Here is a 72,089-nt window from a genome sequence, read left to right on the forward strand (position 1 = left end):
TGGCTATAGTCAATTACTAGCCTGGATTTACTTTCCCCTTTTACCACTACCATCTGCACTCTCCACGGGCTGGTGCTAGGTTTGATGTTACCTTCATTGAGCAGACGTTGTGTCTCAGACTTTATAAAATCTCAGTCTGCTGTGCTGTACCTCCTGCTCTTGGTAGCAATAGCTTTGCAGTCCAAGGACAGATTCGGGAAGAGAGGTCAGGCTGGGGTGGGGGGTGGGGGGTGGGGGGTGGGGGGAGGTCGATATTCAGTGTGGAGAGGCTACATATGGGTTCTGATTTTAGGAGCCCTCCGTCCTAAACTGTTATAGGGGGAGGGGATCAGAATACTTCAAGGTCACGCTTTTAAGGTGACACAGGAAGTCCAGACCCAACAACACCGGAACATACAATTCATAGAGTATATACAAGCGAAATTTATAGATTCCACCCCCCCCCACCTCCCTTCAAATGACAGATGTACTATACAGTGATGTTGAACACGCGTAGAATGCAAATGAGACATGAGAAATATGCGGTAATTAGAAGGATACATCTTCAGGTTGTACTCTTGCTCAGTCCATGAGTCTATGAAGCTTTTAGTAGAGCTCATGTCGATTAGGCATTTAGGGGAATGTCTGTTTACCTTTACAGTCACTCAGGAGTTGCTGAGCTGATAAGCTCTGTCCTGATCTAAGACTATCGAGGCTAGGACCCCGAAGACTCCATGCTACTCACTCAAGTGGTCCCCTTTGTCCTTTGCATGGGAAAGATGGTCACCCTCCTTTTTCCTCTGACGATGGTGGCGCCATTTGAATTTGGGTCACGGCAAGATAGCCTCTGAGCATTTTCATGCCATTTCCTCATTGCCACCCTCTGTCAACATGTCATGCAGCAAATGGGTTCAAGTGAATTTGGGGCAGACGCTGGGGGCTGGAATTGAATCTGTCAGCGGTGCAGGCTATGGACTTCTCCAGGCTTCCCCTCTCATGACAAACCCTTGCCCAATCCCCTTTCTTGCCACAGCTGGAACACACTGAGTCTTTAGCCGGATGGTGAGATCAGGGATGCTGGCTCTTGCTGCAGAAAATGCCCTCCCTAGCACGGAAAGTGGCAGCCGTTATGCAGGGGTTGTGGGAGCAGCTGGTCTTTGGACGGGGCCACCTGGGTGAGCGAGCTCGCTGGCTTCGAGGTCATCGTTCTTGAGTTTGGCCTGTTCCAATGATTTGGCCAGTTCAAGGTGGCTAGCCAGGTCCTTCTTTCTCGACTCGAGCAGTCACTGCCTCATGTACCTCGAGCAGATCCCTGCGACTAGAGTTTCCTGGATCTGTTCTTCCTCAGCTCGTACCTGCACTTCCTGGCAAACGTCCACAAATCCAGCAGATAGTCATTGGTGGTCTCTCCTGGCCACTGGAGACATAGAGCGAGTTGGTGCCTCGCTAGACCTCGTTCTGCGACTTCAGGTACCAAGCCTTCAATGCCTTGATGGCAGCATCATACGTAGAGCAGTCCCTGATGACTGCACACCCTTTCGTTCCTACCCTCAAAATGAGTGCAGACCTCCTGAGTTCATCAGTGTGTAAGATGTCTCTGGTCACGTTCAGGTAGGCCTGGAAGCAGTCTAACCAGTACGTAAACTCCTCAGCTATGTCGGGGAACAGAGGGTCTATCAGCAGCGTACCTGGCTTCAGTAGCGTTTCCGTCGTTTCGGGAATGCTAATAAAATTTTAGCGTGATTAAAAACTCTCATGACTGGAGGGAGAAAAACTGCTTTTATTATCTTATAACTGAGGGTATGGTCTCACAGTAGTCTTCAGAAGGGTTCTAGGCGGGAAACCAGGGTTATAAGTGAGCAGATGGCAGCAGAGCCAGGATGCGGGGCCAGCCATCAGCACAACACACTACCAGTGAATCCCAGTTTACTGCACCTCGATCCTGTCCACCCTATTAGATATTCCCTGTGTCCTGCCCACCCATCACAGAGATTCCCTGTGTCCTGTCCACCCATCACAGACATTCCCTGTGTCCCGTCCGCCCATCACAGACATTCCCTGTGTCCCGCCCGCCCATCACAGAGATTCCCTGTGTCCCGTCCGCCCATCACAGGCATTCCCTGTGTCCCGTCCGCCCATCACAGGCATTCCCTGTGTCCCGTCCGCCCATCACAGGCATTCCCTGTGTCCCGTCCGCCCATCACAGGCATTCCCTGTGTCCCGTCCGCCCATCACAGGCATTCCCTGTGTCCCGTCCGCCCATCACAGGCATTCCCTGTGTCCCGTCCGCCCATCACAGGCATTCCCTGTGTCCCGTCCGCCCATCACAGGCATTCCCTGTGTCCCGTCCGCCCATCACAGGCATTCCCTGTGTCCCGTCCGCCCATCACAGGCATTCCCTGTGTCCCGTCCGCCCATCACAGGCATTCCCTGTGTCCCGTCCGCCCATCACAGGCATTCCCTGTGTCCCGTCCGCCCATCACAGGCATTCCCTGTGTCCCGTCCGCCCATCACAGGCATTCCCTGTGTCCCGTCCGCCCATCACAGGCATTCCCTGTGTCCCGTCCGCCCATCACAGGCATTCCCTGTGTCCCGTCCGCCCATCACAGGCATTCCCTGTGTCCCGTCCGCCCATCACAGGCATTCCCTGTGTCCCGTCCGCCCATCACAGGCATTCCCTGTGTCCCGTCCGCCCATCACAGGCATTCCCTGTGTCCCGTCCGCCCATCACAGGCATTCCCTGTGTCCCGTCCGCCCATCACAGGCATTCCCTGTGTCCCGTCCGCCCATCACAGGCATTCCCTGTGTCCCGTCCGCCCATCACAGGCATTCCCTGTGTCCCGTCCGCCCATCACAGGCATTCCCTGTGTCCCGTCCGCCCATCACAGGCATTCCCTGTGTCCCGTCCGCCCATCACAGGCATTCCCTGTGTCCCGTCCGCCCATCACAGGCATTCCCTGTGTCCCGTCCGCCCATCACAGGCATTCCCTGTGTCCCGTCCGCCCAATCACAGACATTCGCTCTGTCCTCTCCATCTGATCACATACCATCCTTTTGTCCTCTCCACCCTGTCACAAACTTCCTCTGTACTTTTTACCCTATCACATATCTAACCTTTCTGTTCTCCACCTATCATAATAGACTTCCCTTGGAAATTCTTGTTTCTCACTTTGCAGTTTTGATGAACACCTGAAACATTGACTGTATATTTCCCCATTAATGATCTTTGACCTGTATTTTATTTCTGTTTTAGATTTCCAGGAAAGGCATATTTTGCTCTAATTATTATGACGAGGGTTCTGCATTGCATTTTTTCTCTTATTTATTCATTAATTTGACAGTGTGTAATTTTTGATTTTGCAAATTGAAAGAAACAATTTCTTTCACAAGGGAATAAAGCTGGGTCTGGAGAAGTGGTTGACCAAAGTTAAACTGAGTTCCCAGGAGCCTGTCGTAATTTGCTGCAGCCCCACACAAGGTTACAAATTCTGCTTCAGGGAGCAATAAGTAAAAATAAAATAGAAATGCAGAATTTTATAAAGACAGTTTGATGAATGAGGGAAGAAGTGAATGAAATTAAGTGGGGAACACTTGTCTAACAGTTCAGGGAAACAAGAATACTTCTTAAAATTATTTTATTTGTTAAAAAGAAAAAAAAAATCAATTAAATTGGAGGCAAAAGATAATTAACACCCTGTCAGAAAATAGGAAACTCATGAAAAATCGATGGGGACTGAATAAGACAAACCGCGAGGATATTTCCTGCAACAGATGGGTTGAAGCCAGTGATATTCAAAGATGGATGATGGCAGTCATTTTGATGGGGAAGATGAGATTTAAAGCCCATAGTGGATTCTGAGGTTTTGACAGTCTGCTCTATCCTGATGGAATAGCTAAGGAATTAGCGATGGAATCAGGTGAAGCTGCAGGGAATGGAGTCATGGGGAAAGGGTCCAGACCTTATGACATGGACAGAAAATGATTAATTTGGCCATTTTTATATCCAATATATTACTTGATGGCTCAGCTAAGTTTGTGAATGGACCCGCAACCTGCAGGCACAATAAGGTGTTGATCATGGCACAATACCGACATACTAGTGCACTTCAGATGGTGTAATTGACCTGCATATGCCTCTTTTCCCTTCTTAAATTATCAAAGGGAAAACCAGAGGTGTATGATCCAGTGATCATTTGGGAATCAGAGGTGGAGAGGGTGAGCAAATGTTTGGGAGTCACTATCTCGTTTCTGGAACCAACACACTATTGGCATCATGAAGAAATCATGTCAGCACCTCTTCTTCCTCAGACATTTGGTATGACATCATAAACCCTAGCAAATTTCTACAAATGTGTGGTGGAAAGTGTGCTGATCAGCTGCATCACAGACTGGTATGGGGACACCAATACACCTGAGAGTAAAGCCCTGCAAAAGGTAGTGGACACAGTCCAAGACATCATAGACAAAACCCTCCCCATGATCAGGAACATCTACAATGAACAATCATCAAGGATCCACCCCACCAAACACACTGTTTTCACTGCTACTATCAGGAAAGTGGTATCGATGCCACAAGACTCGCACCACAAGGTTCAGGATCAGCTGCTACCCCTACACATTTAGACTCCTCAACAACAAACTTTACAGTCAGTTTGTATATATTTCTTTATTTGTTTACATATGTAGCATATGTAGGTTGAATACTTTTTTTTTTGCACGACCAATAAGCGGTTATTCTGCCTGGCCAAAGAATCTCAGGTTTGTGCGATATGTCATCTATGTACTCAGACAATAAACTGAACTTTGAAAATTCCTCAGATTTTTGTTGTGTTGAACAGAGCTCTTTTTCACCATTGTCTTCTCAAAGTCTAAGCCTTTGATTTGCATTATCTTTCCCAAAGTAATTGGTCCGCAATATTGCATAATATTTCAACAGCAAACTAACTGTATGATATTAATTCCTCCACCATACACATTTCAGCAAATTATTTGGTGAACTTGTCCCCTTACTCCTAAAATTTTGTTTATCTAAGTCAACAATAGGATAGCAAAAGCCCGTTCTGTTTTTTAGAAGTCTGAAAAGTAAAATTGAAGAATGAAAAGAAAGCAACTTGAAGTCCAAGCTGAATGAATGTTGTGCTGTTTCATACACACCTTGTGAGGCGAGGACAGTGTAGAGCAGACATATCAGGCAGCTTACCCACTTTCACATGACCTTGGTGCTTGTCCCTTCTACTGCTTAAGTTCTGAACTTGCCTTCCTACCCTCCCTTTTTTCCAGTGCTCTTTGCAGTTCTGTGAATAACATTGGCAATGTCTCTAAATATTTGGCTCAAGATTAAATTTTGTTTGACAATATTCCAGTGCTATGGGATGTTTTGCCAAGCTATAAAATTGCATGACATTTCAAAGGAGATCTAGCTTTGCTGACTCCAACATGGTCCACAGATGTCCTCATCAATAAACCGCAAAGAGCATCTTAATCAGCAGCAACTCTTCCTGTAAATGTAAAGGTTATAATAATACACATCATTCACGTTACCCAATTCTTCTATAGAACCACCACACACCACGAATGAAATGTGCATTCAAGTACCACAGAAGTGACAACTGGTTTGTTTGCCAGAGGTAACATCTTCATCACCTGCTATACAAAGGAGGTATCAAGTTGACAGAGGATGTAACTTCCAGCAAGTGGCTGAATTCCCTTGAGAGATTGTATCTCCTCTACTGAGGATAATTATACATGTGGAAGTATTTCATAGTATTTTACCAGCAGGGGAATGTGCAGAAATCTATTATTTTGAAGTAATTGGCAACCTAAACTGTTGGCACCTTGCCCACACGTGCATGCAATCAGAAAATATTGCTCAAAAGTATTTTTTTAATTTTCTGATTGTTGAAGGAACTTCCAGTTAAAACAAAAGTGATAAAATACTAATGACCCACAAGTGGTTTAGCAGCATTCTTTGGATACAGGGAAAAAAAGGCAAAACAAAGGTAGACGGATAACAGGTGCCATGGTCATTGTTTTAATCCATGTTCATTTTGTGTTGCCTTTCATTTCTATAATGTGACCAAATTAATGCCATGATATTCAGTAAATAGGAAGAATTTAAAATGAGAGATAGCTGTACAGAGCCTTGGTGAGACCACACCTGGAGTATTGTGTGCAGTTTTGGTCACCTTATCTGAGGAAGGATGTTCTTGCAATGGAGGGAGTGCAAGGCGATTCGCCAGGCTGATACCTGGAATGGCAGGAATAACTTATGAGGAAACATTGCGCAATTTGGGATTGTACTCGCTGGAGTTTAGAAGATTGAGAGGGGATCTCATAGAGACATATAAGATTCTGGCAGGACTAGACAGAATGGATGCGGAAAGGATGTTTCCAGTGGTGGGGGAGTCCAGAACCCAGGGCCATGGTTCGAGGATAATAGGCAAACCATTTAGGATGGAGATGAGGAAGAATTTCTTTACCCAGAGGATGGTGAATCTGTGGAATTCATTGCCACAGAGGGCAGTAGAGGCAGGTTCATTGAATATATTCAAGAGGGAATTAGATCTATTTCTTCAGTATAAGGGATTTAGGGGTTACAGAGAGAAGGCGGGGACGGGGTACTGAACTTTAAGATCAGCCATGATCTCATTGAATGGCGGAGCAGGCTCGAAGGGCTGAATGACTCCTGCTCCTTGTTTGTATGTTTCTATGACTGGTGAAAGAGGAACTGGGATTGTACTGATTAGAATTTTTACCAAATCACAATGAAACCTACCAAAAAGTTGTTGTTATTAATCATCACTTTTCTACCACAACAGGAATGACCAAAGCTGACTCATCAGGATCTCATGCTTGTACCATATACAAGATGCAACAAGCCACACACCACTGGTCAGTGCAGGGCTCATCCTCAATACTTCAGTCATCAAAGCTATCGTTTCAGTCTGCCAGTGATCTTTCACACTTCATGTGGCCCCAAGGTTTGCTTTTGTGGGCATCCTGGCCAGTGATGTCATCAACAGGGTGCGATTATCACCCAGTAGCCATTCTTTGACTTAAGCCAGCTCACAGGCTGATGGCACAGAGAACCATTGTAGAATAAAGGTATCATAATTGCAATTGGGACACTGGACATTGATCTACACGAACTGTTCCCTATACTTGAACATAAGTTAAATGGCAAGGGAATTATCCTTTTTTGTTCATCTGTCAACCAATGTACATATAATCAATGGTACTCTGAACGATACAGAGCTTGTAATCCTCATGAAGCGGTATACTCAATCTACTTGCTGCTCTTGGATAAGTGAGAATGAAATATGGTTGGTTCTTTGAAAAGAGCACAATAGTTGTAACTGTTGATGGCAAACTGCCAGGTCTAGCCTAGAAGGAGTTTAATGCATAAATATTAAAGGCTATGATGATCTTGACAGCCACTAGCAACACTTACCAAACTCCTCTGCTCTGTAGATGTTGCAACTACATCAGGTGGCAGATTTAAGTATAGAGTTCCTTTTGTAGCACAGACACATTAGGTGCTTTCAAACTGCCTTGTAAAATGGGGTTAACTGGGTAATTTGCCCAACCTTGGAGGTAGTTAGTGAACCCAGTTAAACTTACCCAGGATGCATTGACAGGCACTTGAACAGCAAAATAGCCAAACCGGGTACTCCTGTGATGTCAGTGTTTATGTGCTGGCATCACAGGGAAGCCCCAGCTGAAGTGTCTGCGATGATTGGGGGTGGGGGGGGGGGTGCGGGAGAGGGTCACAGGGAAGGCCTGGGATGGAGAAGTGAGGGGGTGAGAGGTTGCTGCCACGAGGGGAGAGGAGAGGGGTAGCTGCTGCAGGGGAGAAGAGGAGAGAGGTTGCTGTCACGGGGGAAAAGAGGACAGGGGTCACTGCCACAGAGGAAAGAGGACAGAGGTCTCTGCCACAGGGGGGGTAGAGGACAGAAGTTGCTGCTGCAGGGGGGTAGAGGAGAGGGTTTGGCTGCCGTGGATGGGGGAGAGAGGAGAGGGATCACTGCCAAAGGGGGTAGAGGAGAAGGGTCGCTGCCACAGGGGTGGAGGAGAGGAAAGGGGTCACTGCCAAGGGGAGAGAGGAGAGAGGTTGCTGCTGCGGAGGGGTGCAGAGAAGAGGGGTCGGCTGCTGCGGGGGCAGTGGAGTCAGCCGCAGGTTGGAGGGGAGCACGATTGATGGTGGGAGAGAGACCAACAGCTGGTGGGGGGGATGGGGGAGACTAGTTTGTGTGATGTGTCACTTACCGCGTCATCCCGGGGGTGGGATTCCCCCTTAAATTACCAGGTTGGCGATTTACTGGGGCTATCCCCCCTCAGCTTAAAAGGTGCTGGAGGCACCTTTGCCCCAATGATCGCACCTGGGTCCCAGGAGGGCTACCCGGGTGCTGTAGCTTAAAAGCACCTATTAGACACTATTCATTGCCAAGGTTCAGGTTTGTAAACTGATCCCTAAGCACTGAGGTGAATATAATCTCCCATCGAAAGCCTTCTTTCCTTCCCTTCTCCTTCATTGAATATCTTGTACTAATCTGTATGCCTTCCATTTCCTCTGTCAACATTCTGTGGTCAACATGACTTCTGTGGTCAACCTTCCTCTTTGTGTCTGTAGTAAAAGATTTTGTTTGTGAATTACTGCAATGCAAATTATTACTATACAATAGGAACTATTTTTCCAAGGTAAGTTAACTAATGAATCACTCCTTGCTGGAAAACTGTGTATGCTGTATAAAACAATCCAAAGCAATTATCTCTGTCCTTTGGCCATATAGTTTATTTCATATTTGAAGTGGGGCATACAAAATTGTAAGGGCCATGGTTAGGATACTTAGTACATGATTCTCCTCATTGCTGAAGTGTATAAAACAAGAGGGCATAGGTTTAAGATGAGCAATAGGGGACTTATCAGTGGTTTAAGGAAGAATATTATTACCAGAGAGTAGTAATTGGAATACATTGTGTGAGGAGATGGTGGAGGCAGAGACCCATGTAATGTTTGAGAAGTACCTATCAAGGCATAGAAAGCTGTTGACGCAGTGCAGAAGAGTGGGAATTCTATAGATGGGTATCCAATGGTCAGGATAAATATTGGAAGCAAAGAGACAGTTTTTATGCTCCACAATTCTAATTCTTTAAAAAACTGAATGACCTTATAAAAATCCTTGAGTTCAATAAACTAACTTAAAGTGATAGATCCAACAGTCTACCAACTAAGATGATGGATAATAAAGGTGTTTCTGGTGTTTATACTGTAACCCATTGTTAGATTAGATAATGGTTTTAAGTTAAACATTCTCTTGCTCTCTCTTTCTCTCTTTTTTTCTTTCCCCAACCCCATTCTGAATGGTTTCTCCCTCTCCCTGTCTTTCCACCTCCCACTCTTTCCATCCTGTACTCTGTCATGTTAGGGCCCTTTTTCAGCATCTTTTCTCTTTTGTACTGTGTAATGATTTCACTTTGATCTTGATTAAGGGTTTCAACTTGCAATGATGACTGACTATTTCTGCCCATGGATGCTGTCTGACCTGCTAAGTTCCCCTAGCAAGTCTTTGTCTGCTCAGGATCTGCAGCGAGTGTGTATTTTCCTCTCATTCCTTATTATTTGTGATTGGCACAATATGAAAATATATTCCTTTGAAGTTATTGACATTAAATTTCATCTGCTGCCATTCCATTGTCCTGCTGCCTTAAGCTAATATAGCAGGCTTTTATGTAGCAGTGTGGTTGGTATAATGGGTCTGAAGAATTGAGACAGAGGCGTGTAAAGCATCTCCTGCAGGGTGGTGGGTGGGTGGGGGGGGGGGGGGGGGGTGGGGAAGCTATAACAAATGAATGAAGCAGCAGGATTTGCATGAAAATCCTGCAAATTAACAGTTTCTTTAACTAGGGAGCTGCACCAAGAGCAGACCAGGATGTGATGAGTGACCTAGATATACCTGAACCAAAGTGTCATAATTTATTTGAAGTAAAATCTTCATGTTGGATTCCAATCTGGAAGATTACTTATACACTTTCCTGTCAGCTGCCACCCAGATGAGTATAGATTGTGCATAGATAGGTTGGAGCCAAATGAAAGTCCTCTATTATTTGGGTAAAATGTATTAACTTTCCTGCATAGTTGCACCATTGACATTTTACATTTTTGATGCCGAGGCAATGGTATGCTTTGTACTGCATATTAATTTCTGCTTAGTGTAGGAATTCAATTTGTACTGTACATTTCATTTCTTTGCGGGTTAAGATTTATTTGATGTTCACTGCTTTTAATTAACTCCTTGGCAGAGGCGCTGGATGGGTTGATAAAACTCATTGGGCTGCCCGTGCGATGAGTTACACCTGCAATCATTTTCCACTTAGATGGTGGCGCAGCAACTGTCAGTTTCCATGGCAACTGAAACCTCAGTGATTGATTTCTTGCCAGTGTGGCATCACCATAGGGAGCGCAGCCTGAGGATTTTTTTTTGTATGCTAGCAACATATGTCTAATTAAAACAGGATTACAAAGTCATTGTGGTATATCTTCAAACAAATGCACTTAAAAAAACTCAATTTGTGTAAATGTCAACATTGCAATAAACATAATAGTTATAGGTTTGAGAAGCATTAGTTACTGTATCTAACATAGATTCATCCTCATCTTAGCAGTGTTTAGCTAAGTAAAGCAAAATCATTGGAATAGATAACTGCAGCTGAATTTCTTATCAGCCAAGAACAAAATTATCATATTTGAAGCATTTTAGACAAGCCATCAAATGCAAATATGTTCCAAAGAGAACAGGTCATTTAACAATGCTTTACGTTAATGCATCCTTAATGTATGTAAATATTTTAAAATTCCATTAAAAGGATCAATAATTGCTTATTAAGTAGTAGCCTGAAAATGTGAATTTAGATTTTTTTTTAGGTGTTTAAAATTTGTACTTTTCCTCATGAGGTCTGGGATTAGGTTAATTATTGTCCGCGTAATTATTTATTTGTCAGAATCTCCTGATTCACATGATTGAGTTTGTGTCTGGTACCCTTGAGATTGTCAAATGTTCTTTCTGGCTCCATAATTTTCTGCTGCACGCTACTTTTCTGGCCTTTCTTGCAACAGTGTGCTATTTACTCTCTCTCTCTCTCTCTCTCTCTCTCTCTCTCTCTCTCTCTCTCTCTCTCTCTCTCTCTCTTCTCTCTCTCTCTGTCTTGCATAGCCTGTGTGTGTTAAGCAGAATGACAGAACCCTGCAAGGACAGCCAAGATAAAAGGGGAGTGCACAGGGATTTGTTAAAGCTTAAAAAAATGAAAACAAGCAGTTTTGATAATTGTGAGGTGTAAGTACTGAAAAGTAAGCAGGCAAAGGGATAGGTCTATCTGGCTGAATCAATGAAAAGGTCAAGGAGGACTAGGAGGCACCTGATTCCTAGGGCTTAGGGCATCTGGACATTGCGGTTTCATTAGGCAACAAATTAGGAATTTATTATTATTGTTGTTATTAGTATTAGTATTTAACTGAGATTATAGAGAAAAATAATAAAAATGCATCATGTTAATTGTGCTGTGTTTTCCTTTTTTCCCAAAGAATAATTGAGTGAAATAGAACTGGTAATGCAGGTCAGCAAGAACTAAAGGAGCTCAATGTCTCCATCAGTCGGCCAGGGAGAAATTGCCCATTAGTCTTGGCTATTATCATGAAAAATTATAGCCAAGGGTATGATTCTACTAGGAAGCAACTACAGGGTGCTTTTTGCTGTGATCCTGCTGCCAGCTGAAGTCACCTGCGATGCGGGCAGTAATCGACCTGTCCTCCGCAGCTCTACAACTAAATCTGGGCTCCTTTTTGTTTCGGTTACTTGCCTTACTTTGATTGGAAATCAAAAAAATTTAAAAAATGATTTTGAAATATAAAATAATTGCTTTGGGTTTCCCATGTTAAAATTGGGAGCACGAAACAAGAAATGTATATTGATTCCTATTCCTTACGTGAGAAGCAGTCATAATTCGTGGGCGCCCCCTTTGGATACTTTTTCAATTCTATTTTTTCCAAGTATTCAATAAACTTATTCTTAAATGCAGCAGAGTTTATTCATTAATCTTTGATGCTATTAGTACATTTCACCGTCTTGTGACTCTCTGAACAACATGTTTTTCGTATTTTTGTGTCCTAAGTGTCTTGCATTTGACCTTCTATCCATGCAAAATATTTTATTAGGAAGTAGATAGTGCTTTAACACCACCACTTTCACTACATTTAGTTCTTTTTATCTCAGATGTGGCCACTATTATTTGATTGCAGATCTGTAAATAAGAATGTTAAAATAGGCAGGTGAGCTGCAAATTGCTTCATCACTTTTTGTCAGATGCATTTTTGCTTTGGATGAGTAAATATGAAGCACAATATATAAGAAAACTGACAGACTGTCAGATTTTTTTTCTCTTCACCTACAGCTTCGTTGAGAGCTGACAAAATGTTCTGATATTAGCATGTAGGTTCAAGTGTCAGTAACTGCTGGAGCTTAAACCAGCACCTGCCAAGCTATGAGAGAATCACTCATGCACAGTGTCACAGATACCCCTCAAGGTCATCAGTCTCAATGCTTTCGGGGACAATCAATGTTAATAACCATTGTGTCGAGAGTCAAAGCAATCTGAAACCCCAAATGCATTGTTATATTTTCATCATTTCTTTTATTGTTTATGCAAAGTTTTCATGAAATGTGAATTTTCCAGTCCCTCGAGCCTATTTCTACCAAACACCATGGCTGAATTGTACACCACAATCTTTAACTGATTTTGATACCCACATCTTTAAAACAAAGTATCAATCCCAGTTTTGTCAGTCAGCTTTTCCTGGGGGGTGTAGGAAAACTGAGTGGAGGGGAAAGCAAGATTTATGTATATTCTTTATTAAATCTACAAAAAAATTGCTTCCAAAAAGTCTGTAATAGAAGAGGAAAGCAGGAAATCTGGATTTAATTTTAATATTCTACCTCTTGTTTTGGATTCCTATATCAAATGAAGGAAAGCGTATCTGTCAAATCCATTTATTATTTTAAAGACAATAATTATGTCACTTACGAACATTCTGAAATCGAGGGATTATGAGGTTATTTCTGCAATTTGTTTTCATGATTCATCCCTGCATTATTCTTTGCTGCTTCCCTGGCATTGAATACATACGTGGTTAATCATAGGAATGTATCATTTGCTCACCTTTGCTTTTAGCCCCATTGAGAAATAGTGCCATGTCTTTTTTTCTTTCTTCATTGCCAAACTGTGCATTTTGTTGCCATAACCACTCTGGTCTAGACTTGTCTCCAGCCTTCATCCAAAAAATGGACCATAAAAGCATACCTACATGACAGCTGGATATCAAAGAGCTCTGGTAAAATTGAAACCAAGTAGCATGAATTGGAAAACTTGCCACTAAATATTTCATTCTCTGCTCATACTGCTCAAAAGAAGAATGTTGTGGATGTTGGAGATCAGGTATATTACCAATGACCACAAATTTAACTGGAGCAACCATATCAATACCATGGCTGGAAGAACAGTTCTGATCATATATACCCTTTCATTTTCTGATGACTCAAAGCCTTTTGTTAGCTCAATGTTGAAGCCAGGAGTGCAATGGAATAATTCAGAATCAACCCTGTTCCAACAATAAGGATTTTAACATTATCCAGGGATCACAGTTCATTTTAATTGTACACCATAAGCTATAAACCTTCATTGCCTTCATCACTAGTGCATAGTAACTACAAAATCCAGCAATCACTCTCCAAGACTCTTCTGTCTTTAACATGTAGAACAAAGGAAGAAGAGACCAACCAGTAGGTATGTAGCAACATCACCTTTGGCAGATTTCCTTCTAAGTCACACAGGAACTTGATTATTACTTTGGGCTGTAAATCCTACAATTCCACTGAACGCAGCACAGTGGAAGTCTGGGAGGAAAGCTATTGTCTCATTCTGTCAATTATTCCTTTCTTTGTTGTTTCTTTTCCAATGAATTCCCCACAAATTATAACACCCCAGTTCTACATATTGCCTCCTGTACAAAGCCTTATCACATGCCTGATGAAAACTGCTCTATTCAGCATGTCAATTACTATCTATAACAATGCAGCTTCATCAATCAGACATGACCTACTCCACAAAAACTGACTGTCTAATCAGCTCATGCTTGCCCTTTGCTCATTTATTCTGTTCCTTGTGAAGCAAATATAAGTGTGAGCAGAAAGCCTGTTTATTACAAAATATAAACCTCCTAATTTTGCCTCTTAAAAGCTTATGAATGACTAGCTAGCACAGGGGTGGGCCACCTATGGCTCATAGGCTGTATCTGGCCCACAATTCAAATTTATCAGGTCCACAACCTCTCACACAACAGCATGGAGAAATCATTGAATGCCACAATCTCAGGCAAAACTGGCTCTCGCTGTAATTGTTAGAAGGGATTAAAGGATGCACATTCCCACATACGTAAAGTACATCACTCAAGAGTGCTGTGCAATGCATGCCAGCGACCCTGTGTTTGGTTACAACTTATTCAGACTGCAACAATCGGAAAAAACTCCCCTGGTGGAATCAGGCATCAATGCAGGCGCCTTGCTGCTCTGACGGCCGGAGAGTGGCTGACTAATTGAAGTGAGTGCTTGGGAGGGAGGACAGCAGTGCTGCCCGTGTGGAAGGAAGGGATTTCAACCCAAGAGGAAGATCATGAAATGGTTAAAACTGTAGCAGAGAATCAAGTGAAGCAGGGTTATCTCAGCAGGGTGGTCATGTGGTGGTTTCCAATTCCCAACGCTGGATGTAAAACACGAAAATCTGCAGACCCCATGGTTGAAGTAAAAACACAAAGCTGGAGAAAGTTTGTCAGGTCCTCCAGCTTTGTGTTTTTATCCCAAAGCTGGATGCTCAGTAAAAGCAACTTCAGGCTTTCCCTGTCTGTGTCACATCTGTCCAGTTCTTGTCCAAAATCATTCATGTGTAATTTTTGATCAGTTTTACCCTCTCCATTCATGCAGTTTGTCCACCAGCCCTGCATTCTGCATGTTAAAGGGTCTGGCATCCGCCATAGTGAAGTACTTTAAAGGGCTGGTCATGGCTCACATCATCTGGAGCCGACCACCACCCTAGACCCAATTCAATTTACCTATCGTCAAACAGGTCCATAGCAGATGTTATCTCCCTGGTTCTCTATTTGGCCCTGGAACATCTGCACATTAAGGACACCTATGTCAGATCACAATTCATTAACTATAGATCTGCCATAGTCCCAAAAAGATGGTATCACTGTTTGGCAGTACAGACGTGTGTGAGCAACTGCTCTCAGAAATGAAGAACACCAAGAACCACTTGAGAACAAATATGACTAATGCCCATTTAGATGATGTCTTGCAATTGGCATCAACAACTACTGTATGTCACCCAATATTAAAATGCTTTCAAAGAACAAACAAAATCAAGTTTCCCACTGGCTGAGCTACTGTTTGTTTTGGGGCTAGTTATTTTGTTTTCAATATGAGTATTTCTCCTTTTTGACTTTTTTTTTATTTTAATGATTAATTCATGATTTTTGGTGCATTTCCAGAGATGAAGATGCCTCTCCTGACCTGAAATGCATCATCATAATTTTTTCAAAGGAATACGGTTGATTTCGTTGCTTAAACTTTTCCTGTGGAATTTTTTTTTGATAAATTATTGTCAATTACATTCATACACTGAACATTACATATTTCTGGCAGAGACAATCAGAAACTTCAATTACATAATGTCTGTGTTTCAGTATTTATTTTATTCATGGAAGCATCAGTGCAGCCCGCCTTTCAACCTCTGACGCACTATCCAGTCCACACATGTTAAAAAGTTGCCCGCCCTTGATCTAGCAGATCTGTACAAATTGAAAATCGTGGAATGTCACCCGGTGTCCTGGCCAACATTTATTTTAAATATTGTTTATGTGAAAATCTGCTGCTTGTGTTTACCTATCTTACAACATTGACCACTCTTCATATTTGCTCACAGAATACTTTTGAAATGTAAAAGGTAGAAGAAAGAAAGACATAAAAGCTTTATGTTTTTTTAAAATAACTATAAGCTTCAAAAAGAAGCTCACTTCACAATGCACACAAGAAGTATTGTTCAACATTAAACCACATTTTTATTGAGTCAATAAGCCCTTTCATACACTCAAAAAGCCCGAGTGTAAAGGCAGAGATTCTCCGCCTTATATCGGGAGACTTGCTTCCATGAATGCGCCCTGGCCAGCTCCAAGGTGCTGACTGCAATCCCTCTTGGGGGAAGGCTCAGCGGCGAAGTGCTGCGCTCCAACATCCATCATGAATATACTGTCGCTGAAAGCGGCTGGCAAGGGGTGGGCTGATGACATCAAGATGATGCTGTCAGCCTGCGACTCATCTCACTCACCCTTCTCACTTCATGACACCCTCAGGGCAAGCGTGGTCGGTAGGTGCTGTCAGGGCAGGAGCAACTAGCGGGAGCCATCAGGACAGGGGTGGCCAATGGGGACTATCAGGGGGCAGCTGGTGCGGGCTATGACAGCCTTGCCAGCCGCTCTGGCACCTCACTGGGCTGCTCGTCAGTGTCAGCGGCTCAATATGCGGAAGAGCAATGGCCGTCTTCCCTACCCAGAATCGCCATGGAGTTGGAACCATTCTGGGAATTCCAGTTGCATGGGGGATTCTGGGTAGGGAAGACAATCATTTCTTTGCTGTGTATTTATGATGGGTGACACCACGGCCACAGATGCCCTGCCTACCACCTGGAACCTGGTCAAATTTTAAATGATAAAAAAAGCTCCCTCTTCCAGCCACAGACCATGAAAATACATTGAAAATTTTAAAGATATCTTAATGTCAAAGATCATTAATAGCAAGAAAATATTTTGTAAACTTTCCAATAAATAAGTTCTTTGATATAAAGTGAACTGTATAAAAAGCAGGCAATGGCTATGACTGTCTACAGGAAGCACACAGAGCTTGGAAGATGGTAAAGTACTTGAGTTTCACAATAATAGTCGACTAATAGTTAAAAAAAATGGATCTTTATATTGCAGTATCAGTGCCTACTTGGCTCATAAATGAATCAACACTCTGCTTTAAACAACCGTGCTGGTAACTAATTTCAAATGCTCATTATTCTCTCTCCATTAAAAAAATTCCTGACATCTTGTCCTTGAAAATCCTAAATCTGTGTCAGCTACTCCTCGTTCTTTGATGTGTGTGAAGGTGGTGCTCCAGGTTTCTTCCCCCCTCCCCCATCCTACTCTACAGCTATATGATCCCTTCTGAGATGTTAATTACTTTTCTATTTGCACCCATTTCATTCTCCTGTGGTTTTTTTTACCTTAACTCATTTGTGTGCTCAAAATTGTAATCATTTTACCATGAGTTTTGATCCAAATTGTTCCCAGTGGAAGAAAAGGCATAAACATCACCAAAAATGGATCGCACTGAACTTGAATCTGCTCCAATTATGTCCTTATGAGGTCGTAGTCTGTTCTACTGATAAACTGTGACTTTCATCAAGGGAACTATAAAGAGACATAATATAAACAATTATAGGAGATATATAGAGGTATCACCATGAACAAAAAAAAAACAGATGTAGATAAATACATGACAAAGTTACTTCTGAGGTAGATGCTATTATGACACAGATTTGGGGAGAATAAACTGAATAACACAGAAACATTGGAACTGAGATTATAATGAGCAATAAATCAGATCCTATTCCACCCAATGAAGGCAGTCATTGATAAGATCCTACACAACTGAATGTGCACTTAAATTGTTATATCAGCAGCCAGGTCTGATTTCATGGAAGAGAAGTGACAAGTGAAGCAAGCTTCACGGCACTGGACACAAGAGTTCAGAGGAGCCTGTGGGATGTCACAGCAAATGAGCACTTTGTCCTCCAAAAGACTGAAGATTTCAGCAGTGTTTCCCAAGAGGACTAGAGGTAAAACAGTGAGCTGGCTGTTTTGTTTTACAAGTTGACATTTGTCCAGCCTCTAGGATTTCACAGTTTTCAAGGCTGTTTCTCAGCATCAAGCCCAGAAGGCTGGCAATTTTGCCAAGGTAAATAATCCAAAGATGGACCTTTTAGGCCCAGGACTGCTTGTGCAGATCATTTGTGGTCTCCTCAATTGAAAGCCCACAGTCTTGCATCAGGTACCATCCCTGTGAAGGGATTGCATAGGACTTCTCAGACAAGGAAGGACTCAATGAAGACAGGTAATAAAGGACGTCAAGTATAACTGACTGATATGTGCAAGGTATTTGTAGAGCTTTGCTGCTTTTTTAAAAATTTAGACAAACAATAACAGGCCATTTTGGCTCACAAGTCTGTGCTGCCCAATTTACACCCAATTAACCAACACTCCAGGTACATTTCCAACTGTGGGAGGAAACTGAAGCCACTTGGGGAAACTCATGCAGACACAGGGAGAATGTAGAAACTCCTTGCAGACAGCACAGGATTTGAACCCCAGTTCCAATTACTGGTGCTGTAAAGGCATTTCACTAACTGCTACCCCAACTGTGCCACCCCCATGTTACATAATGTTCCATCGCATTCTATTTTACTGTTATACTTTGGAAAGTGCTATGGAATGGATGCCTATAATTTGGATTATTTCTATTTTTGGAATGCTAAGACTTTGCAGCAACAAACCTTAGCACCAAATCAGGTATTTCTTAAAAAGCTCAGGAAATTGGTCAAAACAAGTTGAAACAATAACTGGGCATGTTACAGCCAGAATCTTGCACTAAAATAGGATCTCTGCAATTCCTAACAGCACCACACATAATCAGGATAGCTGCAAAGACTTTGCACCAATTACAGAAGGCTCCCTTTCCCTTCAAGAGATATTCTCCTTGGTAGAATGTGATGTACACTAGGACGAAACACAGCACTGCAGGGGAGATGAAGGGAATATCTCTGAGAGGGGTAGATCAAGTTAATTAATCACACCATTAGAATCTCACCATTCTTTGTCCGTGTAATGTAACAGGAACAATCATAAACATGTATGTAGCAGCAGTACATAAGAGGGAATATACCTGCAGCCCTTTATGTTCTGTTTATGGCAGAACATCCACTATTATTCCCATAACAAGATTAAAGGAAGCAAAGAAAGTCATGGGAGAGAAGAGTGGTGGGAGATGTATTTTTTCAGGTCATAGCTGAACACGTAATATGAAAGTTCCTCATGACTTGCTTGTTAAAATTAAAAAAAGAGAGAATGCTGGAAACACACAAGAGGTCAGGCAGGTAAACAGTTCCTGTTTCAGGTCTGTAATCCTTTGTCAGAAATGGGAAAGCAAAACAAAAGGTTAATCTTCAGTAGTAGAGAAGATGGATGGTAGATGAGTGTATAAAGGGAATATCTCTGATAGGGTGATACCAAGTATCGCTATTAGAATCTGATTATGCGCCTCTGACTGTGTGTTGTGTAAGTAAAAGCAAAGCTGTGAAACATCATCAAACCAAGGTTCAAAGTTCCTTTTATTAAAATATAATAATAATATATACAAATGTAATATACAGGTACACCCCAATTTTACATCCATCTGCATATACAACCAAATTTTAAAAATATTTCTTTGGCTTGGCTTCGCGGATGAAGATTTATGGAGGGGTATGTCCACGTCTGCTGCAGGCTCGTTTGTGGCTGACAAGTCCGATACGGGACAGGCAGGCACGGTTGCAAGGGAAAATTGGTGGGTTGGGGTTGGGTGTTGGGTTTTTCCTCCTTTGTCTTTTGTCAGTGAGGTGGGTTCTGCGGTCTTCTTCAAAGGAGGTTGCTGCCCGCTGAAATGTGAGGCGCCAAGATGCACGGTTGGAGGCGATATCAGCCCTCTGGCGGTGGTCAATGTGGCAGGCACCAAGAGATTTCTTTAAGCAGTCCTTGTACCTCTTCTTTGGTGCACCTCTGTCTCGGTGGTCAGTGAAGAGCTCGCCATATAACACGATCTTGGGAAGGCGATGGTCCTCCATTCTGGAGATGTGACCCACCCAGCACAGTTGGGTCTTCAGCAGCGTGGATTCGATGCTTGCAGATTCTGCCAGCTCGAGTACTTCAATGTTGGTGATGAAGTCATTCCAATGAATGTTGAGGATGGAGCGGAGACAGCGCTGATGGAAGCGTTCTAGGAGCCGTAGGTGATGCCGGTAGAGGATCCATGATTCAGAGCTGAACAGGAGCATGGGTATGACAACGGCTCTGTACACGCTGATCTTTGTGTGTTTCTTCAGGTGGTTGTTTTTCCAGACTCTTTTGTGTAGTCTTCCAAAGGCCCTATTTGCCTTGGCGAGTCTATATATATATGTTCATATATATATATATATATAAGAAAACATACAAAATTTACGTGCTTTATGTTATATTTGACAAACTATAACAGGGATACAGGTCATGTAAGATCCAAAATGTGTGTACTTACCTTGTTAGTTGGCCTCCTTGGGTCCATAGGCTGGGAGTGGCCATCTTGATTCCTGTTCGCATGTGTGAGTCTTCATTTGGTGCAAGCACAGTGGGTTCGTGTTTTGGAGTTCAATTGGCTTATGCATGAGAGTTAAGCACCCTGATGATATTAAATTCGTGCCCTTAACTCTCGCGCATGCGCCAAATGAACTCCAATACATGAACCCACTGAGCTTGCACCAAATAAAGACTCACACATGCAAACAGGAATCAAGATGGCCACTCCCAGCCTATGGACCCAGGGAGGCCGACTAACAACATGTACACATTTTGGCTCTTACATGCCCTGTATCCCTGTTATAGTGGGTATTCCACGCACACAGGTAAAAATTCCAACTTACGTCCATTTTGAGATACAACCGATCCTTCGGTCCCAATTACAGTCATAAGTTAGGGAGTACCTGTACATGACATACTTCAACTTTTGTCTGCCCTAAGATAAACAAAGAGTTGCCATGAGCATTGCCGAACAATAAAAACAAGAGAAGCAAAAGGCACTCCCTTCGGAGACTTTGACAGTCCACAGATTCAACTCCAGCACTCCTGCAGTCTCCACATAGGTACAGACTCCTGTTCAAATCTTTGGCAGCCCAAGCTCTAGGTCAAATCCTCCAATTATGATCAGGAAGCCTTCAACTTACAGAACCCCATGAGAACCCTTCTTGGCTGCAATACCCTCTCAATCCCTTGCTCTAATACCATGTTCACATGAGCCAATCTGCAGTAGTTCACAGACCATGCAGGTCCTTCAACCACAAGTTGCCAGCAGCCTACAGCCTACATGGGTCCTGTAGCCACTGAACCTCTTGCTGGTCCGTTGTCATGGTCAACTTCCTGTAGGATAGTCTCCCATGCTTCTTCTCAATGGTTGTGGGGGGGGGTGGGTGAAATTTTTCTCCCTGATTCTGGTGCCCTGTGCTAATCCACTTCGCCCCCAGAGACTACAACCCCTCATGCTGAGCATAAATTTGCCTTGTTTGCACAAATCTCCATGATGAAGGATTTTTAAAAACACAACGGCTCCTTAACAGGCCATTTAAAGACGTAGGCATCAGGACCAGTCGGAATAACCGTGCACTACATCTTTTAAACAAATTTTTAAAATGAGCAAAATCTGATGATGAGCATTGATGGCGAGTTCTAATACATACAGAAAGAAAAAAAGGACACTGTAATAAATTGTCCAACTTATAAAACTCACTCTTACTATCATCTGATGAACATTTAGAGAGTGAAATATCCTTCAGTTATGGTGCAATACTAAGTTGAACTATGCTAACTTCACTAATCTAATATGCAGAGCGAGTGACACCCTATATTACTGGAAAGCTTACATTTCCAAAAGAATGAAGAGCTTGCTCTGACTAGTGACTGAGAAATAGTTAAGGGGACCAACTAGAGTAGAGAGCAACAATGGAGCCAAATATTTTCATGGGTAGCTTAGGTTTATAGTGCAACATTCAAAAACTGATGATTGGTGGAGGGATGATCAGGTGACCTGAGTAACGACATCACAGTGTTAGAAAGTCAGAAGGAGCAAGCAACTAGGCGATTGGTGGAGGCATGATCAGGTGACCTGAGTAATGGCATCACAGTGTTAGAAAGTCAGAAGGAGGAAGCAACTAGGAGATTGGTGGAGGTATGATCAGGTGACCCGAGTAGTGGCATCACTGTGTTAGTAGATTAGGCAGAATGATTATAGAGTTAGTACACTTTCTCAAGTGTCTGATGTGGGGTTCTTGGGAGACCTTGAGCCTCTCCAATGCCCACCTCTACACTAGATGCAGCTCCCAAGAGACTTTGTTAAGGAACTAAGCTGCAGCTTGATGACCTATGCCTCATTAGGGAGACTGAAGAGGTGATAGATTAGAGTTTCAGGGAGTATGTAGAGAACACGTCTGTGGCTGTCCCCTTCAGCATTGTCTGGATAGTTTTGGGCAGGATGAATTGACAGAGGATGACCATAGTGACCAGGTCTCTGGCATGGGAGAGGCCTGGAGCGCTATGAAATGGGAGCAGGTCAGTGGGACTAGGGAGATGATGGTCGGCACAGACTAGAGGGGCTGAATGGCTTGTTTTCTGTGCTGTAGCATTCTCTGGTTCTATGTTGGAACTAATGACAGATAAGATAAGTGAGGAGGTACTGAAGAGAGAATACAAGGAATTAGGAAGCTGAAAACCAGGTCCTCCAGGGTGGTAATCTACTTGTGCCATGTGGTAGTGAGGGTAAGAATAGCAAGATCAGGCAGCTAAATGGGTGGCTGAGAAATTGGTGCGGGGAGCCAGGCTTCAGATTATTGGATCATTGGGATCTCTTTTGGGCAGGTACGACCTATATTAAAAGGATGAGTTACATATGAATCCAAAGGGGACCAATATCCTGGCAGGCTGGTTTAATATAGCTGTTAGGGAGGTTTTAAGCTAATTAGGCAGGGTAATGGGAACCAGGCTATTAGAGCTGAAGAAGGGGGAAATAGCAGTAAAATTAAGATAGTTTGCACCAAAGATGACAGGCAGATGATGAAACAAAATTATAGTCAGAGGGATGACAGAGACAAGATGTATAAAAACAAACTGGTCTAAAGGTATCGTACTTAAATGCATGCAGCATTAGAAACAGGGTGGATGATCCTGCAGTACAGCCACAGATTAGAGGTTACAGTGTTGTGGCCATTACTGAGTTATGGCTAATGGATGGATACACAGCGTAGTGGAAGGATAAACAAGTGGACAGAGGGGCAACAATATTAAATCATTGGAAAGATGGGACATAGGATCAGAAGAAGTAGAATCCTTATAGGATGAGTTAAGGACTGGTAAAGGTCTTCTTTGGCTTGGCTTCGCGGACGAAGATTTATGGAGGGGGTAAAAAAGTCCACGTCAGCTGCAGGCTCGTTTGTGGCTGACCAGTCCGATGCGGGACAGGCAGACACGATTGCAGCTGTTGCAAGGGAAAATTGGTTGGTTGGGGTTGGGTGTTGGGTTTTTCCTCCTTTGCCTTTTGTCAGTGAGGTGGGCTCTGCGGTCTTCTTCAAAGGAGGCTGCTGCCCGCCAAACTGTGAGGCGCCAAGATGCACGGTTTGAGGCGTTATCAGCCCACTGGCGGTGGTCAATGTGGCAGGCACCAAGAGATTTCTTTAGGCAGTCCTTGTACCTTTTCTTTGGTGCACCTCTGTCACGGTGGCCAGTGGAGAGCTCGCCATATAATACGATCTTGGGAAGGCGATGGTCCTCCATTCTGGAGACGTGACCCATCCAGCGCAGCTGGATCTTCAGCAGCGTGGACTCGATGCTGTCGACCTCTGCCATCTCGAGTACCTCGACGTTAGGGGTGTGAGCGCTCCAATGGATGTTGAGGATGGAGCGGAGACAACGCTGGTGGAAGCGTTCTAGGAGCCGTAGGTGGTGCCGGTAGAGGACCCATGATTCGGAGCCGAACAGGAGTGTGGGTATGACAACGGCTCTGTATACGCTTATCTTTGTGAGGTTTTTCAGTTGGTTGTTTTTCCAGACTCTTTTGTGTAGTCTTCCAAAGGCGCTATTTGCCTTGGCGAGTCTGTTGTCTATCTCATTGTCGATCCTTGCATCTGATGAAATGGTGCAGCCGAGATAGGTAAACTGGTTGACCATTTTGAGTTTTGTGTGCCCGATGGAGATGTGGGGGGGCTGGTAGTCATGGTGGGGAGCTGGCTGATGGAGGACCTCAGTTTTCTTCAGGCTGACTTCCAGGCCAAACATTTTGGCAGTTTCCGCAAAGCAGGACGTCAAGCGCTGAAGAGCTGGCTCTGAATGGGCAACTAAAGCGGCATCATCTGCAAAGAGTAGTTCACGGACAAGTTTCTCTTGTGTCTTGGTGTGAGCTTGCAGGCGCCTCAGATTGAAGAGACTGCCATCCGTGCGGTACCGGATGTAAACAGCGTCTTCATTGTTGGGGTCTTTCATGGCTTGGTTCAGCATCATGCTGAAGAAGATTGAAAAGAGGGTTGGTGCGAGAACACAGCCTTGCTTCACGCCATTGTTAATGGAGAAGGGTTCAGAGAGCTCATTGCTGTATCTGACCCGACCTTGTTGGTTTTCGTGCAGTTGGATAATCATGTTGAGGAACTTTGGGGGACATCCGATGCGCTCTAGTATTTGCCAAAGCCCTTTCCTGCTCACGGTGTCGAAGGCTTTGGTGAGGTCAACAAAGGTGATGTAGAGTCCTTTGTTTTGTTCTCTGCACTTTTCTTGGAGCTGTCTGAGGGCAAAGACCATGTCAGTGGTTCCTCTGTTTGCGCGAAAGCCGCACTGTGATTCTGGGAGAATATTCTCAGCGACACTAGGTATTACAACCCTAATGGCAGTTATATACAGGGGCCCATACAGCAGCTGGACTGTGGACTCCAAAATACAACTGGAAAGAGATAGATTTTAACATGAAATTAATTGAGAAAGTCAAGCCGATATGGGATCTCAGTTTGTGGAAAGCCTATGAAATGGCTTTATGGAGCAGCTTGTTGATGAGCCCACCAGGAGGAATAATCAATCAACCAAAGACACTGCCTTACTTTTCATGCACTACTATTTTAATCTTTTTATATATATAATAATGCTGTAAGATAGTTATAATATGAACATTTACATTATGCTTCTACAAAACACTGAATTTTACGTCTTGTCCATGACAATAAATTCTGATTCTTGTTCTGAACTGTTTTGGATTGGGTGTTGTGGAATGAACCAGAGCTTAAGGTAAAGGAATTCTAAGGAGACAATGATCACTTTGAAATTTGAAAAGGAGAGGCTAAATTTGATGTGTTGGTATCTCAGTGGAGCAAAGGAAATTATAATCACATGAGAGAGGAACTGGCCAAAGTTGATTGGAAAAACACACTAATGGGGAAGACGGCTGGAGTTTCTGCGCGAAATGCAAAAAGTGCAGGTCAGGCACATCCCAAACAGAAAGGAAATTGTGAATGGAAAAATGAGGCAATTGTGGCTGATGAGAGAAGTTAAAGCCAAAGTAAAAGCAAAAGAGAGGGCATTGGATCATTTGCAGGGCATCCTCAAGGGAGAAGGTGAAAATGTTGACATAAATGACGTCAGAAGAGAGAAGAAATGCTGCAGCATGACTTCAGACAACTCGGAAGAAGGCTGAAAAGCAGGGCCTCCAGGATGTTTATCTCCGGTTTGCTTCCAATTCCTCGTGCTGGTGAGGAGAGGAACAGGGATAGAGGGGATCTGAATGTGTGGCTGAGGAGCTGGTGCAGAAAAAGCAGGGATTTAGAACCACTGGGATCTGTTTGGTAGAAAAGATGAATTGTACAAAAGCGATGGGTTTCACCTTTACAGGCAGGCGACCAACAGTCTGGCAGGCAAGTTTGCCACTGCTACACAGGTGTGTTTAAACGAAGTAGTGGGGTGGGGGTGGGTAGATGAACTGGAAATATAAGGATGGAGTTAAAGGGAAAGAGAGAATAAGAAAAATTAAGGAAGACAACAGAATGAATGGAGCAGAAAGCTCGGGAAGGGATTGGAGAGTATGGCCAAGTGCAATAGGAATCAATGTGAAAGGGGAGGGGAGTAATGGATTAAAAGTATATATGAATGCACGAAGTACAAGAAATAAAGTGGATGAGCTTGAGACTCAGTTGGAAATTGGCAAGTATGATGTTGAAGGAATATTAGAGACATGGCTGCAAGAGGACCAGGGCTGGGAAATGAATATTCAAGGGTATAAGTCCTATCAAAAGGACAGACAGATGGGCAGAGGGGGTGGGGTGGCTCTATTAGTGAGGAATGAAATTCAGTCCTTTGTGAGGGGTGACAAAGAATCAGGAGATGTACAGTCAGTATGGATAGAACTGAGAAATTGTTAGGCCAAAAAGAGCCTAATGGGAGCTATCTACAGACCCCCAAACAGTGGCCTGGATATAGGGTGCAAGTTGAATCAAGAGTTAATATTAGCATGTTACTAAAGCAATGCTATAGTTGTTATGGGGTATTTCAACATGCAGGTAGACTGGAAAAATCAGGTTGGTACTGGATCCTAAGGGAGCTTGTGGAGTGCCTCCGAGATGGATTCTTAAAGTAGCTTGTATTTGAGCCTACCAGGGAGAAAGCAATTCAGGATTTAGTGTGGCGTAATGAGCCAGATTTGATAAGGGAACTCGCGGTAAATGAACCATTCGGAGGTAGTGACCATAATAAGTTTTAATCTACAATTTGAGAGTGAGAAGGGAAAATTGGAAGTGTCAATATTACAGTTGAACAGAGGGGACTATGGAGCCATAAGGAAGGAGCTGGCCAAAGTTGACTGGAACGATACCCTAGTAGGGATGGCAGTGGAACAACAATAGCAGGTATTTCTGGGAATTATACAGAAGGTGCAGGATCAGTTCATTCCAGAGGAAGAAAGATTCTAAGGGGAGTAAAGGACGACCGTGGCTGACAAGGGAAGTGAAGGACAGTATAAAAATAAAAGAGAAGTATTACATAGCAAGGATGAGCAGTAAGCCAGAGGATTGGGAAACTTTTAAAGAGCCACAAAAGATAACTAAAAAGGCAATATGAGGAGCAAAGATGAGGTACGAAAATGAGCTAGCCAAGAATATAAAGGAGGATAGTAAAAGCTTCTTTAGATATGTGAAGAGGAAAAAATTCGTTAAGATCAAAGTTGGGTCCTTGAAGACAGAAATGAGTAAAATTATTATGGGGAACAAGGAAATGGCAGACAAGTTGAACAGGCACTTTGGATCTGTCCTCACAAGGGAAGACACAAACAATCTCCTAGATGTAATAGTGGACTGAGGAACTATGGAAATAGAGGAACTGAAGGAAATTCACATTAGGCAAAAAAAAAGGTGTTGGATAGATTTGTTAGAAATTAATGTACCTTTAAAGAAATTGCTCGAGACAAAAATTGAGAACAAAGAACATTTATTACAACAACAATGCAAAGTTGGGTGCTTCCCCTTACCTTGGGAATACACACATATACTGGGGCTCACCCAACTTTTATACAGTCAATTTCAGTCTCAGAGTGCCCTCCCCCTTACATTCTTCTGCCCCCTGGATGGGTTTGGCATAGGTAATCCTTCCTGCCTACGTGCAGTTTCAGTACACTTGGAGGACCAGGAGGTATCCTGTGGGTGTCCCATCATGTCATTGTCCTTATTCACACCTTCCTGATTCTCGGGGCTACAATCTCTTGGTATGCAGAGTTGACTCATTCTATCTAGGGTTGGCTAATTTCATATGTATAAATCTGTGTATGGTTAGCTAATTAGATATGTAGGACTTGGTACTTCTGTCCAGGGCTAGGAGACCTTTATCTGATCCAGACTACCTCAACTTCCTACATTCTATTGTACCTTACCATTCCTTTTCTTAGTCTTATGGTGGCTCTTGTCACAAAGAAGATTCTTATGTTAATCGTGCTGACTCTGCTTTCCTGCATCCTAATCCCCAAGCTCATCCTGTTTGTACTGGTTACAGCCATTAACTGATGAATTTTAGTTTCTTCCATGTTCATAATTTTAGATCAATTTTCCCATCTCTCACAGATTGATGGGGCTGAAGGCTGATAAATCTCCAGGGCCTGATCGTCTGCATTCCAGGGTACCTAAGGAGGTGGTTCTAGAAATTGTGGATGGATTGGTAATCATTTTCCAATGTTTTATTGGTTCAGGATCAGTTCCTGTGGATTGGAGGATAGCTAATGTTATCCCTTTTTCTAAGAAAGAACGGAGAGAAAACAGGGATTTACAACTCAAGTAGCCTCACATCAGTGGTGGGGAAGATTCTGAGTCATTTTAAAAAGATGAAATAGTAGCACATTTGGATAGCAGCAACAAGATCAGTCCGAGTCAGCATGGATTTTCGAAGGGGAAATCATGCTTGACTAATCTTCTGGAATTCTTTGAAGCTGTAACTATGAAGATGGGCAATAGACAGCCAGTGGATGTAATGTATCTGGAATTTCAGAAAGCTTTTAATAAGGTCCCAAATGGGAGATTAGTGGGCAAAATTAGAATACATGGTATTGAGGGTAGGGAACTGACATGGATAGAAAATTGGTTGGCAGACAAGAAACTCAGAGTAGGAATTAAAGGGCCCCTTTCAGAATGGCAGTCAGTGACTAGTGGGGCACCGCAAGGCTCGTTGCTGGGACACCAGCTATTTATAAAATACATTAATGATTTAGATGAAGGGATTAAAAGTAACATTAGCAAATTTACAGGTGACACAAAGCTGGGTGGCAGTGTAAAATGTGAAGATGATGTTATGAGAACGCAGGGTGACTTGCACAAGTTGAGTGAGTGGGCAGATGCAGTTTAATGTGGATAAATGTGAGGTTATCCACTTTGGTGGCAAGAACAGGAAGGCAAATTACTATATGAATGGTGTCAAGTTAGGAAAAGGGGAATACAATGAGATCTCAGTGTCCTTGTTCGTCAGTCACTGAAAGTAAGCATGCAGGTACAGCAGGCAGTGAAGAAAGCAGTGAAGTTGGCCATCATAACAAGGGGAGTTCAGTAGTTCAGTTGCACAGGACACTGGTGTGACCACACCTGGAATATTGTGTGCAATTTTGGTCTCCAAATTTCAGGAAGTACATTCTTGCTATTGAGGGAGTGCAGCATAGGTTCACGAGGTTAATTCCCAGGATGGGAGGACTGTCATATGTTGAAAGATTGGAGCAACTGGGCTTGTATACACTGGAATTTAGAAGGATAAGAGGGAATCTGATTGAAACATAAGATTATTAAGGTTTTGGACATACTAAAGGCAGGAAGCATGTTCACGATGTTGGGGGAGTCCAGAACCAGAGACCACAGTTTAAGAATAAAGGGTAGGCCATTTAGAATGGAGTTGATGGAAAACTTCTTCACCCAGAAAGTTGTGGATCTGTGGAATACTCAGCTCAGAAGGCAGAGGAGGCCAATTCCCTGGATGCTTTCAAGAAAGAGTTAGATAGAGCTCTTAAAGATAGTGGAGTCAATGGATATGGGGAGAAGGCAGGAACAGGGATTGAGGATGATCAGCCATAATCACAGCGAATGACGATGCTGGCTTGAAGGGTCAAATGGCTTACTCCTGCACCTATTCTCTATTGGCATATAAGGAAGCAAAATTAGTGGGAAGATAGAGGACTGGGAAGCTTTTAAAACAGAGAAGGGAACTAAGAAGGTGATCAGGAAGAAGAAGAAGAATTATGAAAGGAAGTTAGCAAATTATATCAAAGAGCACACTAAAAGCTTTTTTCAAATATATATGAAGAGTAAAAGAATGACAAAAGTAAAAATAGACCTAATAAAAAATGACAATGGAGAAAATTGTAATGGGAGACAAGGAGATGGCAGAAGAATTAAATGAATACTTTGGATCAGTCTTCACTACAGAAGACATTAAAAGCACACCAGACTCTCGTGGCTCTCTGGGAAGAGAAAGAGTGTAGTCAAAACCACAAGGTGCTAGGGAAGCTAAATGGTCTCAGGGTAGATAGGACTCCTGGACCTGAAAGAATGCACCCTCAGGTTCTGAAGGAGGTAGCTGTGGAGATCAGTAATGACCTTCCAGGAATCAATGGATCCTGGCATGGTTCCGGTGAACTGGAACTATGTAAGAGAGCGAGACAGCAGAAATGGAATTTTTTTGACCTATTAGCCTAATGTTAATGGTTGGGAAGCTGTTGAAGTCGATTTTCAAGGATAAGATTATAGAATACCTGGAGATGCATGAAAAGATAGACCCAAGTCAGCATGGTTTCCTTAAAGGAAAACAATGCTTGACAAACTTATTACGATCTTTTGAAGAGATCACAGTAGAATAGAACATAAAACACTACAGAACAGTATTGGCGCATCAGCCCTTGATGTTGTGCTGGCCCGAATATTCCTTCTTAAAAACAGCATTAAACCCTCCCTATCCTATAACCCTCAATTTTTCTTTCATTCATGTGTCTGTTTAAGAGTCCCAATGATTCAGAATCCACCGCCATCACAAGCAAGGCATTCCAGGCACCCATAATACTCTGTGTATAAAAAAAAACAAATTACCCCTGATGTCTCCCCTAAACCTCCCTTCCTTAACTTTGTACATATGTCCTCTTGTGTTTGCTGATTCTTTCTTCCCTGGGAAACAGGTGCTGGTTGTCCACCCTATCTATGCCTATCATAATCTTATGGACCTTTATCAAGTCTCCTCTCAACCTTCTATGCTCCAAAGAGATAAGTCCCAGCTCTGCTAACCTTGCCTCATGTTTCCCAATCCAGGCAACATCCTGGTAAATGTCCTCTGCACCCTTTCCATAGCATCCACATCCTTCCTATAATGAGGTGACCAGAAATGAACATAATACTCCAAGTGTGGTCTCACCAAAGATTTGTAGAGTTGCAACATGACCTCTCTACTCCTGAATTAAATCCCCCCATTAATGAATCCCAGCATCTCATAGGCCTTCTTAACTATCTTATCAACCTGTGTGGTAACCTTGATGAGCTTATGGATTTGAATCCCAAGGTCCTTCTGTTCATCCACACACTTTAGTAACCAACCATTAACCCTGTACTCAGCCTTCTGCTTTGTCCTTCCAAAATGCATCTCCTCACACTTATCCAGATTGAAATCCATTTGCCACTAAACTGCCCAACTCTGCATCCTATCTATATCCGCTTGTAACCTTTGACAGCCTTCAGTCTAAAACTCCTCCATCTTTTGTGTCATCCGCAAACTTACTGACCCATTCTTCCATCTATTCATCCAGGTCATTTACCAAAATCACAAATAAGAGGCATCCCAAATAGATCCTTGAGGCCCTTCACTAGTTACCAATCTCCAGGCAGAATACTTTCCTTCCACTACCACTTCCTTCTTTCTTCCTTCAAGCCAGTTTTTTTTTAATTGACACAGCCAAGGTTTCACTGATCCTGTGCCTCATAACTTTCTGGATGAGTCTCTCATGGGGGTCCTTGTCGAATGCCTTGCTAAAATCCACGTAGACCACATCTACTGCCCTACCATCATCAATTTCTTTTGTTACCTCCTCAAAAACTCAATTAGACTCATGAGTCATGACCTTCCCTTTCCAAAACCATGATGACTATCCTTGAGTTGACTGTAATTATCCAAATGCTCATAGATCCTATCCTTAAGAATCCTCTCTTTTAATTTGCACACCACTGAAATAAGACTCACCAGTCTATAATTCCCAGGTTATGCCTATTACCTTTTATAAACTATGTTTGCCATTCTCCAATCCTCATGCACTTCCCCTGAAGTCAAAGAGGATTCAAAGATCATAGCCAATGCCCCAGCTCTCTCTTCTCTCACTTCCACAGTAGCCTGGGGTATATTGCATCTGGCCTTGGGGTGTTTTTCAGAAGATCCAATATTTCCACTTCCTTAATCTCCACATTGCCAGCATGTAGGCCTGTTCAATTTTGACCTCACTGTGAACAACATCCTTTTCTATTGTGAATTGTGACCTCCTCTGTCTCCAGGCACAGGTTGCCTTCTTTATCCTTTAGCGGCCCCACCTTCATTCTTATCCTTCTGTGCTTCATGTACACATAGAGCACCTTGGGATTGTCTAATTCTACGTGCCTCCTTCAAGCTCTCCTAAGACCTTTATTAATTTCCTTCCTAGCTACCATATACTTTTCAATTGCCCTTCCTGCTTCCTATATCTTTCTTCTTCCTCTTGACTAGTTGCCAGACCTGTTTCAACAGCCATGGTTCCCTTTTCCTACCATATTTTCCATGTCCCATTAGGACTAAACCTATCTTGAACCCTTCATAAGTGGTCCCTAAACCTCCTCCACATTACTTCAATGCTTAAACATCTGTTTCCAATTTATTCTCACTATGCCTTATCCCTTCATCATTAGCCCTTCCCCAGTTAAGCACTTTCCCCAGTTTTACTGTTTTTATACTTTTCCATAGCTATGTTAAAGCTTAAGGGAATTGTGGTCACTCTCACCAAAATGTTCCCCAACCAAGAGGTCTGCCACCTGACATCTTATCTCATAAATTTTTAAACCGACAAATAAACCAAACCACTTCTACCATTCCTAATCCTCCTACTGTTGAAATAGACACATTTTAAACCCTTTAGCTGGCTACCTTTATATTTTTTCCCTGTCCTTCCTGACCATCTCAGAACATAGAGCATCATGCTTTTGTCCTTTTACCCTAATCTCTGTCCTTACATTCTGGTTCCCACCCCCTTGCCAAACTAGTTTAAATCCTAGCTAACAGTTCTAACAAACCTGCCCACCAGGATATTGGTTCCCCTCCAGTTCAGATGCAGCCAGTCCTTTTTGTACAGGTCAGACCTTCCCCAGAAGAGATTCCAATGATTCACAAGCCTGAACCCCTGCTCCTGGCACCAACTCTTCAGCCACACATTCATCGGCCACAACTTCCTGATCCCACCCTCTCTGGCACATGGCACGGGCAGCAATCCTGCGATAGACAGTGAAGATGCAGCAGAGATTGTGTATTTGATCTTTCAAAAGGGCTCTGACAAGGTGCTACACATCAGATTTCAGATTTATTGTCAGAGTACATACATGACTTCACATACAACCCTGACATTTTTCCTGCCGGCACAGCAGAATTACCACTATTTGGAGTGCAATAAAAAACTGTACACAGCATATACATGTGAACAAATAAATAACTGAAAACAGATAACGAATATAAACAAACTGTATAATCCAGAGAGAATAAAATAAAGAAACAATAAAGTGTACAAGTTAGATTCCGCACATTCCTATCCTTAAGATTCTTTAAATGAAGATCTGATTGAGTTTGTCATTGAGCAATGTGATGGTGGAGGGGTAGCAGCTGTTGTTGAATGCGGTGTGGCACCTATACCTATTTTCAGATGACACCAGTGAGAACAGAGTGTGGGCTGGGTGGTATGGGTCTTTGATGATTGTTGCTGCCCTCTGACAGCAGTGTTCCCTGTATATGTTCTCGATAATGGGGAGGGCTTTGCCTGTTATTTTCTGGGCTGTGTCCACTACCTTTTGGAGGGATTTACACTCAGGGGCATTGATATTCCCATACCAGACCATGATTAAGCCGGTCAGCACTTTCCACCATACCTCTGTAGAAATTGGTCAGTATTTCTGGTGTCATACCAAACCTCTGTAAACACCTGAGGAAGTAGATGCCATTGGTGTATAGAAAAGATCCTCTGAGATAGTGACTCCCAAGAACTTTAATTTTTTCACCCCCTCCGCCTCTGATCTCCCAATGGTCTTTGGATTGTACACCTCTGGCTTTCCTGAAGTCAACAATCAGCTCCTTAATTTTGGTGACATTTACTGCAAGGTTGTTGTAATTGTACCATTCAACCAAGTTTTCAATCTCCATCCTGTGTACTAACTCATTCCCTTCCTTTATACAACCCATCACCGTGATATTGTCGGCAAATTTGTAGATGGTATTATCGTTGTTCTGAGCCACACAGTCATAGATATATAGCAAGTAGAGCAGGGGGCTAAGAACACAGCCTGTGGTTCTCCCTCACTGATGGAGATTGTGGAGGAGATGTTCTTATCAATTTTCACTGATTGTGGTCTGGCGGTGAGGAAATCCATGATCCAATTATACAGTGGGTGTTAACTCCCAGGTCTGGAGTTTGCTGATCACTTTTGAGGGAAAGATGGTGTTAAATGCTGAACTGTAGTTGATAAAGAGCATCCTGATGTATGCATCTTTGCTGTCCAGGTGTTCCAGGACTTTGTGGGGACCCAGTGAGATGGCATTTTCATAGAACTGTTACTACAGTAGGAGAACTGGAATGTATCCATGTCACTGCTCAGACGGGAGCTTATATGCTTCAAAACACTTCATAATATGAGGCTGCTAAACAAGATGAGAGCCCATGGAATTACAGGAAGGATACTAGGATGGGTTGAACATTGGCTGATCAGTGGGAAACAGAGAGTGGGAATAAATCCTATTCTGGTTGGCTTCTGGTTACCAGTAGTGTTCGACAAGGGTCGGTGCTTGGGCCACTTCCTTTCACAATGTCTGTAATATATATGGATTGTGGAATAGATGGCTTTATGGCTAAATTTGTAGATGATACCAAAATAATTGGTTGGGAAGGTGGTGCTTAGGACATAAAGAGTCTGCAAAGAGACTTGGATAGATTAAGAGAATAGGTAAAGTGGTGGAAGATGAAATACAATGTGGAAAGTATACGGGCATACACTTTGATAGAAGAAATAGATGGGCAGATTATTATTTATATGGGGCAAAAATTAAAAATTTGGAGGTATAAATTAATTTGGGAGTCCACATGCAAGATACCTTAAATCAAAGTATGAGAAAGGGTGACCTTTTCCACCCCCTCCCCTCCAACTCTTTTGTTCTGACACTTGCCAGCATTTTCCCATACATTGATAAAGGCTCAAGCCTGAAACATTGTGAAAGTACTGGATAGTTTACATCTCAGTGCTTAAGCTTTTGCTGTTAGAATTAGAAGGCAGCTTATAATTATAAAATGGCTGAACACATTTTGGAAACGCTGCAGAAAACAGGTTGTAGACCTTCCTAAGACAGAGATAAGAACATTATATACTTCAAGGTAATGTTGATTATCTATCAGGCAAAAACATATACCATTCTTTTGTGTAAGATACACACCCAGAAAACGGAGCTGAGAACCTGTTTTTTAATGATTAAAATGATGTAATGTAGTGGTGGGGGGTCACTTCCACCTCTTACCTATTTGAAATCGTGTAAATATAGAATGAAATCTCCGAATTTTTGGAATGAGAGCTGAAGGTTTCAGACAGGTGTCAGAAATTGACTTCTCCTGATTAGGCCTTACTCACTTCCCACATATGAATTGACTATTATTGAAATAAAGATCAGTATGCTTTTAAGTGATATTTTGCTGTATGTGTTCTAGTCTGCTGTCTAATTTCATTTCAGCGTGGGCTGACTTCCACATTGCCGTAATCGGCAAGGATCTCGCAAAACTATTAACAACAGTAAGACTGGGACTTCGGGCAGATTTGACAGTGCAGCACTGGGACCCTTGAGCCCCAACTCCATAGTCCGCTCCCAGGAACACTGTGGTCCCTCGTTTGAGGTTGATCTGGTTCCCTGCCAAAGATCCATAAGAGAACAAAGAGAAATTAAGCATACAGGTCAGTGACTTTTTTTTCTGCTGCCTAAGTGACTGACTTAACCCTTTGTTCTGCTAATCTATATGTTCATTATGAGACCAGCATCAGTGTTTCCAGAATATTCAAAACAGCACTGAGTCCTCTTTAAATGTTCTACTTGAAACTCTTCAAAGATAAAAACAAGCCAGTAATTAGCAGGTCTATAAATACATGCAGAAATTTTTTTATAAAATGAATTGATTTATCAAGTGCCCATTTTCCCCTCACTTCTAAAACTTTCATACATTGATTCAACATGTTAGAAAGGAAACACCATTGCCTGATTATCCATCTTTGCCTTGTGCAACCGTTTCTCTTCCCTTTAAAGTAGAAGACATTTATTACTTCCAGGAGATTAGCTACTTTGTAACATTTTTTTCAAAAATAATCAATAACAGGGAAAAAAACAAAGGTATAGGATCATAAATGTAGGAAAAAGATGCAGCAAATAAATTTTTTAAAACTGAGACGTCCTGCAGGCTGATGTGAGAGGAAAGAAATCAGACATCAAATGGTTGACAAACAGAATGTGAAAAAAGAAAAAAACCAGGGACCCGATGTCAGGTAGGGCTACCCTATCCTTGCAGAAGGATGAGAATGAGGAATTAAAAGATTCCTTGTGAGCAAGACCACCCCCATATGTACCCCAGCAACCACAGTTAGCAGTCCTGTGACTCACTAGATATGATAAAGAAGAAAGTTTCAGACTTGGCATTGATGGAGAATTGTTGATCATTTTTGGAAGAAAGAAACTTGGAAAACAAAATTACCTCCTACCTTTGTAATGAGACTGTACATGAGTGAGGAAGAAGTGGTTTAAAAAAACTTGCAGCTTCATGGCAATTGGACATTAATAATAGTTAAGAAATGGTGTTCAACTCCTTCAGTGTTGTAATCTCAAGTTAAGCCCCTCCCCAAAGACATTGCACAGAAATTTTGGAAGCACACCAGACTTATGTTGCAAATCAGACTACAACGATGACTAGCTCTTGGCTTAATTTAGTGCAAAGCTTACCAGAAAAAAAAACTGCAACATTGTTTAAAACATAGAACAACCTAGAAGAGTGGTGATGGCCTTCTGGCTGAGTAATAATGAGAGAGAGCTGAGGCACCTTTAAAACCCAGAGTGAAATACATCCAGCGTTCAGTGGCAACTCTTCTGACATCTAATCAAACAGGCCAAGACTCAAGCACTTTTGAGCTACTATGAACTTTCCCTTAGTGAATTCATCTGACTTTCCACAACTGTATTACTGTTAACTTGACAGCCTTTTTACCACCGCCTCCAGATGAACTTAAAGAAACAGATGATGATTATTTGCAGCATAATTATCTTTTGATTTCTGGCACAATGAGATTTAATAGACAGTTCCATTGATAAAACTACAACAATTTATTGACTGGTCAGCCTTTATTGATGATACAGGTCTACACTGTGCAGGTTATGCCATTGTGACAAATACAGATGAAGTAATAAAGACGGTTGCCTTCTATCATCCAATTTTCTCAGCAATTTGAATTGTTTGCCCTTATTAGAACCTACATGATAAGGAAAATAATATTTATGCCCAAACTAGAACTCCATGGCCCTTGGGAATGATTACACAGATGCTACTACAAAAATTGCTATTATAAATGGTCCCTCCACCGTTTATTCGGAAAGAGATAAACGGAAAATAGAAAGGACTTACCTGATAAGGGGATGTAGTATAACTTCATGGGGGCACCCCTGTCCTGCTAATTTCATTAAGCTATGTAAACAGCAGTGGTTTTGTCAGAAATCCAGAGACTGAATTATGAACCATCCCTGCTGGACAATTTTTGTACCCGATGCAATTTTTTTTTAACCTGTATTGGTTAATTATATACATGCAATAATATATTTGACTAAAGAGGAATGGTAGGAGTGGCACATCACTAATTTGAGAAAAGAGGCACAAAGTAAGGCACAGGAAGGTATTATCTATCAGCTAATAGATAGATAATATCTATTATTAAATAGTTAAAAAATGCCATCAGAGAAAGACATGAATGCCTACCATTTGAGTGTATATAGATTGATTTTATAGAATTAAGTATGTAACAATAAATACTGACTTATTATTTTTTTTACCTGAGACCTTAAAGAATAAGTTGGCTAAGTTGTCAGAAGAAACTAGATTGAATTGGATGAAGGTATTGCTATTGGCTTTACTTGAAATGTGTATAACCCTGCATGGCAGAACAGAGCCCAAATCCTAAGACTGACATGATATTACTTTAGATTTACATGCATTAATTGACAAAATGTTCACCAATGTACAACAACTAACTGTCAGTCCAACACTCCCAAGAATAAAAGATGCAGAGGCATCCTGAAGAACCCATTTGTGGAAAACTGGTGCCCCTCCTCCATCCCGGTGACAAAGTGCTTTGAGATAGAACATGCTTGATAATCATTGAATATGCATCATGACATTCTAAACACTCCAATTTTCTTTTTCAGCTTAGAATTCTTTAACCTCAGTCATAAGTTAACCTCGTGTTCCTGCAAACCAGCAAAGGTGATGGTTAAACTGAAAAATTAAAAGATCATACAATTTTTCTGAATGCAATGAAATGCAGCAACTCAGCAACAGAAAGAATAATCAAAACAAAATGTAAACAGCAAGTTTTAAGATTATGCCTGTTGGCCAAACATACGTACAGAACTTGATATCTTTGTTGCTTTATTATATACACAATGATACCCACATTGACAAGGAGGGAATGATAAATATCTTAATGTAAATTCCTCACTGCAGACATGGTGGCATCCAAATTTTAGATAAAGGGACACCATGCCAGCAGGCATGTACCTCTTAGCAGGAGGCCATTTTTCGTGTTTATAATTAGCCATTTTTCTTTTTATTTAAAGACAATATTGCTTTGGCTAATTTTAGATTTTATTATTGGGCTGCTAATATTCACTATCTAACTTTTGGAATTTTTAAAAATGCTGATAAATTGGATCGTCCATTACGGACAGATTTAGAATTGAGATTTATACAGCAGGATTAAGTGGCCCCTCTTATTAGGGGCCTCTCTTCCAGTTAGCTTTTCCAAGATTCATAGGAATATATCTAATTCAATACTCAAACATAGATTGCAAATCTAGTTCCAATTTAGAAAATATTTAAATTTAAAAACCTTTGTCTTATCTAGTGCTATCTCTCATAATTATGTTTTTCGACGATCAATAATTGATCACTCTTTCTCTATATAGAAAATCAAAGGTATTCTTTCTTTTGCAAATTTACTTATAAGGAAGGTTGTTTAATGTCTTTTGAGCAGCTATCACACACAGGTCTAATATTAAGAGAGATACAGGCCAATTTATCTTTCGACATTAGAATCCGATGTACCACCTTAAACTGAATCAATGTGTGATGGGCACATAATGAAGAGCTATTAACCATTCCAAAAATCTTTTTTCCCGAACATAAGCTGCTCAGCTGTTTTTGCTTTTTTTTTCTTTTTAAGTTATTATTATTAGAGTAAATTAGGTGGGTTTTTTTATATAATACTTTTGATGTTTTTATTTTCACCCATTGCAATGGAAGGGAGACTGAATTTTTATCTTTATATATATATTATATATATATATATATATATATATATATATTAAAGATGAGGTGTATATATATATATATCTTTCTTTCTTTGGCTTGGCTTCGCGGACGAAGGTTTATGGAGGGGGTAAATGTCCACGTCAGCTGCAGGCTCGTTTGTGGCTGACAAGTCCGATGCGGGACAGGCAGACACAGTTGCAGCGGTTGCAGGGGAAAATTGGTTGGTTGGGTTTGGGTGCTGGGTTTTTCCTCCTTTGTCTTTTGTCAGTGAGGTGGGCTCTGCGGTCTTCTTCAAAGGAGGTTGCTGCCCGCCGAACTGTGAGGCGCCAAGATGCACGGTTTGAGGCGATATCAGCCCACTGGTGGTGGTCAATGTGGCAGGCACCAAGAGATTTCTTTAGGCAGTCCTTGTACCTCTTCTTTGGTGCACCTCTGACACAATGGCCAGTGGAGAGCTCGCCATATAACACGATCTTGGGAAGGCGATGGTCCTCCATTCTGGAGACGTGACCTACCCAGCGCAGTTGGGTCTTCAACAGCGTGGATTCGATGCTGTCGGCCTCTGCCATCTCGAGTATTTCGATGTTAGGGATGAAGTCGCTCCAATGAATGTTGAGGATGGAGCAGAGACAACGCTGGTGGAAGCGTTCTAGGAGCCGTAGGTGATGCCGGTAGAGGACCCATGATTCGGAGCCGAACAGGAGTCTGGGTATGACAACGGCTCTGTATACGCTTATCTTTGTGAGGTATTTCAGTTGGTTGTTTTTCCAGACTCTTTTGTGTATTCTTCCAAAGGCGCTATTTGCCTTGGCGAGTCTGTTGTCTATCTCGTTGTCGATCCTTGCATCTGATGAAATGATGCAGCCGAGATAGGTAAACTGGTTGACCGTTTTGAGTTTTGTGTGCCCGATGGAGATGTGGGGGGGCTGGTAGTCATGGTGGTGAGCTGGCTGATGGAGGACCTCAGTTTTCTTCAGGCTCACTTCCAGGCCAAACATTTTGGCAGTTTCCGCAAAACAGGACGTCAAGAGCTGGCTCTGAATGGGCAACTAAAGCGGCATCGTCTGCAAAGAGTAGTTCACAGACAAGTTGCTCTTATGTCTTGGTGTGAGCTTGCAGGCGCCTCAGATTGAAGAGACTGCCATTCGTGCAGTACCGGATGTAAACAGCGTCTTCATTGTTGAGGTCTTTCATGGCTTGGTTCAGCATCATGCTGAAGAAGATTGAAAAGAGGGTTGGTGCGAGAACGCAGCCTTGCTTCACGCCATTGTTAATGGAGAAGGGTTCAGAGAGCTCATTGCTGTATCTGACCCGACCTTGTTGGTTTTCGTGCAGTTGGATAATCATGTTGAGGAACTTTGGGGGGCATCTGATGCGCTCTAGTATTTGCCAAAGCCCTTTCCTGCTCACGGTGTCGAAGGCTTTGGTGAGGTCAACAAAGGTGATGTAGAGTCCTTTTTTTTGTTCTCTGCACTTTTTTTGGAGCTGTCTGATGGCCCCGGTCCGTTCAGAGGGTAGGCGGCGGCGGCCCCGATCCGGGCAAGAGCAAAGAGGAGGCGGCGGCCCCGGCCTCGGTCGAGTGAGGCAGGCGGAGGCCCCGGTCTGGGCAGAAAGTAGGAGGCGGCAGCCCCAGTCCAGGCACAGGGAAAGGAGCGGTGGCCTCGGCCCCGGTCCGGGCAGTATGGTCTGACCTAGGAGGGGAGGCAGGCCCCTCCAGCCCTGGTAAGAAACCTGCATAGGAGAAGGCCACTCCGATATAAAACCTACGACCCAAGGACCTCGCTGCCACGTCCCAGCTTGCTTGGCAACGGCACACGAACCATGGGTGTAAAGGGTGGGGCCAGTACTGCGCGCACTGCACTCCACCTAAAAGCTCCTTTGCGCAGGCCCGAAGACAGGTCCACATCCTCTCCCTCCACGTCCTCGCCTCCACGTCCTCCCCTCCACGTCCTCCCCCTCCATGTCCTCCCCCTCCACATCCTCCCCCTCCACGTCCTCCCCCTCAAAAGATGCTCACAAACTCAAGCTAGCATGCTGGAACATCAGAACCATGCTAGACAAGGCTGACAGACCTGAACGTCAGTCTGCCCTCATTGCACATTAACTCCTAAGACCTGACATCGACATAGCCGCTCTCAGTGAAGTCCGCCTGGCAGATGTAGGCAGCCTCCAAGAACGCGGCGCGGGCTACACACTCTACTGGTCTGGCAAGCCTATGGATGAACGACGCCTATCTGGTGTAGGCTTCATGGTCAAGAACTCCATTGCCTCCAAACTCGAAAACCTCCCGACAGGCCACTCGGACCAGATCATGTCCATGCGACTCCCCCTTCAAAACAAGCGTCGCATCACCCTCATCAGTGTCTATGCTCCAACCCTTCATGCGGAACAAGCAGAAAAAGACAAGTTCTACACTGACCTGCGCAACCTCATTCAACGCACACCTGCAGCCGACAAGGTTGTCATCCTTGGCGACTTCAACGCTCGCGTCGGCAAAGACTCAGAAACCTGGCCAGGAATCCTGGGCAAGCATTGTGTCGGCAAGTGCAACGACAATGGGCGCCTCCTGTTGGAGCTCTGCGCAGAACAGCGGCTTGTCATTACAAACACCCTTTTTCAGCAGAGGGACAGCCTAAAGACTACCTGGATGCATCCCCGATCCAAACACTGGCACCTCTTGGACTACGTCCTGGTGCGAGAAAGAGACAAACGAGATGTGCTCCACACCAGGGTCATGCCCAGCGTGGAATGCCACACTGATCACCGGCTGGTTCGCTGCAAGCTCAACCTTCACTTCAAGCCAAAGCCCAGGAACAGTAAAGCCCCCAGAAAGAGGTTCAATGCTGGAAACCTGCAGTCAGACGAAGTGAGAGGAAACTTCCAGGCAAACCTCAAAGCAAAGCTCGAGGATGCAATCCGCCTCACGGAAATGTCCCCTGAAACTCTCTGGGATCAGCTGAAGACTACCATACTGCAATCCACTGAAGAGGTACTGGGCTTCTCCTCCAGGAAAAACAAGGACTGGTTCGACGAAAACAGCCAGGAAATCCAGGAGCTGCTGGCAAAGAAGCGAGCTGCCCTCCAGGCTCACTTTACAAAGCCGTCCTGTCCAGAGAAGAAACAAGCCTTCCGTCGCGCATGCAGCCATCTTCAGCGCAAACTCCGGGAAATCCAAAATGAGTGGTGGACTAGCCTCGCCAAACGAACCCAGCTCAGCGCGGACATTGGGAACTTCAGGGGTTTTTGCGAGGCTCTAAAGGCTGTGTACGGCCCCTCACCCCAAAGCCCGCTGCGCAGCTCAGACGGCAAAGTCCTCCTCAGCGACAAGATCTCCATCCTCAACCGATGGTCAGAACACTTCCAATCTCTTTTCAGTGCCAACCGCTCAGTCCAAGATTCCGCCCTGCTCCAGCTCCCTCAACAGCCCCTAAGACTAGAGCTGGATGAGGTCCTCACCCGGGAAGAGACATATAAGGCAATTGAACAACTGAAAAGTGGCAAAGCAGCAGGTATGGATGGAATCCCCCCCAGAGGTCTGGAAGGCTGGCGGCAAAACTCTGCATGCCAAACTGCATGAGTTTTTCAAGCTTTGTTGGGACCAAGGAAAACTGCCTCAGGACCTTCGTGATGTCATCATCATCACCCTGTACAAAAACAAAGGCGAGAAATCAGACTGCTCAAACTACAGGGAAATCACGCTGCTCTCCACTGCAGGCAAAATCTTCACTTGGATTCTCCTAAATGGAACAATACCTAATGTCGCCGAGAATGTTTTCCCAGAATCACAGTGCGGCTTTCGCGCAAACAGAGGAACTACTGACATGGTCTTTGCCCTCATATATATACACACACACTCACACACACACACACACACACACACACACACACACACACACACACACACACACACACACACACACACACACACACACACACACACACACACACACACACCCCTATGTGACATTGTATTTTCAGTTTTGTTCCATTTTCTTAATTGAATTGTATTTCTTACAAAAACCAATAAAAAAAGATTACAAAAGAAAGTAGGCAGGGAAATAATATCAAAGAAGATACAAAAAGCTTCTTCAAATTTATAAAGAATACAAGAGAGGTGACAATAGATATAGGACCACTAGAAAATTATGCCAGAGAAATAATGGGAGACAAAGAGATGGCAGAGGAAATAAATGAGTATTTTGCATCATTCTTCAATGTGGAAAACACTAACAGTGTGCCAGATATCAAAGGGTATAAGGGAAGGGAAGTGAGTGTAGTTACGATTCTAAAGGTAAAGGTACTCAATATGCTGAATGATCTAAGAATATATAACTGTCCTGGACCAGATGGATTGCAACCTTGTGTACTCAAAGCACTAGCAGTAAAGATTGTGGAAGCACTGGTACTGAATTTTCAGAAATCAATAGATTCTAGCATGGTCCCAGAGGACTAGAAATTCATAAATGTCACCTCACTATTCAGGAAGGGACGGTGACAGTAGAAAATAAATTATAGGCTAGTTAGCCTGACATCAGTGGTTTAAGAAGATGTTAGAGTTGATTGTTGTTTTTCCAGACTCTTTTGTGTAGTCTTCCAAAGGCGCTATTTGCCTTGGCGAGTCTGTTGTCTATCTCATTGTCGATCCTTGCATCTGATGAAATGGTGCAGCCGAGATAGGTAAACTGGTTGACCATTTTGAGTTTTGTGTGCCCGATGGAGATGTGGGGGGGGCTGGTAGTCATGGTGGGGAGCTGGCTGATGGAGGACCTCAGTTTTCTTCAGGCTGACTTCCAGGCCAAACATTTTGGCAGTTTCCGCAAAGCAGGACGTCAAGCGCTGAAGAGCTGGCTCTGAATGGGCAACTAAAGCGGCATCATCTGCAAAGAGTAGTTCACGGACAAGTTTCTCTTGTGTCTTGGTGTGAGCTTGCAACCAACTGAAAAACCTCACAAAGATAAGCGTATACAGAGCCGTTGTCATACCCACACTCCTGTTCGGCTCCGAATCATGGGTCCTCTACCGGCACCACCTACGGCTCCTAGAACGCTTCCACCAGCGTTGTCTCCGCTCCATCCTCAACATCCATTGGAGCGCTCACACCCCTAACGTCGAGGTACTCGAGATGGCAGAGGTCGACAGCATCGAGTCCACGCTGCTGAAGATCCAGCTGCGCTGGATGGGTCACGTCTCCAGAATGGAGGACCATCGCCTTCCCAAGATCGTATTATATGGCGAGCTCTCCACTGGCCACCGTGACAGAGGTGCACCAAAGAAAAGGTACAAGGACTGCCTAAAGAAATCTCTTGGTGCCTGCCACATTGACCACCGCCAGTGGGCTGATAACGCCTCAAACCGTGCATCTTGGCGCCTCACAGTTTGGCGGGCAGCAGCCTCCTTTGAAGAAGACCGCAGAGCCCACCTCACTGACAAAAGGCAAAGGAGGAAAAACCCAACACCCAACCCCAACCAACCAATTTTCCCTTGCAACCGCTGCAATCGTGTCTGCCTGTCCCGCATCGGACTGGTCAGCCACAAACGAGCCTGCAGCTGACGTGGACTTTTTACCCCCTCCATAAATCTTCGTCCGCGAAGCCAAGCCAAAGAAGAAAGAGTTGATTGTCAAGTATGAGGTTATGGAGTACTTGGAGAGACATGACAGGATAGGCCAAAGCCAGCAAGTTTTCCTTAAGGGAAAATCTTGGTTGACAACTTATTGGTATTCTTTGAGGAAATGACAAGCGGGCTGGATAAGAGAAATACAATGGATACAGAGGATTTTGGATTTTTAGAAGGCATTTGACATGGGGCTGCACATGAGGCTAGTGAACAAGATAAGAGCCTATGATTTTACATGAAACATACCAGTGTGGGTAGATTATTAGCTGATTGCCAGGAAACAGAGAGCTGGAATACAAGGATCATATTCGGTTTGGCTGCTAGTTGCTAGTGGTGCTCCACAGGGGTCACTGATGGGGCCTCTTCTTTTTTTTTGTTGTATATTAGTGATTTGCATTATGCAATGAATGGCTTTGTGGCCAAGTTTGCAGATGATACAAAGGTGGGTGAAGGAGCAGCTAGTGTGGAGGAAACATGAAGGCTGTAGAAGAACTTAGACAAATTAGGAGAATGAGTAAAGAAATAGCAAATTACATATAAATGTCTGAAAGTTTACGGTCATGCACTTGGGTAAAAAAAAGGGTAGTCTATTTTTTAATTGGTGAAAAAATTGAAAATATCTAGATGTAAAGGGATCTGGGAGGGCAGATGCAGGATAGTTTGAAGTTATACTTGTATGTTGAGATGGTGTCGAAGAATGTACATGCAATGCTGGCATAAATCTTGAGAAGAATAGAATACAAGAGCAGGGATGTGATGTTGAGATTTGATAAGCACTGGTGAGACCTCACTTGGAGTATTCAAGAAAAGAAGTATTGAAGTTGGAGATGGTTCAAAGAAGGTTCACTAGGATGATTTGGGAATGAAAGGGTTATCATATGAGTAACATTTGACTCTTGGCCTGTTTTCATTGGAATTTATGAGAATGAGAGGGGATCTCATTGAAACATTTTGAACATTGAAAAGCATTGATAGAGTAGATGTTGAAAGGTTGTTTCCCATAGTGGGAGAGCTTAGGACAAGAGGAGCAGAAATACATAAGAATTTCATCAGCCAGAGGATGGTAAATATGTGGAAATTGTTGTCACATGTGGTTGTTGAAGCCAAATCATTGGGTGTAGTCAAGACAGAGATTGATTTACTAGGGCATCAACTGTTGTGGGGAGAAGGCTGAGCAGTGGGGCTGAGTGGGAAAATGGATAAACACATGATTGAATTCTGGGGCAGACTCAATGGGCTGATTAGCCTATTTCTACCCCTATGTTTTATGGTCTTATGGCTTGAAACAAATTAGAAAGACTCTCAACTCAGCCATTAATTTTTGCTATGTTAACTGATTTCAGATGGGAGAGAGTTGGGAGCCTTATGTTTGCTGTTCACAAACTCTAGAACTCCTCTTTTTGCCAACTGGTTTTTTTGCACATCCTGTACATTATAATTCCACATTAGTAAAATAGTGTTGCCTTTGCTTTGTCCTAACTGCATACATCTACCCTCTGTACTGTTCTTTATTGCTAAACTATGTATGGGTTGACCAGCTACACTGATCACAAACTGAAATTTAACACTTGATGCATGTGATAATGTTTGAACTTGAAATTTTTCTTTAAACCTGCCTGTTCAGAAAATATCCTTGGCTAGTCCCCTGGATTCCCTCCAACTCTTGCTCAAATCTAATCTGCACAATGAGATACATTGGGATATTCTGCTAAATTGAGATCACCACACAAGGGGGGTGGTGGGGGGTGGTGGGGTGGGGGGGGGGGGATCTTTTCAAAATTGACATCGGTTTTACTTTCTTTAATAAAAAGTGGGAAATAATTGCAAGGCACTGATATAATTCCTTCAGTTGTGATGAGAGGTCACTGATGTAAAGCATTAAATCTGTTTCTCTCTCCACAAATGATGCTGACTTAGACATATTTAGACATACGTAACAGGCCCTTTCAGCCCACAAATCTATGCTGCCAAATTACACCCAATTGACCTACACCCCCAGTATGTCTTGAAGGATGGGGGAAACCTACACAGACATGGGGAGAACCTTATAGACAGCACCGGATTCAACCCTGAGTTGTTGGCTCTGTAACAGCATGGCACTAACTGAATTATCTCCATTATTTCTTGTATTATTTCTGATTTTTAGCATCTGCAGGTATTTTGTTGTTTCTTGAGTTTTGTGAGTGTGTTTGGCTGCTTTGAATACACAGTGCTGAGTTATTTTCTTAAATTACCACAGGGGCTGATGTTCTAAATGGCTTTATCCCATTGACCATGGTGTGATGGCCAAGCAAAGATGATGTGTGGCCTGAAGGAACATTTATGGGTGATATCACTTGGAGACTGTTCTATTTAATGATCTTCCATTCTGCCCACTGACTCCTGCCAGAAAATGACAAAATGTTGAAGACTGACAAGGAGATGATATTATGGCCACCCAAGATTAAACTCAGTCTATGGAATCAAACAAATTGAAAGTAGTCACTTTGAATGTATTTTAGTTGTACCTCAGGATTTTAGGAAAGGAGGAGATACAATTGATCATAATTAAAATCAAAACAACTTATATTATTCCTACAATGCATGATATGAACATTGAATTTTTCAATTTCAGGTCACATTCCCTCTCTAGTTTTTTGATCTATTTGAGTTCTCCCCCCTTCCCCTGGCCATTTTTTTATTCCTTTGTCACCCATCCCCACTCAGATGCTCAACCATTCTCATCCCCCTCCCTCTCAGGTTCCATCTTCTTGCACTCACATTTTCTCTACAATATTAACATAGAATATTGAACATAGAAATCTACAGGACAGAACAGGCCCTTCAGCCCAGATCAGTTGCCTATCTAATAATTAAACCTAACAAATACTAGAATCTCCCTCCATTTTTTTCAGCTCCATGTTAATCGTCTGTTAAAAGATCCTATTGTACCTGCCTCCAAACTGTGATTGGCAGCGGATTTCATTGCACCCACCACTCTCTGTGAAAAATGCGCCTCACATCTCCGTGCACTTACTCCCTTGCACCTTAAAACTATGTTCCCTCAAGTTAGCCATTTCAACCCTAGCCAAAATAAAAGCATTTGCCATCCACATGATCAGTGTCCCTCATCATTTTTCCTCCTCTGTCAGGTCACCCCACATCCTCTGTCACTCCAAGAAAAGATCCAGTTGACTCAAGTATTCATTCCCCTCCCCCCTCCACCCACCCCTTCCTCTCAGTCCATCTGGTTCCATCTATCCATCCCTACAGATCTTCTCTAACAGTTATACCATTATAGTTATCTCTTTTCTAATCAGATTCCAGCAAGCAGCCACTCCCATTATTTTCCCAGTTTATAACACTGTTGTAAGATGGTCATAATATGAATGTTTGCTCTATGTCGCTGCTGCAAAACATCGAATTTCATGACTTGTTCATGACAATAAATTCTGATTCTGATTAGCATTTCCCCTATTTCATCATTTTCACCAAGGATCAGCTTTATCCTTATCCATAACTACCTTAAAACTGATGGATTTATGATCACTGATTCCAAACTGCTCACCTTCTGAAATTTCTAACAACCAACCAGCTCTGTCCTCAGTACAATGTCTAGTATAGCCTATTCATCAATTGAATTATTTATATATGATTTCAAGAAATCCTCCTGGACACATGGAACAAATTCTGCTCCATCTAAGCCCTGGGAATTCAGCCAGTCCCTGCCAGTATTGCAGAGTTAAAATCACTCATTACAACTACCTTGCCTTTATATCTTTCCATGATATGTTTGCACATCCACTGTATTTCTCGGGATCTTGCTGGCTATTGGAAGGCCTGTAGTTTTATCTTATTATTGTTAGAAACAGAATTTACCTTTAAAGAAATAGCTCGAGACAAAAATTGAGAACAAAGAACATTTATTACAACAAGTTGGGTGCTTCCCCTTACCTTGGGAATACACACAAATACTGGGGCTCACCCAACTTTTATACAGTCAATTTCAGTATCAGAGTACCCTCCCCCTTACATTCTTCTGCCCCCTGGATGGGTTTGGCATAGGCAATCCTTCCTGCCTATGTGCAGTTTCAGTACACGTGGAGGACCAGGGGGTATCCTGTGGGTGTCCCATCATGTCATTGTCCTTATTCACACCTTCCTGATTCTTGGGGCTACAGTCTCTTGGTATGCAGAGTTGACTCATCCTATCTAGGGTTGGCAAATTTAATATGTATAAATCTGTGTAAGGTTAGCTAATTAGATATGTAGGACTTTGTACTTCTATCTAGGGCTAGGAGACCCTTATCTGATCCAGACTACCTCAACTTCCTACATTCTATTGTACCTTACCATTCCTTATCTTAGTCTTATGGTGGCTCTTGTCACAAAGAAGATTCTTATGTTAATCGTGCTGACTCTGCTTTCCTGCATCCTAATCCCCAAGCTCATCCTGTTTGTACTGGTTACAGCCATTAACTGATGAATTTTAGTTTCTTCCATGTTCATAATTTTAGATCAATTTTCCCATCTCTCACATTATCAAAATTGTACCTTTCTTATTCCTGAGTTCTATCCTCACTGGACAATCCCTCCAAACTGCATTGCCTCAGTGCAACTGTGATATTTTCCCTAATCAGTAATGCAATCCCTCCAATCTCTTGTATATTCTGCACTCCCATGTCCAAAACATCTATGGAAAGTTGAACTCCTGCTGGTCTCTCAATCAAGCTTCTCTAGTGTCTATATCCTTATATTACCATGTATTAATCCAAGTTTGAAGGTCATCTGTGTTCCCCATTATTTTCATTGCATTAAAATAAACACTTCAGATCATCTGTTCTACCATGCTCATTAATTTGTCTTACCTGTTCTTTCTTTTAGGCTTATTTGGCTTAACCTATCCTTAACCTCACTATCTGCTGATTGACAGTTGTGGGTTCACCCCTCTGCCATATTAATTTAAACCCTCCTGAATATCTGCAGCAAAAAATCCTGTGGGGATATTGGTGCCTCTCCAGTTGATGTATAACCTGTCCTTTTGTTCAGGTCACACCTCCTCTGGTAGAGAACCCAATGATCCAAGTTTCTGAAACTGTTCACCCTTCACCAGTTCTTTAGCCACACATATACACTGTCTTCTTATTTCTTACCTCTCTTGCATGTGCCACCAGAAGTAATCCTGAGATTACATCTCACAAGATCCTGCTTTGCCTCATCCTTAAATTACCTTTGCAGGACCTTATCTCTCTTCCTGCACATGGTTTTAGCACCCATACAGACCTCAATCTTTGGCTGCTCACTCTTCCCTTTCAGAATATCCTTTACCGACTCCAAGGCATCTTTGACCCTGGCATCTTGGAGTCTCGCCCATGGAGACAGAGCATCTGCATGTACCACAAGAGACTGCAGCGGCAGGAATATGGAGCAAAGGAACATCGCCTGGAGGAACTCAGTGGGATGAGCAACATCAGTTGGAGAAAATTGTTGTTAATGTTTCAGCTCACAAACCTTCATCAAGGCATCAACAAGGGTGTCTTGATGTTGGGTTCTGACACCAAATGCCAACCATTCTTTTGCTCCCACTGATGCTGCTCGACCTGCTGTATTCCCCCAGCTTTTGCACATATCTATGTCCCTTTCTATAGAGCGCTCTATTAACAGTGCTTGTTTACAGTTCAACCTCCCTGCTGAAGAACAGAGCCAGTCACATTGCCACTGATCTGCTGGTGCTGTTCTTTTCCCTTAAGTGACCAAACCCTCCTCATTCCACAATTCGTCTTGATGAAGATTTTCAACCCGAAATGTCGGCAGTTCCACCTGGCGATAGAAGTCTAGAACTGACCAGGATCTGCAATTGGATGGAACTGTTTATTTCCATGTGCCCCAAGATGAAGTGAAAAGTAAATGTACTGAAATGCTGGAGGAACTCAATTGGTCTTTTCAGCATCTATAGGAGACAAAGATATATTGCTGATGTTTTGGACCTGAGCCCTTCTTCAAGGAAAACTCAGAAAAGGCAGAAGCAGGATATATCAGAAAATCTCAGAATTCAAACAATGGGGGAGGGATCCAGTCCCACAAAAGATGAAAATTGGATGTGATAAGGGACTAGGTGAGAATTTATCATGTGTGTGCAAAAGGAGATAGGAAGGTGAGGTGGGCGGGGGAGGGAAGAAGGGGATGGTTTTAACAAAAGGCAGAGAAGTCAATATTAATGCCATTCGGTTGGAGGGTGCCCAGTTGGAAGATGGGGTGTTGATCCTCCAATTTATGGGTAGTCTCAGTCCGGCAGTGGAATGAACAGACATGTCGGCAAAGAAATTGGTGGCCACTGGGAGATCCTCATCATTACGGCGGACAGAGCCGAGGTGCTCAACAAAGTGATCTCCCAGATTGTGTCTAGTCTCTCCAATGTAGAGGAGACCACAGCAAAAGCACAAAATGCAGTAAATGGCCCCCTGCAGATTCACAAGTGAAATATTGCTTCACTTGGAAGGACTGTTTGGGGCCCCGAATGGTGCTGAAGGAGGAGGTGTGGGAGAAAGTGGAGCATCTCTTGCGGTCACAGGGGTAGGTCCCAAGGGGACAACTGGTGAGTTGGGAGGATGGATAAAGGAGACACGGAGGGAGCGGTCCCAGCAGAAAGAGGAATGTAGAGGGGAATATATGTTTAGTGGTGGGATCACTTAGTAGGTGGTGGAATTGGCAGAGGAGGATGGGTTGGATATGGAGGCTGGTAGGGTGGCAGCTGAGGACAAGAGGAATCTTGTCCTGTTGTGTGTGGGGGAAGGGGGGGGCAGGACAGATGTGTGGGTATGGAGAATATGCAGGTTAGTGCTAAGTTCATGGTGGTAGAGGGAAAACCATGTTGTTTGAAGTATGAGGACATCTCCGATGATCTGGCATGGAAGTCCTCATCCTGAATGCAGATGCAACAGAGATGGAGGAACTGAGAGAATGGACTCAATCCTTACAAGGGACAGGGAGGGAAGAGGGGTAGTTGAGGTAGCTTTGGGAGTTGGTGGGTTTATAGAACACATATGTCGAGAGTTTCTGTCCTGAGATGGAGAGAGAGAGATCAAGGAAAGGGAGAGTGTTGCTAGAGTTATTAGGTTTGTGTTTTCACACTCCTGTATCTTCTGCCTGATGGACAGAGAGAAAGAGAATGTGGCTAGGGAGGAATAGATCCTATAATTTTATCTAATAGAATATAGCTTCAGTGGGCATTGGATTCATCTTGTACCAGTTATGATCTATCCTTGATAGAGGAAATAGCGAAGGCTTTGACAGATAATGTGAAGGTGAACCCGAAGGGGTTCTACAAGTATATAAGAGTAAAAAGGATAGTAAAGGATAAAATTGGTCCCCCAGAGGATTAGAGTAGTCAACTATGTGTGGAGCCTCACAAGATGGGGAGATCTTAAATAATTTCTTTGGCATCAGTATTTACTCAGGAAACTGGATGGAAGGGAAATAAACAAGAGTGTCATGGAACATATGGAGATTAAAGAGAAGGAAAAGCTTGCTGCCTTATAGCATATAAGGGTAGATAAATCTCCTGGGCCAGATATGATATTCCCTCAGATCTTAAGGGAGATTAGTGCAGAAATTGCAAGTGCTTTAGCAGATGTATTCAAAATGTCTTTAACCACAGGTGAGGTGCCAGAGAATTGGAGGGTAGCTCCTGTTGTCCTGTTGTTTTAAAAAGGCTAAAAAAATAAACATGATAATTATAGGCCAATGAGCCTGACGTCCGTAGTAGGTAGATTATTGGAAGGTGTTCTGAGAGATAGGATATATAGGTATTTGGACAGCTGATTAATGTCAGTCTGCATGGCTTTGTTCATGGAAGGTCTTGTTTATTGAATCTTGTAGAGTTTTTCCAAGGAATTTACCAAGAAAGTAGATGAAAGAAAGGCTGTTGATGTTGTCCACAGAGACTTTAGTAAATCCTTTAGCAAGGGTCCTGCAAGGGAAGTTTAGTTCAGAAGGTTCAGACACTAGGTATCCATGGAGACATTGTAACTGGATTGGAAATTGGCTGTGTGGGAGAAAACAGAGAGTGTCAGTGGATTGTTGCTTCTCAGAATGGGGCCTGTGATTAGTGGTGTGGCTCAGGGATCCGTGTTGGGACCACTGACTGAATGCAGACTGAAGTCTGCTACAATCATCCCACTGCTGAAGAAAAATGTCATCAGCAGGCCTCAATGACTACCATCCTGTAGCACTTACTCTGGTCATCATGAAGAGCTTTGAGAGACTGGTCTTGCAACACATAAAAGCCAGCTCCCATCCATATCAGTTTGCCTACAGGGCAAATAGGTCTACAGTGGATGCCATTGCCACTGCTTCTTCACACTGCACAGACCCACCTTGAATACCAGGGGAGCGATGTGAGAATGTTTTTTTATACTCTTCAACTCTCCCTTCAACACCTTCATCCTGGACAGACTGGATACAAAACTTGCTGAATTAGGATTTTCCCGATCTGTTTGTCCCTGGATTAAGGACTTTCTAACTGTAATGGAAGATTTAAACTGTGTTTTTTTTTAACTTTTGCAGCCTTTGCAGGCTGAGAACCTGCTTGTTTTTTAGAATCAGCAGACATAATCTAATTTACACCATGAGGCCCAGGATGCATATGAATTAGTAGACACACCTAAATTCCACCATGGGGCCCAGGATGCAGTTGACATAATCTAATTTACACCATGAGGCCGGCCCAGAGATGCAGTTTTCTTTTGTTGGTCGCAGACTGTCGGGAGACCTTGAAGATATTAAATCATTTGTTCAAAGAGATAAGATCTGAAGTAAAGTGAGACTCTCCAAGAGGTGGCAACATCTCTCAGCAAGAAGAAGAACTTCGAGTCCAGCTAACGTCCCGGTCGAGGGAGGTGGAGAAGCTGGTACCGGCGCCCCAACAACCTACTACAAATGTGAAGTTGTTGCCTCACTTCGGCAGTTGGAAACAGTCCAGGCATTGATAAGTATAATTGGGAAAGGCTTGCATATTGTAGTGTGAATTCAGCTTTAGATTTCGTAATAAAAGCCTTGTATAAACTGAACTGCTCTCAGTGTGTGTGTCTATTTTCTTTCGGTAGCTCAAACACTGTGACCAATCTAAAATGATCAAAATGAGAGGTATAAGTTTACCCAAGACAATTGGCGCTGCGAGCAGGGTTGGTCTCAAGATGTTTTGCCGAAAGAAAGAGGTGAGCCCTGAGCAGTTCTTGATTCCCGGATGGACTTCCAAAGATGATGGGTATGGCATGTTGGCCAATACCCTGTCTTTGTTGGGACCACCCATTAGTTGGGATGAGAAGTTAGACCCATCAAGTGCACCTCTGGGAGAGCGGGTTGTCACTCTCCTTCAAGAAAGTAAATTTCCTGGAAAAAAGGGGATGCTGACGGACGGTTTTTGGCTGCTGGTCACAGCCTTATGTAACTCTGTTCAGCGTGAAGGGGAATTAGTTCAAAGAGAAGTAGAAATTCAGCACAAGAGAGAGCAATTAGAGGAGGAGCTAGAAGCCATGTGACAATGCTGTTCCATGATGAGCGAGATTGTTTGCACCAGTCAGGACTGAGCCAAAGAATGGGAAGATAAGCATGTCCAAACGATCTGTCGTAATATTAAACTCCAGCAGCAGCTCTGTGCGGATAAAGAAAAAGCATGGAGTAGAACCCGATCCACATCATATTCATGCCATGATAAGGAATGGCAACGATCCTAATGTAATTGATGAATTGGACGGGAATATCTGGAAAGATGACCATGGCAATAATGCAGATACTCCTCAGCATGTGCCTAACATACTGCCCTCTCCACCTGCTGTTCACGTCCACCCCATAAGGTAGCAGATTTCCCAAACAGATGGAAGGGGGATGATGTAAGGGTAGAGATTGAAGGGATAGATACCCCGATCTCCCAAGAGGACCCAGGGGAAAATACCCGAACCCTGCTTATACTCTATGGCCCACCCCCTCTACGGGATGGCCTAGGCCTCGTCCCATCCACTGGGCAAAGGACCCTGTGGGCCAAAGTGGGAGCAGAGGTCAAGAGCAGTCAATGATCCGTGACTTCTCTATAAAAGAGCTGGCTGCCATTGGAGATCGATTTAGGCAAAAGGCGGGAAAAACTCTGGCAGCCTGGCTCCTGCGTGTTTGGGAGCAAGGAGGGGGTAATGTATATTTAACCCCTGAGGAATTGTTGGGATTAGGAACATTGTCTACTGATATCAGGGTCACTGCTGAGCTGCGGGGTAGAAGAAGAGAGATGGATTACTTACTTGCCACTCTAGGGGATGCACTGCTACGAGTATACCCATCACCAGTAGATTGGGATTTACATTTGCAGAACAATTGGGGCACCCCAGAGGAGGATATAGCAGTAATTCGTCAACAGGCCCTGGCCTCTTCCTTGTATGCAGGGCATTTGAGGCTGTGGGTATATGGTGGGAGCCCTGATGAAGAGATATTCACAGCCGGAATGCACACCCAATTGGTTCATTCCGCCCAACCCACTGTACGGGGACTGGTTCTGTCCATAACTAGTCCGCTAATTGAGCACCTGTGTCTGAGGCGGTGCTCGCTTTATCTGGGTTTAGAGAATTAGAGTTGTGAAGTAAAATCCACTCATGTACAACCCAGGTTAAATCAGACAACCAGGATGAAAATAGAGAGGACCTTTTTCTATCCTTGTTAAAGTTAGGCGTACCTAAAACTAATATTGATAGGAAACGTACTGTGGTGCTTTATGCCCTTTATAAGAGGAAGGCAGGGGAACATCATCCCCAGCTGTTGAGTCCTCCTGGCCCAGCTGTGCATTCTGCTCCCACTGCTGCTCCTATCGAGTCAGCTTCTCTTGCTCCAGTTATCCGTGATGAGATACAACAAACGGTTAAAAAGGCTCTTATGGATAATAGTGGCATGTTGGCCTGGAAGCCCCCAAACCCTACTATAAGCATGAGGGTGTGGGCAGGGCCCCTGTGTCTACTCTATTGAGACACGGCGGATACACAGGGACCCGCGGCCCTACATACCGTTAACAATCCATTGGGGTGGGGGTAATGCCCGCCAATATTTGGCCTTGGTCGATACCGGTGCGGAGCACTCGGTGATTCCTGGTAACCCTGACCTCTGGACTAGACCGACATTTCGAATAGAGGGATGGGAGGAACGATCACCCTGGTGAAAGAAATAAAAGTCCGCGCCACGTTAGCCCTGGTGGCTGCCACTGACGAGTGTATCCTGCGTATTAATATGCTGGCCAGTACGGCCCTTAATACTAGCCAAGGGGGATTTGCATTTGGAATTCGGACTATTACTAAAAGACGAGTGGTGGGTCGGGCTAAGTGGGATCCTGTGATGGTGCGCCCCTCCCCCCCGAAACCAGTATGCATTCCACAATATCGCCTCCCTGGGGGGCAGGAAGAGATTACTGCCACCATCGATGCTTTGCAAGAAGAAGGGGTAGTGAGGCCCGCAACGTCGCCCATTAATAGCCCTGTTTGGCCGGTCCAGAAGCCGGACGGCTCCTGGAGAATGACAGTTGATTATCGATTTTTGAACAAACATGCCCCACCACTTGCTTCAGCAGTTCCGGACATTGTCACCCTTATTGAAAACATTGCTACTGGGAACTCAGGAACATGGTATGCTGTCATTGATCTCACTCACGCCTTCTTCAGTATTCTTATTTATAGCTGAGGACTCACAGGATCAGTTCGCCTTTACCTGGAGGGGGTGCCAGTATACCTTCACCTGTCTCCCTCAGGGTTATGTACACTCTCCTACTATTTGCCACAGCCTAATTGCCTGTGATTTGGAGACGGTGTCAGTATCGCCTTCCCTCTCAATTCACCATTATATTGATGATGTGATGATCCAAGGGGCCATGGAAGAAATGGTACAGGAAGCAGAACAAGAGGACTCCTGGTTTACTGATGGTAGCAGCTGGTGGGTGCAAGGAAAGCAGAAGTGGAAGGCGGTGGCTTCCCATCCCAGGTCAGGAACTCACTTATTGGAGAAAGGGGATGGTGGGTCCAGTCAGTATGCTGAGTTAAAGGCGGTCACTTTACCATTAGACCCCCATAATCACCCTCTTCGCTTGTTTACTGATTCCTGGGCTGTGGCTAATGGACTAGTGGTATGGATGCCTGATTGGCAAAAGAATGACTGGCTGGTACATGACTGCCCAGTATGGGGCAAACAATTGTGGCAGCTTTTGTGGGATGCTTCCCATCATCAAGAGATAACCGTATATCACGTTTACGCCCATACCAATGCGACGACGAACATGGCACAACATAATGCAGTAGCAGATCAGCTTGCCACTATCAGCCACGCCGATACCATCCCCCTGGCTTGATGGGCACACGAACAAGTGGCCATTTGGGGAAGAAGGGATCAGCTATGTGGGCCTGTATACATGCCTTACCCATCCATCAGAACAATGTCTGCATGGTCGTGCGGACTTACCCAACATGCCAGATTGTGAAGTCCCGCACCATTCCTCCTGGTCCACATGGCCGAATAAGACGGGTTGCTCGCTCAGCTCCGGTCTGGTAAATTGATTACATAGGCCCTATACCAGACTATATGGGTAAACGTTACGTCCTAGTAATGGTTGACACCTTTTCGGGCCTGGTTTTTGCTTTTCCCACCAAGACGGCTGACCAAGCTAGCACTATCCAAGGACTAAACAATTTAATTTCTCGTTATGATGTGCCAGCGGAAATTCAGTCTGATAATGGCTCGCATTTCTCCAGGAAGGCAATCTGTGATTGGGCAGCTGACAACAGTATTTTATGGGTCCACCATATTCCTTATTACCCGCAGGCTGCCGGGTTAGTTGAACGAATGAATGGCTTACTGAAGAAACAAATTCATTTGTTAACACCACTGGGGACCCTGAAGGGGTGGTGCCATGTGCTGCAGCAGGCAGTTGACAATTTGAATCATCGCCCTTGAAGGAAGGTACACCTTTCCACTAACTTCTTCACGCTTCTGAACTACAGCCTATTCCAGAGGAAAAACAGTCATTGCCCCCCATTCCCGAGCTAGAGAATGCCGGACAAAAGGTATGGGTGGCACCACCAGGTAGTGGCCCTCCTGTAAAAGGGGAAATAGTGATACCTGCCCAGGGTAACACTTGGTGGGTAGCTATTGAGGGACAGGATGGTTTAGTTTGTTTAATTACTGAACGCTTACGGCATCGTGAGTGACATACGTCAGGCTTCTCTGTTCCAGGTCCTCCGTCTTGCACTCCTGCTGATCTGGCTTAACCTCTGCTTTGATGGCAGCAATTAGATTTGTAATGTCGAGGACATTCCGAGGGAGTTGCCCGTGGGGGACATGGCCCGATGTATCCACTAATATATCTGATATTGTTAAGCATGTGTCAAAATCTGTTCATGAGCTCCAGTGTCTGGGTATTGTGGCCCACAAGGATAGTTTGAGCCTTGATTAGAATCCTTTTTCATGGTTAGCTGGTACATTTGGGGGTGGGGGGGGGGGGTGTTGGGCCATACTATTCTCCATTGGTTGCTCGCATTATTGTTTGTTTTTGTGATTATTGTAGTTTTGATTTCTCTTTTATGCTCTTTTTGTACTCAAATGCTTGTAAGGTCTCGTAAGTGACAGGCTGTGACCAAGGGGTGGAATGTAATGGAAGATTTAAACTGTGCTTTTTTACTTTTGCAGCCTTTGCAGGCTGAGAACCTGCTTGTTTTTTAGAATCAGCAGACATAATCTAATTTACATCATGAGGCCAAGGATGCATATGAATTAGCAGACACACCTATTCCACCATGGGGCCCAGGATGCAGTTGAATCCACATAATCTAATTTACACCATGAGGCCCAGGGATGCATATGAATTAGTAGACACATCTAAATTCCACGAGGCCCAGAGATGCAGTTTTCTTTTGTTGGTCGCAGACTGTCAGGAGACCTTGAAGATAATTAAATCATTTGTTCAAAGAGATAAGATCTGAAGTAAACAACTTTTGGGTAATATAAGCCATGGTCCCACTGCTGAGGTTTGAGTCTCTCCAAGAGGTGGCAACATCTCTCAGCAAGAAAAAGAACTTCAAGAGTTCAGCTAACATCCCGGTCGAGGGAGGTGGAGAAGCTGCTACCGGCGCCCCTACAACCTACTACAAGTGTGCAGTCATTACCTCGCTTCGGCAATTGGTACCAGTCCAGGTGTTGATAAGTATAATTGGGAAGGGCTTGCATATTGTAGTGTGAATTCAGCTTTAGATTTAGTAATAAAGCCTTGTATAAACTGAACTGCTCTCAGTGTGTGTGTCTATTTTCTTTCGGTAGCTCAAACACTGTGACCAATCTAAAACGATCAAAGTGAGAGGTATAAGTTTACCCAAGACACTAAAAAATTGCTTCCAGACTGTTAAAATTGTCACTCACCTCTCCTCTACCCTTATGCTCAGTACTGGCTCCCCACAAGGGTGTGTATTGAGCCCCATCCTCTATTCCCTCTCTACCCATGATTGTGCCTTCACATAATCTACAAACATCATCATCAAGTTTGAGGATGACATGACGGTGATTGGACTTATTTCAAGAGGAGACGAGACAGCCTACAGACTGAAAATGGTGTTCAGAGAACATTCTTGTCAAAATCAAAAGAATTTATAATAGACTTCAGGAGGAACAGTACAGTTCTAGAACCATTATATATCAATGGGGTCTGTGAGGTTTCTGGGTATCCATTTTGCTGAAGATCTCTCCTGGACTACCGGTACTATTGCAGTAGTTAGAAAGGCTCAACAACAACTCTATGCCCTGAGGAAAATCAAACTGTAGGAGAAACTGCTGGTGTCCTATCATCAAGAGTATGCTGGCCTACTGCATTCCAACATGGTTTGCCAGCTGCTCAGTAACAGACAAGAAGGACCTTCAGAGGGTTCTCAATATGGCCCAGAAGAATGTCGGCTGCTCACTGCCCTGTTTGGAGGAATTAATCAGCTTTCTTTGCCTTAGTAGAGCAGCCAAAATCCTGAAAGACACTTACTACCCTGGTTATCATCTGTTTGACCTGCTGCCCTCTGATAGACATTTTAGGTCCATTAAATCATGGACAAACAGACTTAAAAACAGTTTTGTACCATGCATTAACTGAATACTACCAAACACTGAATATTGTATTGCTTTATTGTGTTGTTTTTATATCTTATTTGGTTGATTGTATGTGTGCATCGTCAAGATATGTACTCAATTTCATTGAACTTGTGCAGTGACAATAAAAGATTATCTTATATGTTGTCTATATCAATGATCTGGATGATAATGTGGTAAATCGGATCAGCAGGTTTGCTGATGACACTAAAATTGAAGGTGTTGTGGAGAGCGAGGAAGATTTTCAAAGCTTGCAGAGGGATCTAGACCAATTGGAACAATGGACAAAAAATTGGCAGATAGAGTTTAATGTAGATAAGTGTGAGGTGTTGCATTTTGGAAGGGAAAACCAAGGTAGGACATACAGAGTAAATGGTAGGGGACTGAGGAGTGCAAAGGAGAAAAGAGATCTGAGAATACAGGTACATTGTTCCCTGAAGATGGTGTTACAGGTGGACAAGATTGTAAAAAAAGCCTTTAGTATCTTAGCCTTTATAAATCAATGTATAGATATAGAAGTTATGTTGAAGTTGTTTAAGACATTGGGGAAGGCCAAATTTAGAATATTGTTTGCAGTTCTGTTTGCCTCACTACAGGAAAGATATCAATAAGATAGAAAGAATGCAGAGAAGATCTAATAGGATTTTGCCAGGTCTTCAGGAGTTGAGTTACAGAGAAAGATTAAACAGGTTAGAACTTTATTACTTGGAGTGAAGAAGAATGAGGCGAGATTGGATAAAGGTTTACAAGATTATAAGAGGTAAAGACAGAATGGATGTGAAGTCGGCTTTTTCCACTTAGATAAGTACGACAGGTCATAAATTTAAGCTGAAAGGAGAAAGGCTTGGGAGAACACTAGGGGGAAATTATTTACTCAGAGAGTGGTGGAAGTGTGGAATGGGTTGCCATCTGATGTGGTGAATGTGGGCTCAATCTTGAGATTTAAGAATAGATTGGATAGATACATGGATGGAAGAGATCTCGTCTGTGCCGAAACATCATTCCACTGACCTGCACCCATTCCATAACCCTCCAGACCTCTCCCATCCATGTATCTATCCAATTTATTCTTAAAACTTAAGCATGAGCCAGCACTTACCACATCAAATGGCAGCTTGTTCAACACCCACACCACTTTCTTAGTGAAGAAGTTCCCCCTAATGTTTCCCCTAAATCTTTCCCCTTTCTCTCGAAAGCCATTTCCTCGTATTTATTTCTCCTAATCTAAGTGGAAAGATCCTATTTGCATTTACTCTGTCTATAATCTTGTAAACCTCTAAGAAATCACCCCTCATTCTTCTATACTGCAAGAAATAAAATTCTAACCTTTTTAATCTTGCCCTGTAACTCAACTCCTGAAGACCGGCAACCTTCTGGTAAATCTTCTCTGTACTCTCTCATTCTTACTGATATCCTTCCTGTAGTTTGGCAACCAGAATTGCACACAATACTCCAAATTTGGCCTCACTAATGTTTTATAAAACTCACTATAACATCCCAACTCCTGTACTCAATACTTTGATTTATGAAAGCCAAAATGCCAAAAGCTTTATTTACCACCCTATCTACCTGTGATGCTACTTTCAGAGAATTATGTATCTGTATTCCCAGATCCTATTGTTTCTCCGCACTCCTCAGTGCCTTACCATTTACTGTGTATGCCCTACCCTGGTTTGTCCTTCCAAAATGCAACACCTCACACTTATCTGCATTAAGTTCCATCTGCCATTTTCTGTTCCATTTCTCCATTTGGTCCAGATCCCTCTTCAACTTTTGAAAGCCTTCCTCACTGTCCACAACGCTCCCAATCTTAGTGTCATCAGCAAACTTGCTGATCCAATTTCCCACATTAACATCCAGATCATTAATATAGACAGCAAACAACAATGGTCCCAGCACCAGCCCCTGAGGCACATCACTAATCACAGGCCTCCATTCTGAGAAGCAATCACCCACTACCACTCTCTGTCTTCTCTCATCCCAGTTTACAACCTCTCCTATATTATTTGTTAATGCAAGGACAAGCTTTTCTTCTGGACCTGTGTTATGTGACAAGGTCACCAAGGTAGCAAGTCATCACAGAAATAACAAGATATCTCCAGATATCTGTATGAAGAGGCATTTGAAATCAAGGCGTGAAGAAGAAAATATCAAGGGAGATAATCATTAACATGCTGTTGACTGGAGATCAACTCAAACATTTTTTTTACCATCAAAGATTCAGATTTCAAATTTATTGTCAGAGTACATACATGAATCACATACAACCCTGAGATTCCTTTTTCATGCAGGCACAGCAGAATTACCACTAATTGGTAGTGCAAAAGAAAATCAATAAAGTGCAAAAGTAAGTCTTTAAATGAGTCTCTGATTGACTGTTGTTGAAGAGTTTGATGGTGGAGATATAGCAGCAGTTTCTGAACCTAGTGGTGTGAGTCTTGTGGCACCTATACCTCTTTCCTAATGCAAGCAGTGAGAACAGATCATGTGCTATGTGAAGTGGGTCTTTGATGATTGCTGCTGCCCTCCAACAGCAGCATTCCCTGTAGATGTAATCAGTAGGGGGAAGGTTTTGCCTGTGATATCCTGGGCTGTGTCCACTATATTTTGGAGGCCTTAGGCTCTGGGGTATTGATGTTTCTATACCAGATCGTGATGCATCCGGTCAGCACATTTTCCACCACACCTATGTAGAAATTTGCCAGGGTTTCTGGTGTTATACCAAACCTCCGCAAACTCCTGAGGAAGTAGAGGCACTGATGTGCTTTCTTGAGGATTTCTTTTAATCAGCCATGTCAGTGTCTTGCTGAAGAAACTTGTCCCATCAGTGTTTTCCAGATGATAACCTCTTTCTTTCAGGTCACCACAGAGTTCCTTTTTGTTTGTCTTATTTCAAGTGAAACATTAGACAGCCCATCCTCTCCTCTTGCATGAACCATAAGGGTTTTGACCAGGTTGAACTAAGCACTCACAACCTGTCTTCCAAATGGGGTTTTTCCACAAGCTTGCCAGCTTGTCCTGTTCCAGTCCCAGCTGCTGGTGCTGCTGACTGTAACACTGTAGAACTGAATTCTCTCACTCTCTCAGAGAAAAAAAACCTGTTTATCTCTCTCTGCTTGCAAAACCGCATTACCCACCACCCCCACCCACCTTAGAACAGCAAGTTCTATTTCAGAGACCCTGTGGTTCTGATGAGTTCTTTCATCTGTTGCCTTTTTGTAAACAACAATCCATTAGTGAAGACTCTTGGGCACTCTCCAAAGCTTTTGCTAAGTCTCTTGGAGCCAGACTGTCTAGCATGAGCAGAGTTCTAGCATTTTAAATAAAATCTATTTTAAAGTGTTTGTATGTGACCTCTTTTTTTGATCTTTGGCTTGGCTTTGCGGACGAAGATTTATGGAGGGGGTAAAATGTCCACGTCAGCAGCAGGCACGTTTGTGGCTGACAAGTCCGATGCGGGACAGGCAGACACGGTTGCAACGGCTGCAGGGGAAAATTGGTTGGTTGGGGTTGGGTGTTGGGTTTTTCCTCCTTTGCCTTTTGTCAGTGAGGTGGGCTCTGCGGTCTTCTTCAAAGGAGGTTGCTGCCCACCAAACTGTGAGGCGCCAAGATGCACGGTTTGAGGCGATATCAGCCCACTGGCGGTGGTCAATGTGGCAGGCACCAAGAGGTTTCTTTAGGCAGTCCTTGTACCTTTTCTTTGGTGCACCTCTGTCACGGTGGCCAGTGGAGAGCTCGCCATATAACACGATCTTGGGAAGGCGATGGTCCTCCATTCTGGAGACGTGACCCACCCAGCGCAGCTGGATCTTCAGCAGCGTGGACTCGATGCTGTCGACCTCTGCTATCTCGAGTACTTCGACGTTAGGGATGAAAGCGCTCCAATGAATGTTGAGGATGGAGCGGAGACAACGCTGGTGGAAGCGTTCTAGGAGCCGTAGGTGATGCCGGTAGAGGACCCATGATTTGGAGCCGAACAGGAGTGTGGGTATGACAACGGCTCTGTATACGCTTATCTTTGTGAGGTTTTTCAGTTGGTTGTTTTTCCAGACTCTTTTGTGTAGTCTTCCAAAGGCGCTATTTGCCTTGGCGAGTCTGTTGTCTATCTCGTTGTCGATCCTTGCATCCGATGAAATGGTGCAGCCGAGATAGGTAAACTGGTTGACCGTTTTGAGTTTTGTGTGCCCGATGGAGATGTGGGGGGGCTGGTAGTCATGGTGGGGAGCTGGCTGATGGAGGACCTCAGTTTTCTTCAGGCTGACTTCCAGGCCAAACATTTTGGCAGTTTCCGCAAAACATGACGTCAAGCGCTGAAGAGCTGGCTCTGAATGGGCAACTAAAGCGGCATCGTCTGCAAAGAGTAGTTCACGGACAAGTTTCTCTTGTGTCTTGGTGTGAGCTTGCAGGCGCCTCAGATTGAAGAGACTGCCATCTGTGCGGGTACCAAAAAACCAGCCCCAATTTATCTCCAAAAAAACATCTATAATCTGTCACATCAGGAAAGATCCTCTGAGATAGGGACTCCCAAGTACCTATATTTGCTCACCCTCTCCACTTCTGATCTCCCAATGATCACTGGATTGTAATCCTCTGGGTTTCTTTTCCTGAAGTTAACAATCACCTGCTTAGTTTTGGAGTCATTGCGTGCAAGGTTGTTGTTGGTGTGCCATTCAGCCAAGTTTTCAGTCTTCATCTTGTACGCTGACTCATCCCCATCCTTTATACAATCCACTACCATGATATCATCGGCAAATTTGTAGATGGCGTTATTGTCAAACCAAGCTACAAAGTCGAAGATGTAAAGTGAGTAGAGCAGGGCATCAGCTGATTGAGTTACAAGGAGAGACTGAATAGGCTATTATCCCAGAGCAGATGAGCCCGAAAAATATATAATATTATGAGAGGCACAGACAAGATGGACAGCTGGAGTCTGATTTCCATGATAGGGTTCTATAAAACATGGTTTAAAGTGAGAGGGAAGAGGTTTTAAAGGGGATCCAGAGGTGTAAACTTATCACACAGAGTATTTGATTCCTGGATACAGTCACAGAGAAGGTGCAAAAGTAGGAACAGCAATAACATTTAAGAGTAAAAGAATGTAATGCTGGAGAAGCTTAGAAGGTCAAACTGTGTCCTTTTTATGTCTTTCTTTTCTTCTTCTTTGGCTTGGCTTCGCGGACGAAGATTTATGGAGGGGGTAAAAAGTCCACGTCAGCTGCAGGCTCGTTTGTGGCTGACCAGTCCGATGCGGGACAGGCAGACACGATTGCAGCGGTTGCAAGGGAAAATTGGTTGGTTGGGGTTGGGTGTTGGGTTTTTCCTCCTTTGCCTTTTGTCAGTGAGGTGGGCTCTGCGGTCTTCTTCAAAGGAGGCTGCTGCCCGCCAAACTGTGAGGCGCCAAGATGCACGGTTTGAGGCGTTATCAGCCCACTGGCGGTGGTCAATGTGGCAGGCACCAAGAGATTTCTTTAGGCAGTCCTTGTACCTTTTCTTTGGTGCACCTCTGTCACGGTGGCCAGTGGAGAGCTCGCCATATAATACGATCTTGGGAAGGCGATGGTCCTCCATTCTGGAGACGTGACCCATCCAGCGCAGCTGGATCTTCAGCAGCGTGGACTCGATGCTGTCGACCTCTGCCATCTCGAGTACCTCGACGTTAGGGGTGTGAGCGCTCCAATGGATGTTGAGGATGGAGCGGAGACAACGCTGGTGGAAGCGTTCTAGGAGCCGTAGGTGGTGCCGGTAGAGGACCCATGATTCGGAGCCGAACAGGAGTGTGGGTATGACAACGGCTCTGTATACGCTTATCTTTGTGAGGTTTTTCAGTTGGTTGTTTTTCCAGACTCTTTTGTGTAGTCTTCCAAAGGCGCTATTTGCCTTGGCGAGTCTGTTGTCTATCTCATTGTCGATCCTTGCATCTGATGAAATGGTGCAGCCGAGATAGGTAAACTGGTTGACCGTTTTGAGTTTTGTGTGCCCGATGGAGATGTGGGGGGGCTGGTAGTCATGGTGGGGAGCTGGCTGATGGAGGACCTCAGTTTTCTTCAGGCTGACTTCCAGGCCAAACATTTTGGCAGTTTCCGCAAAGCAGGACGTCAAGCGCTGAAGAGCTGGCTCTGAATGGGCAACTAAAGCGGCATCATCTGCAAAGAGTAGTTCACGGACAAGTTTCTCTTGTGTCTTGGTGTGAGCTTGCAGGCGCCTCAGATTGAAGAGACTGCCATCCGTGCGGTACCGGATGTAAACAGCGTCTTCATTGTTGGGGTCTTTCATGGCTTGGTTCAGCATCATGCTGAAGAAGATTGAAAAGAGGGTTGGTGCGAGAACACAGCCTTGCTTCACGCCATTGTTAATGGAGAAGGGTTCAGAGAGCTCATTGCTGTATCTGACCCGACCTTGTTGGTTTTCGTGCAGTTGGATAATCATGTTGAGGAACTTTGGGGGACATCCGATGCGCTCTAGTATTTGCCAAAGCCCTTTCCTGCTCACGGTGTCGAAGGCTTTGGTGAGGTCAACAAAGGTGATGTAGAGTCCTTTTTATGTAGCAAGGGTAAAAAATACATAACTGACATTTTGGGCTTGAGCCCTTTATCAAGGTATAAGACAATGCCAGCAGGCTTCCAAGCAAAAAGGTGGGGGTGGGGTTGGGGGGGGTGGCAAAGGCAGGAGATGATAGGTGGAGATATTTGTGATTTACTTCCAACAATATTTTAAGGGGCACCCCGGCAGGTACTGGAAGATCCAGATAAGGAGCTGATCACCTCAGGATTGGAAGAAGCTACAGAAGGTAATGAGTGCAATTCAGAACATAAGGCATGCCTCCCTCCCTTCTGTTACTCCATCCATATCTAAACTCCATAACTGTGCTCTTTAAACAGCTGCATTAATGATTAGACATAGCCTGTTAGTGTGCTCACAGAAAACCCTTCTCACTTTCAAAGGAATTTTGTGACAAACTAAACAATGTTAAAGAATTTTACTATTTGTAATATTGTCATTATACTTTCTGTATTATCATATTGTTATAAAAGTGAGGAACTGTGTAGCGGAGTGGTCATCATCAGAGTTGACTTACTTAGAGTGGAAAGGTTTTGACTCAAGAGGCTTTAGCGAGAAGAGGCTGAGGTGTTGGTGCAGGAGTTAAAATAAGAAAGGGCCATCCTACCTGAGGAACAAAAAGGATTCAGCAGGTAGGCACAGGAAAGAGCAGGTTCTATATATAATTTTTTTTCCCTCCAGTCATAGACAGTAGGTATGACAGCCAAGGCAGAGGAATGCTCCTCTACTCATCTACTGAGAATATATGGGTGGAGCTGAGGAACGGGAAAGGTATGCACACACTCATATACCAACCAATATTCATCAAGAATTGGAGGAGCAAATCTGTAGAGAGATAGCAAGCAGTTGCAGGAAACATAAGGTGAATGTAGGAGATTTTAACTTTCCACATATTGACTGGGACTCCAATTCTGTAAAAAGGCTGGATGGCTTAGAGTTTGACAAATGTGTTCAGGAAAGTTTTCTAAATCAATGTAGAGGCACAACTAGTTAGAGTAAAATACTGGATCTCATATTATGGAATGAGACAGGACAGGTGGCAAAAATATGTCCAAGGGAAGATTTTGGGTCCAGTGATCATAATGGCATTAGTTTCAAGTTAATTATAGAGATGGATAGGTCTGGGCCACAGGTTGAGATTCTAAATTGGAGAAAGGCCAATTTTGAGGAAATGAGAAAGGATCTAGAATGCGTGGATTGGGATAGGTTGTTTTCAGGAAAGGATGTGCGAGGTAAGTGGAGGACCGTTAAAGATGAAAATTTGAGAGTTCAGAGTTTGTATGTTCCTGTCAGGATTAATGCCAATGTTAGAAGATTTAGGGAACTTTGGTTTTTGAAGGATATTGGGGATCTGGGTTGAAAGAAGAGAGAGGTGTATAACAGGTATAGGGAACATGGAGAAAATGAGGTACTTCAGGAGTATGAAAAATGCAAGAAAATCCTCAAGAAATAAATCAAGAAGGTAAAAAGAATCAGAATCAGGAATTATTGTCATGAAATTTGGTGTTTTGCAGCAGAATCATAGAGCAAACATACATATTTTGACATTACTGCAAAAAAATAAATTAAAAAATAAGAACAATAATCGTGCACAAAAAGTAAGGCAGTGTTTTTGGTTCAATTATTACTCAGGAATCTGATGGCAGTGGGGAAGAAGCTGTCCTTGTGCCGCTGAGAGCTCGTCGTTAGGCTCTTGTTCCTTTCCCTGATGGTAGCAGAGTAAAGTGGGTATAGCCTGGGTGTTGGGGTTCTTTGAGAATAGAGGCTACTTTTTTAAGACACTGCCTCATGTAGATGTCCTCAATGGAGTGGTCTGGTGCCTGTGATGTCGCAGGCTGAATTATTTATTCTTGTCCTTAGAGTTAGTGCCTCCATACCAGGTAGTGATGCAACCAGCCAAAATGCTCTCCACGGTACACCTATAGAAGTTTACAAGCCATCAATGACCTACCAAATTGCCTCAGACATCTCACAAAGTATAGCTACTGGGGAGCCTTCTTTGTGATGGCATCAACATGGAGGTTCCAGGACGGATCTTCAGCAATGTTGGCACTCAGGAATTTGAAGGTCTTGACCCTCTCCACTATTGAGCCCTCGATGATGACTGAGTCACAATCTCATGACTTCCTCCTGAATTCCACAATCAGATGTTGTGGATATCAAAGAGTTTTTCAAAGCTTGCAGAGGGATCTGGACCAACTGGTAAAATGGGCTATAAAATAGCAGATAGCGTTTAATGCAGACAAGTGTGAGGTGTTGCATTTTGGAAAGACAAACTAAGAAAGGACATACATGGTAAATGGTAGAGCAGTGAGGGGTTTGGTAGAACAGAGGGATCTGGAATACAAATGCATAATTCCCTGAAAGTGGTGCCACAGATTGATAGGGTTGTAAAGAGAGCTTTTGGCATATTGGCCTTCATAAATCAAAGTATTGAGTATAGGAGTTGGGAAGTTATGTTAAGTTTGTATAAGACATTGGTGAGGCCAAATTTGGAGTATTGTGTGCAGTTTTGATCACCTAACTACAGGAAAAATATCATTAAGATGGAAAGAGTGCAGAGAAGATTTACTAGGATGTTGCCCAGACTTCAGGAATTGAGTTACAGAGAAAGTTTAAATAGGTTAGGACTTTGTTCACTGGAGCATAGAAGAATGAGGGGAGATTTGATAAAAGTACTGCATTTAAATGTATGAGGGGGACGGAATAAATGTAGTTAGGCTTTTTTCCACTGATTGTAGGCGATACACAAATCAGGGGACATGGGTTAAGGGTAAAAGGAGAAAGGTTTAGGGGGAACATGAGGGGCAACATCTTCACACAGAGAGTGGAGGGGGTGTGAAATGAACTTCCAGTTGAAGTGGTAAATGCAGACTCAATTTTAATATTTAAGAAGAATTTGGACTGCTACATGGATGGGAGAGATATGGAGGGCTATGGACCAGGTGCAGGTCAGTGAGTGTAGGGGAAAAAATGTTTCAGCACAGACTAAGGGGGCTGTGCTGGCCTGTTTCCATGTTGTAATTGTTCTAAAAAATAACCCAGAAACTCATAAAGGTAACGATATGAAAATTATGACACTGAGATCTTGGGTCACAATCTACAATATTGTAAATTGTAGGAGATTTTCAACTCATCTAAGATAAGAGATAGTGTTTTAATTTTGTAAAAATTAAAACTTTACTTTCAAAATAATTTTCAGAACAGGACTTACAAACTTTCTTATTTAACGAGTAATTAACAACATGAAACTGATAAAAGACATTAGTCATAAATGTTGACAAGGTGATAGAATATTTATTAATGGAAAGTGTAGGTAGTGCAAATTTTTTAATCATATAATATATAATATCAACAGCAATCCGGCAATATTGGTTATGAAGGAGTGAAGATATATTTCCAATGAGATTGTGGGTATTATTTCTGGTTTTTAAGAATAATTTCTGAAGTTAATCATAGCAGTAATGCACAATAATGGTTTTTGTAACCTTATAGCACAGAATAGTGAACAGCCCTGGGTCACAATTATAAAGTTGCACCATTATGTAATATTTAGGAATGTTCTGTTGCAAGGATTTAATTGAAGTTCACGATCAAAGTATTCCAATTATCTTTTCAATGTCAGCTTTAGTATACAAATAAAATCTAAGCTGGGCAGCTTCAAAGACATTGTAAAAAATATCTGAAATGTCAACAACTTCATTCCTCCAACAAATGCTCTTGGATCAGCAGATCATTCCCAGTAGTTTGGTTTTCTTTTTCTCTAGATTCCAGCATCTGCTGATTTATACAGACGAGTCCAACCTCTCTCACTTGAGGGGTGCGCATGAATCCATGCCTGTTATAAAATCAATCTGCTGCTAAATATATTGATGCTTCTTTCACTGTAGAAGTACGAGCAGCTCTTCCTATGACATTAATGACAGGATGTTTTCAGAACTGTTGTCCACTGTGTCCATCAAGGCCAGAAATTATTATTCTGAGTTTCTTAGTCTGTAATTTTGGGATCAAATTCAGCAGTCTTTCTTTATTCTGGGAAAATGTGAGATGAGTGACCATTAATTTATGTATTTTTAATTTCCTATTTCTCCTCCACTATTTTATATAACTAGAATATAAGATATATAGGTCAAAGTCATAAGCTACAGAAAACCTGAAATCCAGGAATTGCTGAATTGAAATCAGACCCTTAAAATTTTATAGGAAATTTACAACACTGGAAATGAGAAATATTTACAAGAAAATGTTCAGAGTATTAGAAACATTTTTAAAGATAGGCAATAATGGAGAGGGCATTCAGGATAGATCATCCACCAGGGCAGATTGCAGACTAGATAAGTCATGCAATTTGTGAGTGGAGCAAATAAAGAAATTAAATCAAACAGACTGATTCCCTTGAAGTGTAGGACCTTCCTGGAAGCGTGACTGCTGTGTTCATCAAGTACATGTGAGGAATGTACATTTTCATAGGTAACACAGCATGAAAAATATGTCAGAATATGTTCAATTCTAATACATTGAGAGAGAAGAGAAAAAGGGGCAATCCCATGGCATGTTTATTAAAACTGTGATGAGAAAAGCAGTTAAGAAATAGGTATTGGAATCCATTCTACCTGAGGAATTGCAATCAAGATTAGGTAAGATCTGGAATTGGTAGAGACAAAGGACTATTGGGAGGTGGGTGTGATTGGGAAGAAATTTACCCCATGTTGTAAACATGAAAGCCACTAAGCAGAAATTGTCTGTAGCTCTGCTTCAAACATTCATTTTTATTATGTTTGAATTTCAAAATATACAAGAGAACTAAATTGTATATTTAATGGACACAGTGGACAACAGTTCTGAAAACATCCTGTCGTTAATGTCATAGGAAGAGCTGCTCGTACTTCTACAGTGAAAGAAGCATCAATATATTTAGCAGCAGATTGATTTTATAACAGGCATAGATTCATGCGCACCCCTCAAGTGAGAGAGGTTGGACTCGTCTGTATAAATCAGCAGATGCTGGAATCTAGAGCAAAAGAAAACCAAACTACTGGGAATGATCTGCTGATCCAAGAGCATTTGTTGGAGGAATGAAGTTGTTGACATTTCAGATCTTTCTACAATGTCTTTGAAGCTGCCCAGCTTAGATTTTATTTGTGTACTACGGCTGCCATTGAAAAAATAATTGGAATATTTTGATCGTGAACTGCAATTAAATCCTTCCAATAGAACATTTCTATATATTACATAATGGTGCAACTTTATAATTGTGACCCAGGGCTGTTCACTATTCTGTGCTATAAGGTTACAAAAACAATTATTGTGCAATTGTACAATAATTGCTATTGTAATTAACTTCAGAAATTATTCTTAAATACCTGAAGCAATCTTAAGTGCAACTTGAGAGGTCAAAGGTTACCAGCCCTTAATGTTTTCTTTAAAACTGAACTCTCCTTCGTGGCCAAAAGGTTACATCAGGTGAACTCATCTGACTCTATTAGCCTTTCACACAATTGTCAGTAAAAATGAAAAAGCATACCAATAGCCAGAGCACAAAGG

General features: G+C 43.1%; 2 long non-coding RNA genes across 4 annotated transcripts; one reads left to right on the plus strand and one right to left on the minus strand.

The window, feature by feature from the left end:
• Nucleotides 1-15,799: 15,799 nt before the first annotated feature.
• On the minus strand, nucleotides 15,800-21,915 carry LOC138736418 (uncharacterized). The gene is made up of 4 exons (XR_011340279.1): nucleotides 21,823-21,915; nucleotides 20,830-20,921; nucleotides 17,386-17,533; nucleotides 15,800-15,871 (listed from the first exon to the last, which is right to left on the minus strand). It is a non-coding gene; the product is annotated as an uncharacterized lncRNA (long non-coding RNA).
• A 104-nt stretch (nucleotides 21,916-22,019) lies between these two features.
• On the plus strand, nucleotides 22,020-47,338 carry LOC138736455 (uncharacterized). Of its 3 annotated transcripts, XR_011340304.1 has the most exons (5): nucleotides 22,020-22,127; nucleotides 28,033-28,126; nucleotides 35,426-35,643; nucleotides 38,147-38,300; nucleotides 47,107-47,338. It is a non-coding gene; the product is annotated as an uncharacterized lncRNA (long non-coding RNA). The 3 variants fall into 3 exon arrangements; XR_011340300.1 differs by lacking the exon at nucleotides 38,147-38,300; XR_011340313.1 differs by lacking the exons at nucleotides 28,033-28,126; nucleotides 38,147-38,300.
• Nucleotides 47,339-72,089: the final 24,751 nt, after the last annotated feature.

Source organism: Narcine bancroftii, chromosome 1 (assembly GCF_036971445.1).
Source record: "Narcine bancroftii isolate sNarBan1 chromosome 1, sNarBan1.hap1, whole genome shotgun sequence".
NCBI classification, from domain to species: domain Eukaryota; kingdom Metazoa; phylum Chordata; class Chondrichthyes; order Torpediniformes; family Narcinidae; genus Narcine; species Narcine bancroftii.